Raw genomic sequence first — 72,089 nt, forward strand, 5'->3', positions numbered from 1 at the left:
CGATGCTTATGAGTGCGACACTCATACAAAATCGAAAGTGGCGAAATTTCTGCGTCTCTATTTCTGCCCTTGCTGCACATGTCTTTATAATTTGGAGAAAATGCAAGAACCCTGCGCTCTTGCTTTGCAAAGCGCTAAAAAAAATGTTAATAATTAATCAAATTCAGCGTCTAGTACCTAACATGTTTAAAATATAAAAATATATTATATATTGAATTGAGTGTACCCTAATTTTTATTTAATAATGAAATAAAACGGAGATTTGAAATACAAATAAAAACTGTAATTTCTTCCTGCTTAACTTTATCTACCACACAGTGCCACAGTTGACGGGTAGTACCTCTATGCTAAAGGTCAAAGTCCGGAATCGACAGCTTGATCTTTCTGTCACAGACTGTAAGCCTGTAACGCCAGCTTCAATTTTTTTTGCAAATAACGTTTATAGGTAAATACAAATAGGTAGTTATCTACATCTTACATCAATACCTCAGAATACAAAAAATCAATACCTACATCAAAAGACTTTCAATCTATTTCAATTCATAAGGAAATAAGTCAGAGATTGTCAACATTTCAACAAGTTTGAATAATATTTTACACAACCGATTCATGCAAAATAATTACCTACCTAACATTGATACTACATTGTAAACTGTTACAAAATAGCATTATTCAAAATACAGGGACTTTTTTTACGTAAACGAAGACCGAAATCTTTTACAATGGAACAATATGAAAATGGGAAAGCTAAATGTATCGAATTCATTGTCCCATGGCAAGGTCTCCAGCTGGAATGTCAATATTAACCTATATTTTACGTTAACCTTTAGGTAAATTTAAAAGTACAAAAAATACTCAGTTTTATAATAAGTAGCAAGCATTATAGAGCCGTGATAGCCCAGTGAATATGACCTCTGACTCCGATTCCGGAGGGTGTGGGTTCGAATCCGGTCCGGGGCATGCACCTCCACCTTTTTCTGCAAACCTGCATAACAGAGAATTTTCTTTATTCTCTGCGTGTGTGAAGTCTGCCAATCCGCATTGGGCCAACGTGGTGGACTATTGGCCTAACTCCTCTCATTCTGAGACGAGACTCTAGCTCAGCTGTGAGCCGAATATGAGTTGATAAATAATTATGAGCAAACAAACACAAAAACGCCTCGTCAGGCTTCCAGGGGGCGATTGGAACTTAGATCCACCTCTAGTAACGTGCACGCCATAGATGCAAACATGCTCTGCCTGCCCTAAGGACTCAATTCAAACCTATGTTGGACCACAGAATATGTAGTTGGACAAGGAAATTTCCCAATTTTTACTTAAAGTGCATACCCTAGTTAAAACCTTATGCATGCTACTGCCTACCATTCTCCTGCAATGCGGGTCTTAACGGGACCGAAAGCATAACGTGTCCTCCAAGGCACGGGTGTAGCACCGTCAACTTCCTACTCTGTAAGTACTTTACTGATAACTTCTAAAAAAGAAAAGAAGGAAAAACTCAGTATTATTTTCATAGCTTGACCCAGGACTCGTACCTAGCACTCCGAGATCCTAAGCCACATAAGTTAACCAATGGACCAACGTATCTACTTTGTATCGTGAATGGAGTACAATATCAGTCTATCTATTTTTAAGCGACTTCAAAAAAAGGAGAAGGTTATACATTCATCGGAATCTTTTTTTTAATACCAACTAATGATAGAGACTAACTTTCCTGAAAAGAAGGAAAACCCAATATCTATTTTCCTATCTTAACTCGGGACTCGAACTAAAGATGTGTGAGGAACACGTTAACAATTTGACCAAAGACGTATGGTTATTGAAGGCCAAAATAATACCCTCATGCCGCGTTGCTTGACTGAGGGCTCCGTACCTAAAAGGGTTCCACAGTCGAACACAATCAGAGCCTGTAACCAAGTGGCACGTCAATTTCTTTTCTACGATCGTAAACGCTTCGAAAATTAATAAATGTATGGGAATGACTTTTGCTGTCGACAGGTCATGTGATGAAGTTATCGATCGGATCTGTCAACCCAATACATTTTTCTAGTTTTCGAAGCGTTAGCGTTTGTAGAAAGAGAATCGACGTGCCACATGGCTACAGGTCCATGCGTACAATAATCACGTGAGTGTCAGCCGCATTTTATCAGCAATACATAGGTATAAGTGTCTGTTTGTGGTTTCAAACTGTGTTTCCTCACGTGTTTATAGTTATTTACACGATACCAAACCACAAACGAGCGTTTTTTAATTTTTGTCTTTCTGTCTTTCTGTTTGTCCGAAACAGTTGTATCGATTTTAACGGGACCTTTAGTTCACTGGAAGTTAGAGTAGGTTCTAGAGCAACATATAGTCTACTTTTTATCCCGACAAATCAACCGTGTAATACTAAAACTATTTTCATGAAAATGAAATGTGACCAACCTGGAAGTAGATAATTATACCTACTAACTCTTTAGAAACAAAAAAAAATCTCAGAATTGGTTAATAAATGACGAAGTGAGTTGATAAAACATAAAAAAACATACGCGTTGAATTGAGAACCTCCTTCTTTGTTGAAGTCGGTTAATAATAATCAACTTAAAGAGCTGTTGGAACTTTTAAGATGCGTAAAAAGCACGTTTCTATGGAGGAAGCTCACTAATCACCGGTAGCGGCAATTTTAAAGGAAACACTTTCGATTCCTATCTACAGTAAAAATGTCAATACAACCAGTTATTGATTAGGTCTACTTTTTACTTCTAATTTTGTTCTTACATAATGTAATACAGTTACTACTGTTATAGTTTATTATTCGTCTACCTAACACGTGTGCTACTTTTATCTGTGTCTTGAACGAATGTAGTACCTACCTATCTATTTTATCTACCTAATATATAATTATCTATACTAATACGAGTCTAATATAGAGGTAAAGTTTTTGGTATTGTAGGAGGTAATCTCTCTCTCTCTCTACTAAACCGATTTATAAAATTCTTTTACCACTAAAAAGCCACATTATTTATGAGTTTTCGATATATTTTTTTATCGTGTTAGGTATCATGGAAACGGGAACTACGCGGACGAAACCGCGGTGCTAGTAATTACCTACTATACAGACGGAAGGTTACATCCGAGATGATTCACTTTGAGATAAATCACTAAAATTTCCCTACTTGAAAAATAAAAGAATAATATTCCAACCAATTGAGAACCTCTTCAATTTTTTGAAGTCGGTTAATAAATCCAGTATCTTGAAATCAAATCATATAGCCAATATGCTTACTAACTAACAAATTATTTTGTTTAGATTATTTTTTGTTTTTTCTTTGTCATAGTTTATTAAAAGACGATACTTGTATTCCTATACTATCTTGTTTCAATGATGAGCTTGCATTTGACGGCTATCTCTGCTTCTGTGTGTACCTATATGTCATATCGCTCTGATATCTTATTCTATTATCAGAAAGTGGATTCTACGCGGCATCATACTATCGCTTGTCGGGTAAGTTATTGATGGCAAGGTGGTAATTTACCACGGGCAAAACTACTATTAAATAAGATATAACCTAAAATTATCTTTAGCTAAATTAATACATAATTGGACTCATTATAACATAGTTAGTTACTTAGTTGTTAATCATAAGGAAATTTTAAAAGTTAGTTCTATTTAAGTACTTTGTAAATCTTGTAAAATTTTACAAGAAGTTTGTTTGTTATAATTGTAAAAAATCTAGCATTCTTTACTTTAATTTTACCTTTGATTAACAACAAAAATATCAAATTAGTTGCCACAAAGTCAGATCTTTTCATATTACGTAATTATATCAGCCGGTCAAAAGATCGAGGAATTCATTCCAATTATTGCTCTACAAAGACAGTTGTAGTCACAGGCGAGCCAGATTCAGGTTTTCACTCTTAAACATCTAATCAATATTATACAATAGGTACTGTTCCATAATACTAATTGTGTTATAATCGACAAATTAACTTTCAAATTTTTCGCTAACCCTAATTTGTTAGGCGACAAATTGATAAATAAAGCAAAGCTTAAGATACACTTGATTGGCATTGGGCTCAGGTTAAATTTTAATATTTTTTTTCCAAATTGTTCGATCCGCTTGTTATTATTAAATTCGCCATAGAATAATGAACTAAGTAGAAAGGTTTTTGGCTACTATTTTTCTACTATCCTATGAGACTCAGAGCTCGGCTGAAGAGAACCGTTCTGGATGGCCGTTTTGGCCTGAATGGCGAAATGGGAAAAATCCGGACGGCCCCAAAACCGTGAGTTAAAAAAGAGCTTACGTCTGGGTGACGTTAAATATCGGGGACCTCTTCTTCACCATCGAAGACGCACGCGCTGTCTAGCTTGTGTTGTGTTGCCTGGGAAGCGTTGTCGGCCGTTATGTCTTCGTCTGGATTGTAAAGGACGCTTTTCGGGCGGCTACTATTTATATGATGTTGCTGCACCTTGGCCAGTTTACGCGAGAACTATTGCCAGGGTCGTAACCCAACTAAGTATTTTTTCTAATTCTGTTTCATAATTTTGGCATTGACAGCCTAAAGTCGGGAGTCTTGTCTTGAATTTGAATATTTTCTTGAATTCTAATAGTTGATAGATGCACTACCTTGAAAAAGTGGACTGGAATGGAGTAATGGTTTTTTCTTAGCACTAACAAGTTTTTAATGCGCCTTGGTGATTTGTCACTGTTCCACCCAAGAACATTCAATGAAACCTAAACACATCACTGAAAGCCGCATCAAAATCGGATTAGTAGCTTTGGAGGTAAATGGTAACATTAGCTTGCACAAACATCCTCTCATTCCAAACGCACGCAAGATGGAAACGGGCTATCTTGTTAGGAGAACCTAACAAGATAGCCCGCTTCCACCTTCGATTGCATTATCACTTACCATCAGGTGAGATTGTACCTAGTCAACTTGTAAAGAATAAAAAAAAACACATATGCCATGTCCAAGTCATATTCAACACGCCTATACTCTGCAATAAACCAGTAAAGTCTGATGACAATGAAGTCAAGAGGTTGATCTATTTTCAAAATGATCATGGTATTGATTGTTTGTCCTCCCTCTAGTCTTCATTACTCTGCATTGCCAAACGGCTTCAAGCTGCGAAGCATGTCTTCGGCGCTGTTTCGGCCCCCCAGCGGACGAGCACAGCTTAGCTTATAAATAAAAGAGAAAGCAAGCAGCCGCGCAGTCTCTAATCGAACGTCCCGCGTTCCGTTCGGCGGGCTTTTCGAAACCAGTGTTTCTTCAATACTCGGATACTTTTTGTGCATTAAAAAATGAAAATGAGGTAAATATGAGATTATTCTGTTACGGTCGACGTGTTTTATGTCTTCGTACGCAATAACCATGTAATGATTAAAATCAAGTGGCTTAATCTTGTTACGCCTGGCTATCCGATTTTGTAAATCATTATGCCCAGTCTGGTCATAAGATATCTGCAATCTAAAGTACATAATATCACTTAAAATCTGTACTGAACTGTAGTAAGTGTTGCTCTGTTTATAGGCAAAGGTTTCCACTTGATAGCTTGGCCCATATTATTACTACACAAAATATTGAGGATATAATCTCAAATTGAGTTAAAATATTACAATTGCGATGATTGAGGGAATAAAAATATAAGAGTAACTAACTGAATACAATATTTTTCAATTTTTAATTGTTTGTTTACGCTGATCCAAAACTAGTTATGTAACTGATTTTCATGGGATTGAAATTTTCACCAGCATTTCATCAAGTTTTTCCAACTAATTTTTTTCTATAACGACGTTAATTTTAATGTTAATTCGACCATTTAATGCATAAGTTAAAGTAAATAATAATTAATAGGTAGTAAAGTTGATCTAAAATAAATGGTGCAATCTTAAAGAAAGTATTATAACCATTTCAAAATCAAATGTATACTATATAATTTTACAAGTCTTGTCAAAAAACAAAAAATTGGTTTAAAAAGTTGGCAACTTTTACATTAATAGATGTAAATATGTTGATAATGTTATTGTACATTTTACTAGTAAATTTGTACGTATTGCCTGATCTTCCACTACCCGTGTTGGTCTTCCACCGCGACCCCATCGAACTGTAAGAATGAGGTAAAAGAGAGTGCACCTGTGCTTGCGCACACACTTGTGCACTATAATATCTCCTGCATAGTTGTTTAATCTGACGTCTGCCGTCGTGGCCGAAAAAAGAAAAAAAGCAATTTGATCAGGAGCATAATTATATGTTAGCTGTATACAAAAACGGATTTTCATAAAATATATACACGTATTTTTAAATTCTATAATCTGGCAAAGATGGCTTGAGTGTACTTTTTATCGATAGTTGTTCGTCTGTCTGTTTTCACACTAGTCTTTGCAATACTTAACTTAACCTATTTGCAAGTGATTTTTACAGGTAAATTATTTTAGATCACATTATGTAAACTTTGATTCACATTTTTGATTCCATGTAGACGAATAACAGGTTTCGCAAGTCGTTCAAATAATACAACAGTCATGATAATAAAACGTTTATTATAATATGCCACTAGTTAATTCGCAATAAAATGTGAAATCAATCACTTTCTCCAGTCATATTGCATATCGCAGCCTAATGTCGAGAGTTTCTACTAAATTGCAAGTCTAGACACACTCCGCTGTGAATACTTGCACATAATGAAGAAATATCATTATATTGTAGTAAAATTCTACTGATACTCGAATATTGTGCCGTGATTGCTCAGTGGATATGATTGATCTCTTCGATTTGGATATGATGCCTTCGATTTGGATGGCGCAGGTTTGAACCCGGTCCGGGACACGCATTCGAGGCATATCAAACGGTGATGAAAAAACATCATGAGGAAACTTGCATACCTGAGAATTTTCTTAATTAATATCTATGTGTGTATTTTTTACTAGAATCAAATATATAAACTGGACATAATAAAACTAAAATGGACTTTAAATAATTTACTTAAAATAACTAAAACCAACACTTGGTCTTGTTTTTGAGGGCAGAGTACCCAATCATCAACACCCCATATTCGGCTCACTGTTAAGCACGAGTCTCTCAGAAAGAGAGGGGTTAGGTCCACCACGTTGGCCTAATGCGGATTGGCAGACTTCATACATTTAGAGAATTTAGAAAAATATTTTTCTTTCACCGTTTAAGACAATTGATATTTGATATCTTAAAGTGCACATAACTGAAAAGTTGGAGGGGCATGCCCCGGTCCGGATTCGAACCTATGCTCTCTGAATCCAAGGGCTAGGTCATATACACTGGGCTATCACGTCTCAACCCCCGTCTATTACCCCTCTGGACGGCAAGCTTTCTCCTTTAGTATATCTAATTCATTTTATGATACCATTTTCAAACATGTTTAACGATATAATTTATAATATCATTTAAGCAGTGTTATAAATATTCTTGTTCTATAAATTATTGTAATGATAAACATTTACGATGCACATAAATAAACCACTTGAAACGTCTTAAAGCGTATCCCAAATCTCTTTTTCCTTTTTTATTTATTTTCGGACGCTAAATTTATACCTTTGTCCATTGTGGTCGTGTCATTGGAACCGAAGAGCAGGTACAAGGTGTCTAACCCATTGCCCTTGAACTTGACTCAGACAGTCCTTTGAAAAAAATATTATTGCTGTTACTAAACTTACTTCAAATAGTAAAATTCATATTTATCAAGTAAGAAAATTTTGGGTAAAATGTTGAGCTAGGACTTTGTCTGTGATGTAAGAACATTCTATTCTGATACTATTAAATATAACGATAAAAATGGTAAATGTATGAAAATACTTAAGCAGTCAAAGCCGCGAGTCAGCCATATGTAAACAAAAACTATAGGAGCGCGTTGATGTCTATTGTATGACGGCAGAATAAATCTTTCAGAAAACTGTAAATAGCTACCCAAGTCATTGAATTTCTGTGTAAAAGGCTAAATAAACCAATAATATTTCTTTTCTTTTCCCATTGTTTCAACCTTCAACCAACATTAAAAAATATTCACACCATTAACTTTGAACAAAAAAATAATTAATAATCCTTCAATAAATTCTCAAATGATAAATTACTAATTCTACTGTAGAATAATAATAATAATAATAGTTATTATGTACAATTTATTCATATAATTGTAATTTTAAAACCGAAACTTGAATGATTTTCATTGAAGTTCATGGCTAATGATATGCTGAGTGTTATTCAATTTGGCATAATAATTAGTAATAATTTTAATTTTTAATTTGATTTGATCAAATGAACAGTTAGAGTCAGAATAATGACATACTTACAATGGCCTCAGCTTCGTTTTCGCTGGGCAACGAAATTAGGAAAATTATTTAGTTAATTATGATTCTGTTTTCATTTTTAGCGAAATTAACGAATTGAAAATATTTTTACATAATTATAATTATGATAATTAATAGATATATACTTACTATTGAGTAACTATATTTTATAGCAACCCAAAATATATATTTTTATAGATACATAATGTCGATCAAAATCTATTCAATGACCCGGTGAACTTTGTTCCACTTAATATTATTCGACGTATTACCAATTCTAATTAAGACTTAATATAACTATTATTATAAAATTTTATTCGCAGAAATAAATGGAACATGTTTGAGTTGGACCGGCCATCGAGGGTTCCATACGTAGGATCATTATGCAATAGTTCTATGTCAAACTTTTCCCGAAGTTCAACTTCATACCTTCATTCCCAAAATAAAGGGTCTTGACAGACATACAGACAGACAACAAAGTGTTCCTTGTAGAGACTTGTAGAGAATAACAAAAAAAAAATATTTTTTTTTACTTTTGAGGTACAATACAAATAATCCAATAAATCAAACCGCACGTGCCAATTTTAAGCTTCTCTAATACTAATGCGCTTTGGTCCGAGAAGAGCGCACATAAAACTCAGCCAGGTTTCATCTCATATTGTAATCATCATTATCAGTCTAATTTAAATGAGACCTTGGAGCAAAACGTATCATAAAACAAAAATACAAATATAATTTGATTCAATAATTCTTAAAATTCAACCCTTAAAGTGATGGAATCGGGGTTGAAATTTTACATTTATTTCCATGAGGACGAAGTCGCGCGCTTCCGCTAGTATCTAGATAAAGGATTATTTAATAAAAGAGCAAAAGCTATTGACTCTTACAGCATGACCACTAGACACGTTACCGCAAAAGTTGATCACAGGCGTCAGTCACTGTTCACACGGTTCAGTCGCAGGTGGGCATTGCGTAACTTCGTATCGGCTACAACTCGGCTAGGATTGCAAGACTGGGCCCTCGGTCTCACCTACGAATACCATATGCGTTGCTCTACCTTATCTTGTATCCTCAAAGCATACTCGGTGGTTTTCAATGAGGAGCACTATACGAAAAATAAAGATGATGACTGTTTTTTTTAATTGTATTTTTAATAAGCGTATTGCTAATAGTAATTTATTTAAGCTATTTTGTAGAAGTAACAGGCTATCTATGATTATTACTTTCGGAGCTACGTGGGTGTATAGCGGCACATTTGCGGTGTTGCCGCGGGTCGCTCAATATCGCTCCATAATGGCACGAAAGGATGACGTCCCCGATTCGTGAGATTGTTAAATTTGTATGGTCGTTCAAATATCTCTGTTATTTCTGCGGTTACTTCTCAAAATTAAAAATATCATAAGAATGTAAATAAAACATCTATAGTTTTTGATAAAAGATTTTCGATTAATTTTGAAATTTTATAATCTTATTCATTTTACAAACATTCTGACAATCTTTGTTTTTATATAATAATAATAACTTGACCTTATTTTTCCGAATGTCTCATAAAAATCATCATCCCAAATGTACAAAATGAAAAATTAACAGTTGATTTAACTATTGTACACAATACGACATATCAAAACTATAAAAGTTGCATTACACATATACCTATAATTTTAAGTGTTTAACCTTTACTTAATTATTACTCACTCTACTAGTTTATTATTTCTGACATATTTACGATTTCTGCATTTGATTTGGCCTTTAACCTTACGAGCTAATAAATAAACAGCGTCTCCGGTGTATTGGACAGCCTGCTGGCACCTCGATCACTTAGCATTAGAATAAACTTTACTACTAAAGTGGAGTATTTTTTTATTCTTTACAAATACTACTAAACTAACTACTAAAATCTCACTTGATGGTAAGTGATTATGCAATCTATGATGGAAGCGGGCTAACTTGTTAGGAGTAGCATATCCACACCCCTTACACTACACAACATCGTACCGGAACGCTAAATCGCTTGGCAGTATGTTTTTGCCTGTGGGGTGGTAACTAGCCACGGCCGAAGCCTCTCACTAGCCACTATTTAGTATACTGGCTGGTACCTGCCATTTTTCCTAATACTACTACTCGTACTACTACTATTTAGGTTTCTACGATAATAATATAAATACTTCACTCTTATGAAATCGCTGGCGTTCTCTACTTATAAATATAACTGAAGTTGGTCTGTCTGTGATTTCTTAAGTAATTATAGCTAATTACACGATACTAAAACACAATTAAACTTTTTAAATTTTTGTCTAAACTAATGTAATTATATGGCTATTGTAATTAAAACTTCATTTTAAATAAACGATCAGGTCAATTCGTTTGACCAAATCAGAAGACACTTTCACGAATTATCGTTCGATCGGATAGGAAACTATTAGACTCTATCATTAAATGCGTTTCCAAAGCAATTTTCCAATTCAAATTGACGTTGATTCGATTCACTATAAATATACGCACGGGTATTTGGTTCGCGTGAAGGAACCGATTGTAACCGTCGAACGGTATTAATTAAACTATTAATTAAAACAAGCTATTATGACTAGGAACACGTAATATGTGAAGTAATTTTGTTTCAATGAATTATACAACCGTTAATTAGCGGAAAAAGCAAAAATTATAACTGACAATTTTTACACGATTACAATTTAGCGGCCTTTTGTTGTTAGTGATATTTTTACACGTTCCGTTTTTCTTCATGAATAAATTATTTATAGGTATGAATAATTAAAATTTATCTCAATTATTAAGGCAGTTAGATTTGCAGTAAGTTCTACCAAAATTGGAAGGGAGAATAGCACGAGCGGAGAAGGGAAGTGTTATCGGCTTTTAAAGGTTCTTCTTAACCCAACATCTTAACATTAACTACTGTCTGTCAGCTCTGCTCGGAGGGTTTCTCTCTGCCACGCGATGGACCCGGTACCCGCACTGTGAATCCATCATCATCATCATATCAGCCGATGGACGTCCAGGACGTAGGCCTTTTGTAGGGTCTTCCAAACATCACGATACTGAGCCACCTACATCCAGCGAATCCTTGCGACTCACTTGATGTCGTCAGTCAACCTGGTGGGGGGTCGAGCAACACTTCGCTTACTAGTGCGGGGTCGCCATTCCAGCACTTTGGAACCCCAACGTCCATCGACGCTTCGAACTATGGTGAATCCATAGATTGATAGAATATTCGTCTCTTTGTAGGTCCTTGGTACTTGTAAAGAAGGTTAAACCTCTGTCTCACAACCTAATATCTACTTTATTAAATTGAATTTCTAATTCTCCCCAATAGTTATCTATTGTCGTTTGAGTTACTTGAGTCGATCGATATATTCATTTTTTTATTGAAATAATTTAATAAATTTCGAGATCATATCGCGTTGCACCAAACGAAACAGTGGGTAGTAATGTAATCAATCTCTGAAATTTCTGAAGCTTAACAAAAACCGGCTATGTGCGAGTGAGGCTTGTGCATCAAGGGTCCTGTACAAAATATAATAAGTGATAACTTTTAGTTTCGTCTTTTGACTTCTATGAAAGCACCTCGACGCTATTCCTCTAACTTTCATCGTAGTTTGGAAGGAACACAAGCTATAAACAAAATATGATTAACGAGGTAATCATATATTAGAAGACATCTTTAAAACCTTGTAATTTCATGAAAAAGAGATAATTCAAATTTCTGTGTTTAAAGCACCTAAATGATGATAGAGTCGTGATAGCTCAGTGGATATGACTTCTGCCTCCGATTCCGGAGGGTGTGAGTTCAAATCCGGTCCGGGGCATCCACCTCCAACTTTTCAGTTGTGTGCATTTTAAGAAATTAAATATCACGTGTCTCTAACGGTGAAAAAAAACATCGTGAGGAAACCTGCATACCAGAGAATTTTCTTAATTCTCTGCGTGTGTGAAGTCTGCCAATCCGCATTGGGCCAGCGTGGTGGACTATTGGCCTAACCCCTTTCATTCTGACAGGAGACTCGAGCTCAGCAGTGAGCCGAATATGGGTTGATAATGATGATGATGATGAAGAAATGGTAATTAGTTTGAGGAAAAATAAGAATTATTACCAATTAAATCATTTTGGTCTGAAACCCAAAAGTTTTTACGTAATGAGTATGTAATTGACCCGCAAGTGTCACGATGTCGGTAATCAGACTATAGCCGGCCGATATCCGTGAGATCATGCAAAATAAGAAATCGAAGAGCATTCATTAAGTTATTAGTCGGGATATTACTCAACTAATTTCCTCTCACTAACGACTTGTTAATCTGTGAATTTTATTCCAATTATTTTAATGTTCCGCTATTTAAGAACATAAACATAATAATAAGCTATTGGATATTGATAATTTGTTTAGTAGTTAGAGAACAATAAATAATTTCTGTTTCCTTTAAATTATGTCTCTTACAAGATAAATAGTACTATATTTTATAGTGTTAATGATTATATATTGGATGAAACTTTTTGGAAATTATTGCACTCTATAAATAGCTACTTAAATATTGTAAAATGGTGATGAACAAAAAAAAGACCCTTAGACTTAGTTTCTTGTTGGCTCTTCTCGGACCAAGGCGCTTTGGAACCCTCGTAACCTTAATTTTACCTCGTAACCTGACGTTTCAAAAGTAATATATATATATATATAATAATATAGTACGTTTGTAATCTTCGCCTAATTGAAATAAATGAATAAATAATACATGAACCAGCTTACTTACCGAAATGGACGCACTGCAAGCGTATAGATACGCGTTCGGACGAATATAGGATGCAATTACTAAATATGTACTCAGATGCACTTAGTATATTACAGAATGTATTCATCATTATAAACCCATTTTCGGCTCACTGCTGAGCTCGAGTCTCCTCTCAGAATGAGAAGGGTTAGGCCTATAGTCCACCACGCTGGCCCAATGCGGATTGGCAGACTTAACATGCGCAGAGAATTAAGAAAATTCTCAGGTATGCAGGTTTCCTGACGATGTTTTCCTTCACCGTTTGAGACACATGATATTTAATTTCTTAAAATGCACACAACTGAAAAGTTGGAGGTGCATGCCCAATTCGAACCTACACCCTCCGGAATCAGAGGCAGAGGGACGTAGAGGTCATATCCACTGTATAATTTTAGTAGTTTCAATACAATCACTCTTATTTATCGAATCATAGTCATCTAAACCACTGTCAAAGTATTTAGTGAAGCACATTAACATGGAAGTGCGAATCAAATTGACAGTTACCCAATTTTCTACTGAATCTCGAGGGCCGTTACCTAACAACGTTAAGCAACATTTAATCAGTGTCACGGCACTCGTATTCAAGTAATTGTACAAGAGCTATGGGCATTTGATCTTATTAATCTGTTAAAAGTGCTGACCTTCTTGTAACTGACATGTAGAGTAATGTTGTGCGTGATATAGAATAACTAGTTTAAGTTAACAATTGAGCATTTAACTGACTACTATCACGGTGTCAATTGTAACGACTTTTGGTGCGTTGAAGTTTTTGGCATATTAGAATTAAAAAGTTTATATCTTTGTTATTTTATAAATAAAATGCTATTGGAACACCACGGTGCTTTATTGTGAGTTGGTGGGCTAAGAATGATTTATTTAATAATAATGACCGAGTGTAACGGTTTTACGTGCTCTAAGACATGGTGTAACAATACCAACTTGCCAATTCTGGCCTGCAAATATTTACTGAAAAAAATTTAAGAGGAAGAACAGCTCAACTTTGTACAGACCGACCCAAAACTCGAACGCAGGACTTCGTGATCTGATGTCACATAGTCTAACCACTGGACCAATAAGTACACGAGTAAGTCACACCAATACATACTCGTATGTATAGATCGAATTGAAGTTTCTGACTAGGATTTCAAAATAACTAGCTGTTTCAAGTGCATTATAGTTAAACACAATCAAGTATTTTTTAATTTTTGCATGTCTGTCTGTCTGTTTCTATTATGTATACCTCTATTTACAATGTAAATACTCATTACATAGAATGTCGCAATGCAACACACTGACACTTAGATGCGTGACACACGGCGGGACAATAGCTATTAAGCTTTGTACTGAACCAGTTGAACTGGATGCTATCGGTGTCAATGTTTGGCTAATTAATACTCCGCTGGCTTTGTCAATCAAACATACACGACCTTGGCAATATAGAGCTTTCTATCACCTATTGTGATATATGAGAGTTCTCAGAGTCGCACACATTCAAAATCTTATATGAGTATCATCATTAACAACCCATATTCGGCTCACTGTTGAGCACGATTCTCCTCTCAGAATGAGAGGGGTTAGGCTAACAGTCCACCACGCTGGCACGGATTGACAGACTTTCCTAACGATGTTTTTTCTTCACCATTTAAAATACGTGGTATTTAATTTCTTAAAATGCACATAACTGAAAAGTTGCAAGTGCATGTCCGGGACTGGATTCGAACCTACACCATCCAAAACGAATACTGGATTTCTGGATCTACTGAACCGATTTTGAAAGTTCTTTTACTAAAAGAAAGCCACGTTATTTGTGAGTGACCGCGGGTGTGTCAGCTAGTTCTGAAAACATAATCACAACGGGGTTTTGCTCGTCTTTTTAACGCAACTCTGGCGTAGTGTACGCGTAGCTTTACATACAAAATTCCTTAGTTCAGCCCGAATCAATAGTTTTACGGTGACCGGTTTTCATTATATGTGTGTCTTTCAAAAACTGCTTCGGTTTGTAGCCAGTTAAAACATTGATACACCGCGTAAGAATTTTAACAGTAAAAATTCAGGTGTTAGTTTTAAGTTATAAATGGAAATAGAAAAAGTTTTTCTAAGAATAGCAAACAGTGTGTCTGAAATAAATGTAGCCGAGCCAAGGTCTCGCAAAATAATTTTTTACTTTTTGATAGTAGACTGGTAACTTACTTGCAACTAAGAACTGGGTATATTCATATTATAACCATAACATTTATTGGTTGTTTTCCGAAACCAATGAGGCTCTCTTGTTTCTCTTTTCTTTTTCATTTCGTAACGGTTATATAACTTATTTGTAACTGCCAAATTTCTGTCTTTTTATTTTACTTGAGTGAAAATCGAAAACAGAAACTTTTGGTTATAAATCAAAAGCATATGAGAAATTACAGCAATAATTGAAAAATATTTTTTCATTTTTTTATTTTAGACGATAGTTATTCAGTACTAAATTTTTCAAAAGTTCAAATTTAATATTGAACTATGGCAGATAGATACTATTACACAATTTGTATCAAAAGTTAATGGTAAATTAAATTACAATTTGTTTTCGTTTCGTTAAAATTATCTTCAAAAGGTTATCACTGTAAAACACAAAAGTTCATGTTTATTTATTATTTTTCTCAAAGCCGAGATTAACTTTTAAACTTTTCCAGCGTAAGTACTGAGTCAACCTTGACGTGGCTTGTGGCTATCTCAAACATTGCAACTTGTGACTCATTAGTCGGCCGCTCAGATATTGCGTCTCTGACATGTCGTGCGAATGAGACAAAAATATTCAATTAAAATTGCCTCGTTTTTTGTCACTCTGTCTCTCATGTTACATCGCCCACCTGGTAGAAACGCAATTTCTGAGCGGCCGGGCTTTACCTCATACATTGCTACGTCTTGTGACACCTCATACATCGCTACTTATGACTACCTCAAACATCGCTAGTTGTGTCTACTGCATACATCGCTAGTTGTAGCTATTTCAACCATCGCTACTTGTAGCTGCCTCAAACACCGCTATGTATCTACGTAAACATCGCTACTTGCGCCTACCTCAAACATCGCGTGCTGATGAGACATTATCTTGATTTCACTTTCCACGGTTGCGTCATCCAATGTCGTTACGGTTTACCGTACGCGCAGTAGCAGGAAACAAGCTATGACAGGCGGCAAGTCATCTCCTCGAGCCTAATCTACGAATTAATATTGTTAACTGACTTCAAAAAGGAGGAGGTTCTCATGTTGACTGGTATGTTTTTTTATGTATGTACATCGATTACTCGAACACGCCTGAACCGATTTGAAAAGATGGAAACCTGGAGAAATAGAGGCAAACTTATTAAAATTATATGGATAACTAGTGTGTTCGTAAATATTTTAATAGAGTATTTTTAAGCACTACAATTTAATGAAGGTTTGGAATCGATCTGTGAAGCCAGCAGACAAGAAAACTCCTCAACCATTTACAGCAATTACATTGTGTTTGATCTTGATTAATATGTATTGATGTGAACTTTCTATCTAGATAGGTTGTGACTGTCATTAGGGGTCTGATGATAAAGATCAAGGTCAATTAAGGGAACTCCTTAACGGTTTACAGTAGCTACCTTGTGTTTGGGTTTGATTAATATATATTGATGAGAACTTTCCATTTAGATGGGTTGTGATTGTCATTGGGGGTCTGGTGAGGAAGACGAAGGACAGTTAAGGGCTTAAACTCCTCGTCGGCTTAGGAATTTTCGAATTTAAGGGGAGGGGGATTGGTAAGGTGTTTATTATGTGTATGAAAGTATTTTTTTACACGTAATATATGTATACTAAAATGGAAGAATGACTTAACAATATTATGATGTTATTTTTCGCTTTTTGGTTTAGTAGTTTTGTAGTAGTAGGTTTTGAAGTCGGTTGTATTCTTTTTTATTAAAATTTTATTATTTTCTTACCCGATTATTAAAGGTTATGTTTTTTCAACTTAAACTAATATCGTGAGCGTATATGTGTAATATCGTGATTTATTATAAAACTCACGTCGGAGTAAGCCACAAGTTTTGAACCCATAATTATGAGCTGGTTCTTGCAGCCCAGCATAAGCCAAACTCAGGAGCTTTTTGTTTTGTGATCGTTTGTCTTTTTCATAAAGAAGTTAATGTATTAAGAGGTATCATATCAGGGTCCCAAGATGCTTGAGTTGCGACCCCGCACCGGATAGCATAGTGATGGTTGATCCCCACCAGGTGGACCGATGACATCAATCAAGTTAGGGGAGCCGCTAAACGTTGGCGTGTCAAGACCGTAGCTGATAATGATGAGGTATCATTAGATTATATCAGTTGTAGGAGTGACGTAGTAATTTCTCGAATTTTCTATTGCTTACGATGAAGAGTTTTGACTTATTAATAATTACTTTTTAATTTTGTTTACGTCACGTTGCGTTAACAAGTTCATAGTTATTATGAACCCAGAATACTTCACGTTGCGTTAACAAGCTGACAATTATGAATTGGTACGATTTTAGTCGGGCATAATACTAAAAATTCTTTTCTAATTCAACATTAAGAAAAAAATAATAATCAAAAAATATGATGAGATTTTGCTCTAAAGACGACCTTCACACAAACATTTCAAACCCTATGTAATCAATAGCAGTTGCAGTGTATAGGCGGCTTTATCAGTTATATCACCAAGTGGTACTAAGGTCAAGTGTTATACAACTCGGCAAATTACTTAATCTTGGACACCACTGTAATCAGTTACAGTAAAAGTTCAAAACAGCTTTTTTATTAAGTTGTTCTTGTTACCAAGTTGTGTCGCTTTTTAATTTTTTTATATTTTGTGGTTGGTTATGTATAACTTACTGTGATACTAAATTTGTTTAAAATCAACGTATATAAAGGTCATTCGTAATTCCTGCTGACTCATTTTTTCGACCTTTCATTTGTTTTGATTTATTACCTACTTACATAGAATATGAGTATTAATTATCAACCTTATTTTTTTATAGTCCAACTTGACTTGTATTTTTGTACTTCAATAAACATTTTTTATCTTATTTTTATGCTTCCTTATGAGTGGACCAGATGTTGACTCGTCTCATAATATTAACAACTAATATACTATAATTAAATATCACGTGTCTCAAACGGTGAAGGAAAAACATCGTAACAAAACTTGCATACCTGAAAATTTTCGTAATTTTCTATGTGTGTGAAGTCTGCCAATCCGCATTGGGCTAGCGTGGTGAACTATTGGCCTAACCCCTCTCATTCCGATAGGAGACTTGTACTCAGTGAATGAGTTATGATTTCGAGGGTTGCGTATAAGGAAGAAAATATTAAAAAATTGTACTTTGACTAGCAAACTTTGAAACTTGTTATACTCGTACCTCTCAAAGTCACGTTTTATAAAATAAAATGACCTTTGTTTTTATAAAAAGACGTTTGTCAGTTTATAAATTCGCTCACTCTGAATGATAACATTATAAAAAGCTACCGGTAGATCGTCGTCCATCGCATTCATCATTTCTTATGCACAGTATTTCGTGATACTCCATCATTGTCAAATGAAACAACGCGAGGTCAAGTCGTCCATTTAATTAACGTTTGAGCAATCCCCCGAAACTAATTCCGTTTGCTTTTTGTGAAGTGCGACTATTTATAATCGCCTATATTGTTATAATACAAGTTTTTATCCAATCGGTGCGCCCTACAAAGTTATTTTTGTACAACATTTTATTTATACAATAAACTTTGTAAATCATATTTGCATATTGCGATTATTACATAAAAAGTAATAGTGTCGACAAATGAGGTCAAATTGCTAAATCGGTGAACAGAAATATCTAATCTATTCATGAGAAATAAATAGGAAACGCGCAGTAAAAAATGGGTTTGATGTAATAAAATATCCAATAAATAATTTATATCGTGTATTTAAAAAGAGCCTAGCTGTTAGCGTAGTGGAAATTCAAACAACCTTCAGACATAAAATTATCTATTGGTGTTCGAAGCGAAAAATGCCGAATACAGTATTTTTATACTATAAATATAACTACATAATACACAAGAACTTTTATACTTTGTATATATTTTGTTGCGGTTATATACGCAAGTATACCAACAACGACCTGGTTATATAGTCGATGTATACCAAATTTGAGCCAAATAGAACGTCAGAAAGTACGTAGTTATAATGTCATGTAAAGGCAATGTTTAACTTACAAATACTAAACAGAGTTAGTTAAAACGCTTTTAACCACTTGACTCCTAAATGGACGACCGGTCGGATCGTATCCGTTACGTGACATGTAAAAAAAATATAAAGTAAACTAAGGGCAATAGGCGAGCACAGTATCATGCTCCGCGCGATAGAGGAATATATAAAGATTTTTAAGTGGCTCACAACAGTAGATTAAAACTGCATTCCCTGACTGTCGGCTTCTTCAACGCAGACGGGATTTTTGATAAAATACTCGCGGGCAGCGAATGGGTAATAGCGACATTAATGGATGAAATAAACTGCAAGTCAAATTGAAAGTCTAGATAAATATGCTCCGATAAGAGATCCAGGAACTAAATCTTTGAACGCTTGCTCATAGTAAATAAATTGAACTGCATGAGCTTAATCTCACAGAAGTGGTTACTCAACTAAGTAATAGAATGTTATTCAATGCTTCATATTGTTAACACTTGTAGTATGCCAGTAAACATAACCACGCTCCGAGAATGCATAATTGCAAAACGTCTGATTCAGAAATTACCAGAATATCTTCGTGTTATTAATTATATAGGTAAGAGTACGTTACGTTTAAACCCAGCTTTAGCTAGTGACTTGGATTGCTAGACCTAGTATTTCCAGTTCTATCAATTTATGAAAAATCGAAATTACGATCTATTTGTATATAGTTCTAAAATAGCCTTTTCTTTGTGACTTGGTTCAGGTCCCGGTTATTTTTAGAAAGAAATTATCACACTACACACTAATATTATAAAGGCGAAAGTTTGTGTGTAAGTGTGAAAGTGTGTAAGTATGTTTGTTCCTCTTTTACGCTGCGGCTACTGAAGCGATTTGACTGAAATTTGGAATATAAATAGATTTTACTCTGGTTTAACACATAGACAACTTTTCATCCCGGAAAAATCTATGGTTTCTGTGGGATTTGTAAAAAACTGAATTCCACGCGGACGAAGTCGGGGGGGTCCGCTAGTAACAAAATAAATACTATAATTTGCATTAGCTATCTCACGCGGAATTGATTATATCTATGACCGCAAAACTACAAGTCTCTCAAGTTGTTTTATAAAATTATATGGAAACTTAATAGAATTCTTGCATCTCGAAAAATAAGGTTGTATATAATTCCATGCAGTTTTGGAACACTCCATATTTGTAAGAGTTTTAAATGGAAACTTGCTGCCCATATGAGCTATAGGTTTTTGTCTTCATGTGCCAGTAATTTCACCTATAACCCTATAAAGTACCCATAGCTCAACGGTAAAGGGTCCGGTCTCCGGACTCATCACCGAGAAGTGGTAGTTCGATCGCCGCCCCGCTGGACTATTGTCGTACCTACTCACTCCTAACATGGTCTTTCCTTTGGATGGAAACGAGGATATTGGCCACATTTAAAAGATATGGCAAATATCCTTTAAAAAAAATACCCATTAGATACATCGAAACCTATGCCGGAATAGAGCAACGCTTTGCGCCAGTATTAATCATAACAATTTTCTTTGAAGCTTAAGTATAGTTTTTCAATTTCTGTCTTTGCCAACTAATAATAAATTACATCGAGTAGATAGTTAATCATTAGTTATTTTTATAAAAAATCACTTGAAGATATTCTTATAAAAACCGTTTAGGAAATGGCAATTGACTAAATAACCGGCTAAGTGCGAGTCGGATTTGCGCACGAAGGCTTTCGTATACGTATACGTACGGTATTAGTACTATTTTTTTATATTTAGAAGCGGCAATAAAATCACGTTTGTGATCTTGGGGGAGACCCCTTTAATCTTTATTTTATTATGTTTTTTAGTTTGATTAGTTGTTAACGCGGCAGCAAAATTTAATCATCTGTATTTGATAGACAGACGGACGAACAGCGGAGTCTTAGTAATAGAGTCTCGTTTTAGCCTTTGGATACGGAACTCTAAAAAGGAATAAAAAGTTATTAAATTTAGCCAGTGATATTAACTATTAGCAACTTAATGGAGTTTAAATTAACAGTAAGCAATGAGAGGCAATCGCTTCACGGGCAGATAACCTAATTCCTATCTTCGCAACAGCATGGGCCGAGAGCAAGCAACTGGAAGCAATTAGCAGTAAATACGCAAGATTATTTCACGACTCGGTGAATTTAATAGAGAAAGCTATCTTGTCTATGAATAGTACCAGAGATAATACAAACACTTTGGAGCTATTGGTGTTTATTTTTTTATTATCTGTCGTTGTTGAAAGCTGTTACTCAATCCATAACACAATAGCGACTAACAAGTATGAACCTTGAGAAGTAATAAATGTTGTGGTAAATTGTAGTTACATTGTTTCTATGACGAATTCTCTCAAACGAAGGCTTCTGTTATAACAATATCTGTAATACTTTCGATTTGTGCCGCTATTCTAGGCTAGCTATTGTTCAGTCCAATGGGTGGGTGTACTTCTAGGTCTTATATTACTTACGGTAACCGGATATTGACTTAAAAAAGTCACAAATGCGTCAGAATTGATCTCTTTCATTTCTCAAAAACCATCGTATCTACGTTTCTTTAAGTCGAGTTCCAAGGAGGTGTAATTAAGGAGTCGTTATTCTCTTTAGTTAATGCTATAGTTCGTCTAATCCTAAGATTACGGTGATGTTACTGCGATTCTATTAAAGCTGCCCTAAAGATTAAATAGAGCCAAAGTTAATTGAAATCCACACCATCCACATACTTATTAGATTATGTAGGATCTCATAAACAGATCCCATAAATCGATCCCATTCCATAGGGGATTTCTATTACACCAAAGGAATAATATGGATGTGGCCCAAGTTAAAATATACTCGTTTTATAGTACTACGATCAAATACCTAGATAGGCAGCGTAAAATAAATTATTTGTTACTAGGAAACAATTTAAGAGTACTTTAAATGCAAAGTAAGTTCTATTGCATTTGCAAATGAGTCTGTTTTCGACGAAAGCGTCTAATGAAATGAGTAGCGAAACATCGGCACAACAAAATTGGCTAGAATTAGCCTACTGCGTGAGTTGCACACGAGATGTTACGTCATCACAGGCTGTCACCTCTGCACAGCGGCTTGCTTTTGAGACGCGTAAAACAATTTCTAGTAGTCGAAGAGCTATTCACAGTTTTGTAAGGCTGATCAATTAACATTGGTCCCATATAAATTTGGAAGACATAATTCAACCCCAAGAGTAGGAAAACAGGTGATGATTGATTGTTGTTACTGATTGTAATGTAACCACGCATTAACTTTTTACATAGTAGGCCGATTTTGATAATTCTTTTTTTATTGGATACTCTATTTCCATACCTCGGAGTTAGAACTGAGAAAAAAAGGAATAAATCTAAGTAAACATTGAATATTTATTACATGTGAATTTAGCTTCAAAACTTACTCCATAACGCTCGAAGGTACCTAAGTAGTTTTTGTTTGTTCTGGTTAGCATTAGTTATTGGAAAAGAAAATTAATTATCTAGACTACATAAAGTAAAAGAAGTTGGCGTATAGATGTAAGTTAATTAACCCAAGCTAAAAATCTAATTTATAAAGCTATGGTTACTTACACAACTTTTCTTGTGATGTCGTCAGTAATCTTTTGATCTTAGCCCAGTTTTTCGAAACATTTTGAAATTGATAATGTTAATAAATCATGTGTAACAACATTTTAAGGCTTATTGCGTTCTTATCTATTACCACATATCATTAAATTATATTTCACAAGAATTGATAATCGGATGTGGGGGACCAAAACTGTTTGAAGTGCCTACATTAAATTTTGTATGTACTCAATAATTTATCAATATTTATATTTAATAACTGTTACCCACATAAAATGACTGTAAATATGGGTAAAATAGAATATTTTGTAGAAAGTTACATATTATTTAATAATAACCAAATTAATTAACAGTAAACCAAAATTTTCTTAATTAAAATGAGAACGTCATAATAGTATCAAAAATATAAGGAATAATTAATATTGTCAATTTTTTTTTTATTTATGGATACTTTTTCGAGTAGTTTTCAAGTAGGTACACTTAAAAATACACTCGATAAAAATCATTCACCAGCTCTTGGCCTACAACATTCCGTTTACAACTTCCAGAGTTACATAATATTAATATTATCGTAAATAAAAACAAGTCCCCATACAACTCTGCCGGCGGCTGAATTGCATTCAATTTTGAAATGTCATGTAACACTTACAGCTTTCTTCAAACCTAATTACGAAGTAAGTAGGTAAATACCATACGACCGCACCCTTGTTATACCAGTTTCTTGTCTCGCACTACCGCTTTTTACCCACGTGTCGTTTAGGGTAACCTACATTGACCAGGGTCTGTCAGAGTACCTTTTACCAAATGTAGGACTGTCGGACTTTTGATCTACGATCTACGCATGGAATGCTGGGTAACTGGTTAGTTGTAGGAGTATTGATGAATAATAAGGGTTTATATATTTCTAGGGTTACAATAATTTTATGCATACCATCGTAGTTACTTTAAACATTGATTTAAGTTTCTAATGCCTATAGTTTTACACTTATGTGCTAAACCTAAAGTTTTGAATGTATTGAACACTCAGTTCATAGACATTCTAAAAATCTAATAATAACTACGCAAAAATAATAAAAACACAAAATCCAGACGATGTTAATCAATTTCCACGCAAATTATTTCGCGCGTGACCGCCGGATAAAATGACATCCTGAGTTCCAAATGACGCGTTCGTTGATGATGATTGATGAGCCTTTGAAACACTATAACTACCTAAAAACTTGTAGGCAATGGGTTTTATATAACGAATATAAAACAGCTTGACAAACCGATATACGAATATATAGCCCAAACGTTTCCGCTCTTAAATTCGTTTTGAACATTGTATAATACTAATGTTTATATACGTCCTGAATATTTGGTGTCTATTTGTATTTTTTTATTTCTATTTATATTATATTTTTATATGCCATAAATCCCAATAGACTCATAAGTCTTACCGAAACGACCCAATGTATTAACTTTTATTCTCCTAGTAAAAGACATCAACGCACGCAGAATCTCTATTTTACAATAATATACTCGTAATAATAATCATCAGATTGCTGCTTTTATAAGCTACAAATTATTATGATAATATTTAGGGAAATCGTACAATTTTATGGAATTGCACCTCGTACTTTACCTCGACCTTCAACATGTAGGTTTTCATTACTTAGTCATCATTGTGCCTAGGAATCGTAGAAATCTTTGTATCTGTTGACTCCTACTCACGGGATTGGGATTCCTTTGGTTATATTTTCAAATAATTATTTTAATTTTATATGTACACCAAAATGAAAATACAAATAAAACAAACGTATGACAGAAGTAGGTCATAAAAGGCGACCTCACCGCTAGTAGCGAGTAGTGTATACCCATTGGATTGTTGTACCATTTCATAACCTTAAAATTATCTTGTCAATGTTGTTGTCATAATCTTGTCAATTGTTGCAGGTGGAGCATTTTCATAGCGCTGCTGCTGCTGGGGGTTGCGGTCGCCAACGAGGAGGAAGATGATGTACCTGACGTGGGCGTGGAGGAGGAAGATGATGATGGTGATGAACTGGCGTTGGATAGAGAGGTATGTGCCTGTCATCATCATGTCAGCTGATGAACATTCACTGTTGGTTTGACTTGCTAAATAAATAAGTATATAAATACTTAAACAATACACATATATTTCTATCTAGCCCCAAAGTGTAACTTTAGCTTGTGCTATGGGTACTAAGATATCTGATTTTACCGTATTGTACATTTAGAAACACACCCACAATGGAAAATTCTCATCAACATTCATCACACAAATATTTTCCAGTTGTGGGATTAGAACCCACGTCTGTAAATGCACGCAGAAAATTTTCGGCCGTCATGTCAAGTAATCGATCAAAAGGGTATTAAAGAATCCGTTTACTACGACTTAAGTGAAATAAATTCAATACTTTCCACGTAAACTTTAGACAACTTTCAAAGTACAATGACTGCGATTTAAATGGAGCTTCACACATTGAGTGTACAAGTGCTCAAGCTCTGCCAGTTTAGAAGCCTTTGGGACTTCTGTACTCGCTCAAACCTCTCGGTAAGGTCGCTGCATCACCATTCCCTTCACCATCTAGTTCGTCCATTCTACCACAGAACAGACGTCGCGAACGGTGGCATTCATATCGTATATATAAATTCTATAAATAAACTATTTGCATCCACATTTCTAATTCGTACAACAATAATTTGGAATGCTCTTCCGGCGTTTGTGTTTCCTGACACTTATAATTTGAACACCTTCAAAGCAAGAGTGAATAGGCATCTTCTAGGTAAGCGCACACCAACTTAGACCGCATTAATGCTTACCATCACGCTAAATTGTAGTCAAGCGCTAGCCTAAATTTTATAAAAAAATCCCTCTATTAAAAAGCTACAGCAAGTTATGATGTAGATTAATCTAAGGTTTTAAATAATTAGCTCCGACATTAAAAATTTAATGCTTACGTAGGTACGTATTATGCTCAAAATTATGCCTATATAACACAGTTTACGTATAATTATCGCCATTCACTGCATGAATTCACTGTATTATGTAGCTATACATGCGTATTATTATAGGTTACACTGTTGATAGTGCATTGAACTCTCTCGCGGTATGTTATCTCATAATGCGTTTACTTTTATTTTCTTTGTTAGCTGATTGTTTAGATATTTGCTGTTAAATCTACTGAAGTTTGATTTGATGAATGATAACTAAGTCAGTCAATCACTTCTTTGAATAGTAAAGAATGAATGACATGTACAATAGGAATACTAAAATAAATAAATAACAACAATCAGTCAAACTCGGAAAAAATTGTACATTTTATAATTTAGGAGACATTTGTTATAATTAAATTATATTTACTAATTGTTTTTGTTAATAATTGTTAAAAAAAAATCTGATAATATTGTCAATTGCTTAAATATACTAATTCATGCCTAAGGATTTTAATATTTCCTTTTATAGTAAGGTAGTTAAATTGATTTTTTTTCCTAAATCACTTACATAAAATATCTGTAATGTACGTATTAAAGTTGTTTTGTTTTACTTTCGCTTTCAAAACTCCAAAGTTTTTGACTTATAAATACACCAACCGCCTGAAAAGTTTTTAATTTTAACTAAAAAGTCCCCACAGTGTAGAAAAATTATGACTCAAATTATGCGGACGAAGTCGCTGGCTATTTATATACCAAAATCTGTTGTACGGCAAATTCACTTTCAGTTTCAATTAAAATGGATGGTGCGCTTGCGCCGGACCACTTTTACTTTCGTTTAATATTTATGAATGACTTTACCATAAATAGATTTCAAGTATTCTTGTTAAAGTATTAATTAAATTATTACATAATAATAAGTAGTGCATTGAATGAAAAGCAATAATACAAAAATACAGTATTCATTAAGTTTGCAAGTTCGTGCTGTAGTAAAAAGTATGTATTTCTTGATTACACAATAAACTATTGAAAAACCAAAATTACTAGTAGGTGTAATTTTTTACACGTCTACTCTTGACAATATAATCAGAAATATCGCAAAATGTTTGTTTTCACTTTTTTAACTGCCTACTAGTAAGAAATGCACCCCATGCGAAGAATCGTTGTCGAATATCGAATTACCATAAAACTATACCTACTAATTAAATTCTTTAAATAGATAATATTTTATTTTCCTATAGAACATATTTTCCTTTTAGAATATTTTGAAAAAAAAACCGCTACTTTTATCAGCATTTTTTTGTTGCACTCACTCCTTTTCACAGGCTTTTCGCTTAGTTGTTAGCAAATTTTCTGTTTTTAAGTGTAGAGCTGATATTAAACAATTAACTTTAACGTGCTTTTAGTGACTAAAAAATTATGCTACTTGAAATAAACCAAGAAACTCTGCCTAAGAATCCGTACTCTTTAAACGATAATAAAATCACTTAATAATACAAATTGCTTTAATTTTCTTCATAAATTAACTTACTTACTTTAACTTTAAGTTACTTTAACTTTAGTTTACGTAATTTCGGTAGGTAACAATTAACAAAGTATTTTATTTGTATCAATTATTTCTTGTTGTTAATTTGAATCTGATCGATAACGTTTCGATTGTTCGACTGTCACTTGTGCGATCTCGTACTAGGTCGCCTTGTGTTATATGATTACAAATATCGCGCAAAAACATCAGAGAGCAACAATTCAATAACCAAGACCGTTTTTGCGACGCCATTTTGCAACACGGTGAAAGTCGAAAGCAACGCGTTAGTTAGTTTTATTTCTTTCGACAATTTACGAACTCAGATTGAAAGTTTGATTGTTTAACATTGCAACAGTTACGAAATCAATTTTATATTATCACTAGCAGACGCCACGCGGTTTCACCGGTGTAGTACATGGTCCCGAAATAATGGGAATAAAATATAGCCTATAACACTTAGGGATAGGATAGTAAATTTAGTATTAAATGCACAAACAATCAAATCTTGCCTCTATTTAATAATTTTATTTTATTGAATGACAAGTAAGCCTTTGAGCACACCTGATGTTAACTGACGATGCAGTCTAAGATGATAGCGGGTCTAACATGGAAGAGGTACAATTCTATCTGTATCTCTGACGGTCTATAACTACGCTGTATCAACCGGAACGTTAAATCGATTGACCGAATGTCGTTTCTGGTAGATAGCTGAACATCTGAAGACTGACATTAGTCCTAATCTGAGCCGATTTAGAAAACTTAAACACCCGAGCTGGGAATCAAACCCAGGAACTCTATGAACACTAAGGCTTTATCAACTGAACCCAAGTGGAGATCGAAGAATAGCAATAATAATATAGCGTGTATGTTATGAAAATAAACTAGCATATGATTTGTCGCGTCGCATGGTTCTTTCGGTTCAATTCAGCAGGTAAAAGGGCTGTAGAAACAGAAATAAAATCTCAACATCTAAGCATTACTAAAGTAGATACAATTTACATTTTCCCACGCGGAGAGCGGCCGATGTTTCCATATTAGGTAGTTCTATCTGTTGCTGGTTGTTCGAGCTGTATGCTATATTACTCGTACTAGGGGATTATGTAATTCTCTTTTTTATCTTTAACTTATGAGCCCGGTTCTTGGAACGTACAATATTTTGCTGAACTACAAGAGTTCCTTAGATGTGAAAGCAAAAATTTGCATTTAATCCACAATTTCAGTTAATCTGGTGCTTTCTAGAGAAAAAAACATAAAAAAGATGCTAAATAAAAAAGATATTTTCGGGATTCGCCGCTGGTCTACTGGACCCCCAACAAATTTTAATCCAATGCAAGCCACACCACTGCTGTAAGAGTCGCTTACAGTCGTGGGAATATATATGTTACTGTAAAAGCCTGAATTACTGTATATGCTAAGATTTTCCAGTAAAACTAAGATATACTGACTTTTGTTGGTAAAATGCATTTCAAACAAAATGCGAAACTTTTTATTTTCGCCCCATTTGAAAATATCCTTCACAAGCTGACGCCGCGCGGTTTCACCCGCATGGTTCCTGTTCCCGTAAGAATACGGGGACAATATATAGCTTATAGCCTTCCTCGATAAATGGGCTGTCTAACACTAAAAGAATTTTTCAAATCGGACCAGTAGTTCCTGAGATTAGCGCGTTTAATCAAACAAACAAACAAACAAACTTTTCAGCTTTATAATATTAGTATAGATTTTGAAAATGATTGGCAATTACGTAACCAAGGAATTGAAAACTTAAGCTCTAAAGCCAATTGTCGTTCAACGAGAGGTTTTTTCTTAACTTAAGGTAGACAGCTACCTAATTGAAACAATTAATCAATCATCCAGATTGTCTAACAAATAAAGAGAATGCGCCACCGCACGGCACGTGATATGATATAATTTCTCCGTCAAAGACTGTCGCCACGCACGAGCGCGCGGCGCGGGGAATGTCCGACTGCCCATTTATATTATTTTCCGCCAATGTGCACTCGGTGACGTTAAGGCGGTGACACACCGACCCCTTAGCGGTGGCTACAATTGGCTAATTAGACGCTGTTAAGTATTTTATTATTATTTTTAATTATAGCCTATGTGATATGGCTCAAGAAAACGAGGTCCTGGGTTAGACCCTGGGTCGAATTATGTTGATTTAATTTATTTTAAGTTTATTGCAAAAAAGAAAAACATTGTAGACAAGTATGTGCAAAGGCGGTCTTATTACTTGTTGCAATAAAAACGCCTTAATTGTAATATGTTATATTATTTTTCTTTTTTTCCTAGAAATCCTCATCAAAAACAATAAACTCTCCCATTCATTATTATTATTAACATCTACTCGTAATAGTGATCGCACATAATTAAAAATTTTCACACTAAGCGCGCCAACCATACCTATCTCTGTAGTGAATTCTATTAGTACTAAAAGCAAAGTTTACGTTATGGTGGTGTTGCCATGCCAACCACCACGAATAGCGTTCGGTGTGTTTTGCGCTTTACTTTTGCGTGTTATCCAATAGACAACCAAGAATCCAGTTGACAACAATTTACGTTTACTATTTTATTGACCGCGAAAACTATTTCCTGCTTTGGCGAAAACTTTTCAAACATAAAGAAAAATCTATATTAGTTGTTTTTTTTTTTTTATTTGAGCGTTATTTACTTTTAACAATAAAAAAAAAAGCTTGCGAAGTGTTTTAGACTTATTTTACATTATGATCTCTGTCTTTCTGTCTATGTGGCCTTTATTGTTAGAAATATCCTGTTATATTAAGTACAGTCACAAATGACGCCGTAGGCCTTCCGAAACGGTGGTAGAGTGTTTACAATTCGCGTTACAAATGTGCTTGTAATCTAAGCCTGCTAACGTACTTGAAATGAACGAATTATAATTTTGATGCTATTTTAGGAAAAGCTTCTTATCACCGTATTAACGGAGATAAGAAAAGGAAAAGGACCGAATAGGGACCGCAGTAGGTATACGTAATTATTCTTACCTGCAAAAACATCAAAATAACTCTGAAATCCGAGAGCTACGCTTCGTTGATTAGCCTTGGATTTCATAAAAAATGAAAGGTTCGACAGATATTTCTCATTATGGATCATATTTCAATCTTATATATATAATATCTGACCAAATACGTACGTATACGTATACGAAAATACCTGTAATGTGTTAACCTATACTTTAATAATATAAAGAATTAAATTTTGTGATATTGTAGTTAGTGGATCTACTGAATCAATTTTGAAAATACTTTTACCACTTGAAAGTATACGAGTGTTATAGGTTATAATTATTTTATATATGCGAAAGTTTGCATGTTTTGATGTACGTTGCTACTCGTATGTTATTTAATCACGCAAAAACTACTGGATGGATTTTGATAATATGAATAATACGATGACACAAAGGTTGATTATTTATTATGTAATTTAAATAAATAAAACATGGGCTACAGCCTACAGGATACTATTCTTCTTCTGTTTATCCAGTAAAAAGGTAGGTAGGTATACAAATCCTGACGGTTGAAATGTTTGAAAAACATTCAATTTAACAAGTTAATTAAAAAAAATAATGGAATGGTTGGTCTACCGTTGAACTGGTTGAAAAAAAATCTTTGTAAAGTTAACGATGTCGCACGCAAACACTATGACTTTACGAGTATAATGCTCCAAGGTAATCGTATCGGTAACATAATTAGTATCGAAATATCGTAACGTCACTATAAAATGGAATCAAAATTGACAAGCCAGGCATTAAACCAGGGGATTCCCAATTATATAGGCTTCGCCAAGGATGTTGTTATATAGGTACTCGTATACATTATGAGTTGAAAGCACGTGGGATGTGGGTCTCACAGACAATGCTCGCCCACAGAGTTTTGTAACGCCTTACAAGTTAACAAACCATTCGCAAACAATATGCGCTAGACACTATGATATAGGCGTATACATTACGACTGCCGTTTAAAAATAATCATCATTGATTTAGATTAGGTCACCACGAGTATCTTAAGATAAAGGAATTTAAATACATTACTCGTAAGTGCATCAGAATACATAGCACTGAAAAGACATGAAGTTTAGAATGGCAACGTTACCCTACCGGGTTAGTTGCCAGAGTTGAGAAAGCAAGATGTCATCCTAAGCACTACCCATTAGTAGTAAAGAATGTTTTATTTTTTACAAGTTAGCCCTTGATTACAATCTTAATAACTTGTTAGGAGGTGGATGAAATTCCACATCCCTTTCAGTTTCTAATACACGACATCCTACCGCGAGTTTAGTCATAACTATCCATGTCCGCAGCCTTCCACCAGCCAGACCTGGACCAATTCAGAAAATCTCAATCGGTTCTAATCGGGGATCGAAGGCAGGACCTCTGTCTGGTAAATTAAACTTAAAACTCTCGTCACCGTGGTTGAGTGGTTGGTGGGCGGTACTATCCACGACTCACATCTGATTTACGGGGACCAAACCGATCCCAATGTTCTTAGGTACACACCTATGATGGTATACTTATTATGACAGTAGACCTATTACCTATATACATATTACATAATTTGCTTGTCTTTCCAGGAGTCCCGCAACCTCAGGCCGCGAGCATACAACCAAGGCGCATTCAACACTCTGCCCAGCGGGTTCCGCCCGACGCAGTCGCTGGCCGAGCTGGCCGGCTACCAGCAGCGGCCGCAGCAGGAGCAGCAGGAGTTCCTCATCCCCGCCAGGCCACAGCAGCAGCAGGTCTACATCGAGGAGCAGAGGCCAGCGCCAGCCAGACAAGCGCACAGAAAGGTTTGTAACAACTACATTTAGTTAGTGAGTACCCCTTCCACAGAAACGGTGCTGGTGAATGAATTGGTGGGGCTTATCCCTGCAGCCAAGTTAGTGATCTTTCATTACTCTATTCGAAAAGAAGGTGTGTACACCTCTAGAAGTACGTGAGAACACACTGGCTGAATGGGATAGCAAGCGGACGAGAACAGGAAATAGGGCATGGATACGAAAGCTTATCTCCAACCTGAAACTGAAAAACTTCGAGACATGCGATCTTCGAGTATGCGAGTTGCGCTGAATCTAAAAAAGTAGCCCAGGGGCCAGGATGGGCTAAGTGAAAAAAATAACTTCAAAAATACTGAACCAGCACGTCAGATAAGGATAAGGTAGTTAATAGCTAAAAGCATTTCGAAAATGATTTGATCGTAACGTACGTAATGGCCTAAATTTTGCTTGCTTATATTAAATGCAAAATGACCGCTTATATTTTCTGACGATTTCATTAAAGCCGAAGAAATCATAATTGTCTTTAGTTTTTTCCCCATCATCACCATTATCAACCCATATTCGGCTCACTGCTAAGCTCGAGTCTCCTCTCAGAATAAGAGTGGTTAGGCCAGTAGTCCAGCACACTGGCCCAATACGGATTGGCAGACTTCACACACGCAGAGAATTAGAGAAATTCTCTGGTATGCAGGTTTCTCTGGAAAGGAGTGAGTAACTGTAAATTTAGTATCCCGGGCTACTATAAATAGAAGTTTCTAATATATGCTTTTTATTTGTTTCTACAGCCAGACCAGCGTCCAGCGAAACTCCAGCAGCAACAAGTGTCAGAAGAAGAGTTAGAAGAGAAGGAAGAGCCCGACCGCCTGTCCACTCTGCTGCAGCAGTCCAAGTTCAACTGCGTCAGCAAGAACACTGGGTACTACGCTGATGAGGAGCTCGGCTGCGAAGTGTTCCACTACTGCCAGGACAATGTCAAGCATTCCTGGATCTGTCCCGATGGTTTTACTTTCCACCAGGTACATTGTACAAAATATGTCATCAATTTGGCATCACATCATTAATAGATAGAAATACGTACATGTTTTTTTTTTTTATTTTTATTCTTTACAAGTTAGCCCTTGACTACAATCTCACCTGATGGTAAGTGATGATGCAGTCTAAGATGGAAGCGGGCTAACTTGTTAGGAGGAGGATGAAAATCCACACCCCTTTCGGTTTCTACACGGCATCGTACCGGAACGCTAAATCGCTTGGCGGTACGTCTTTGCCGGTAGGGTGGTAACTAGCCACGGCCGAAGCCTCCCATCAGCCAGACCTGGTATTTTAGTGATACGTACTGATAGTGATTCTTATTTCTGCTAATCATATATCGCTATCGCTATCGCTGTTTTCGATCTGAATGAAATGGTTACCATTGATGAACTTGTTTCTAATAAGCGTAAAAGTTAAACAACTAACAGTAAAAGTTAGTTTCATAGTGCCAAGGTACATTTGTATATCCAACAAAGTTTGAATAATTATGAGTCTATTGAACTAACCGACAACAGATATAGTTTTGTTTATAGCTGGGCAAATTCGTTTGTAAAACTCCCGAAGGTCTGTGGGGGCCGGGAAACGGGTAGCAATGACAGCAAAAAGTTGACCGCTACACATATTACGTTACGAATAAATCTTCAGATATCTCTGAATATCTCATATAACATAAGTTGATGTTATGGTATACACACATGTGTATTATAGATTAACTATTTAATTAAATAAGATATAATAATAATTATTGAAGCCGATTCACACATTTTTTAAGAAGAACACTTTTCTCATTCAGGTCCATCTAATCTGCATGCCACCCACCCACGACAACATATGCCAAAAGTCTTCCAAGTACCACTTCGTCAACGACTACCTCTACAGACCCATCAACGAGGAGGAGGTGCAACGGAAACCGAACGTCTCGCTCAAGTACTCCGACAGATTCTACCCCGCTGAAGTGTACAGGGATGACCGTTATGAGCAAGAAGAGGAAGAAGAAGAAGTAAGTTCTATTACAAATACCAGGCAGGGCGAAACCATACAAACGGCCCTTTCGGACTTGTAACCGTTAGGAGTAGGTTTAAAGGTACATGATGCCAAAATTTTTTTACTGATCACTGATAAAATCAACTGTTGTACTGAATAACAACCTATTCATGACTGTTAACTCTTCTTTTAACACGCTTTTATTAGCTTCACTTGCAACTAACTATGTATTTAAGAAAATCTTGGAATCTTAATTTAAACCCACTTCCCAGTCTTCGATTAGAATGAAATTTTGCACACGCTCTGAGTTCTGATTACAATACATGACTAGCTAAGGAACGTCATTACAAATCCAATATGACGGACTCCCCAAAATGGCGGACTGGCTGTTTGAAATCCACCCCCATTAAATGAAAGGATTGCTATCAGAAATCCAAAAAAAATAGTCACGTGACTTAAATCCAATATGTCGTCCAAGATGGCAGACAGGCTAATTAAAATGGATTTAATTAAGATATGGGTATCAAATGAAAGGGTTTGAGCGTGTTTTTTTAAACTATTATATTATTCTTAAACCAAATAGATTTGATGGTTTAAGTTTTTTTTTTTATTGTTTACAAGCTAGCCCTTGACTACAATATCACCTGATGGTAAGTGATGATGTAGTCTTAGATGGAAGCGGGCTAACTTGTAAGGAGGAGGATGAAATCCACACCTCTTTCTGTTTCTACACGACATCGTACCGGAACGCTAAATCGCTTGGCGGCACGTCTTTACCGGTAGGGTGGCAACTAGCCACGGCCGTAGCCTCCCACCAGCCAGACCTGGACCAATTAAGAAAATCTCAATCTGCCCAGCCGGGGATCGAACCCAGGACCTCCGTTTTGTAAATCCACCGCGCATACCACTGCGCCACGGAGGCCGTCAGTTAAGTAATTCTATTATTCTCTACAAAGAATATTTTCATCATTCTAGGAGGAAGCACCTCGCAGAGCTCCCGCTGCCCAGCAGGCGAGGCCGACAGCCCGGCCCCAGTACCCGGCCCAAGTGTTCCGATCTGCCGAAGAGGTCAACATACCGCTAGTGCAGAGACGCCCACAACGCCCTTTTGACTTCGAGATCTAAGTTATTCTTAGGATTCAACTAAGTCTATAAGCCTATCTTTGTAATTTGCAAGATCTCCTTTACATGCTGGTGCGTGCACATTGCCGCATGCACAAGAGAAAATGATCAAAATCAAAAATTAATTCATTTCAAGTATGCTTTAGAAACACAAGCACTTTAGAAACGTTTCAAATTTAATTATTTGTAAAGACTACCGTCGGTTTGGAAGGCAGGTTCTGTTGCTCTTTTAAAACACCATCATGCAATATAAATGGAGTTGCAATTAGTTTTCTTGCCTGCTCAAATCAAACACGACAAATCATATTAGTGTTGCCATGAGCAATTTTATTCAAATCAATGAAACTATCAATAGCTATACCTACTTACAAAAATGTCCCCAAAAATTTTGAGAGTTGCTACAATCTTCGCCAATGTGAACTATAAACTTTCACTAATACCCAATTAGTACAAAAAGTTATAATTATAATATTTTGTGTAATAGCTCTTGTACAGTTTGCAGTATCTAAGTGCTATAAGAACTCCTTTTCGTGCCAATTGGGTAGTTATACTTTGATATGTGCTGACCTGAAAACCAAACTCTATCCACAAAGAGTAAAGGGCTAATCGAAAGACACCATTATTTAAGGATAATGTTAATAAATCTATTTATGCTGTACAATAACTGTTGTAAGTTACAAATTAGATGTAAGCTAGTCTTTTTGTTAATAAATTAAAATAAGATACTTAATAAAAATAATAATAAACCAAACATCTTTTATTTGCGGCAACCTAAACCAATAACTTAAACAATAAACGTTATTAGGTATGTTAACACTTGAAAATTTACAAATATAAAATAATTTATTTCTGTTAACAGTGTAAAAAAATACACTGTCAATATCTACATTATGAATGTATCTACCTATTATTTACCTACTCAACTACATAATACATTCATAATACGTTCAAGTACCTAATGCAAGACTAATAGATCGAACACGAGAACTATATAAACGCATAAGGTTTACCCTGTAATGCTTATATAAGTATGTGGTAAATAAATAAATATTTTTTTATTTTGGGTATTGTAGAACATTAGACTAGGGTGACTAGTACAACATTTAGCCCTTGTATTTGTATAACCATGATAAAATTCGCTAATCCCGTTTCCGATTCGTGCAATGTAGGAATTTCAATAACCCATCGGTTAGCTCTGAATTTGCCCCGCACAGACACTGGTAAACATCCAAGTTCATCACACAAATATTTTCCAGACATGGGAATCCGACCCACGCACATACCATAACAAATTCATAATTTTTTCACATAGACAACATTTATATATTTTATACACTGGGCACAAAAATCTTATAAACATTTATATTACATTTTGTTAAACAGCTAATCTAAGCTACTAACAATTTGCTCAAAGTTTTGTCCTCTTCGGAAGTTAAACTTATGATTTACACTACTGATTTATTCTTAATTACTTTACAATAGTTATACATGTTGCAAATAGATGATATTCCCATCAAAATAACGTAAACTAAACTAACAACACATGCACTAAAATAGTACAACAACGTGTCCTCCGGTACTGGTTTTAGCACTAAAACTTTTGCGAACGTGGACAGACTCAAACTTAGATTATATCAATGCAAGAATTTGTTAAAACACATTCATACATTCGATTTAGATGACAATATGTTTACATCTTTACCTGAAATTAAAAATTAATATTTATGTATAGTATTCCGCTCAAAGAAGAAAAATAATTTAAGTAAGTTCTCTAAGTTTCGAATTGTAGCCGGTGTAGCAATCATCTTCTTCGTCACAAACAACCTCTTTGCACAGCATCTGAATGCCTCTGTAAATAAATAACAATTTCAGTTTTGTCAAGTAGAAACAAACAAATACCATCATCATCTTTATCTTATAACGTGAAAAGGCTTCCTATTGTTGGCCTCTTTTAGCTACGGATAGCCTATCCCAGTCCTTATATCGTCCAACCATTGTCGACTTTTACTTCCAGATTAGTTCCATTTAATTTTCATGAAAATCGGTTTAGTAATTTTGTGTTAATATGAACATAACGAAAATGCCCGTACCGTAGTGATGCATTAACTCAAGCCGATTAAATTTTAAAGTGTTAGGATTTCAGACGGTTTTTTCCTGTGGCTCTTTCAGAAACAGCTTTAATTAATACACCTCTGGCTTGGCACCGCTTTCAAAATTGATATTATCTCGTAACATAAACCGATTTTGATGAAACATATCCGAGAGCCATCTCTAGAAAATATGGTTTGATAAAAAAATCTCATCCAATTCGCTTAATTGCTACGGGGGTAGCCGTAGACAGAGATAACGAACGGGCTAACTATAACGCCTAATGTTTTAACCGAAAGGGGGTTTGGATTTTCATCCTCCTCTTAACAAGTTAGCCCGCTTACATCGTAGACTGCATCATCACTTACCATCAGGTAAGATTGTAGTCAAGGGCTAACTTGTAAAGAATGAAAAAATAAAAAAAAATCGAAGGTTAAAAACTGATGCGTATCTATCTCTATCAAATCAACACTGAAAGTAAAAAGACTCTCAAAAGCTTCTTAGTAGAAATATGGATTAAAATCTTACCTGTTTCTAGTAGGCACGCCAGGATCTAAAATAAATAAATAAAAATTAATTATGTTTTAGTAAAAAAAATATTATAATGTAGATAGGTACACTGTTTTTAGATCTTACCTTTGGGATTCAAGATCGAAGATATGAAGTCCGACAAACGATTTTTGAGGCTGTAAAATGAAAAGTTTATACTATAAAAATAGTTTCACTTATGAGTTTAGGTATAATATATCATTACATATGGTACAGTGAAGTTTCACTTAGGTATATAATATAATCTGAAAATTATGCAATAATTTATAACAATGAAAATATTTTTATAATTTAATTAGGGTTTAAATTAAATCAAAAACGAAATACGATAATTACGACTTTCGATAATCAACGTAAGATACGACTGTCTTCGTCTATTGCCTGAGGTCTGAATAAAAAGGTACAGTACGGTACGGTTCGTAATGTCGGTACATCTTGGAACATTATGATAGCGTTGGTATAAATAAACTGATTTATTTGTAGCATTTACCCGCGGCATCACTCGTTTCAAAAGTAAGTTATCTAGCCATCAGGACCTTACTATTTAGGACGTAGATAAAAATATTATGATAATAGCTTGTATAGATAAGGTGTAAACAAAGACATTGTGATCTGCATAACTTAAGAATTTTCTTAATTAAGTTTGCAGATTTTCTTTAATGTGTGAAATCTGCTAATTGGAATTGAGGCAGCTTGATGAACCATTAAAGTCCGGCTCCTCAAAGATTGCTTTTCTGACACCTGTCAATATCAATGTCAATGAGAGAGATAATGTCAATATCAATGTAAATGAGATATTTAAATATTTTTACCTTAATAACGATAAATAACATTAAAAATTTAATAATTTTGCCAACTTACAATAAACGTATTAATTTTGGGATAATTAATTAACTGTTAATTAATTAATTGTTAATAATTAATTAACAAATATAAAAAGGTGACACTGACAGGTGTCCACTCACTAGCGTAGCGTAGCTCCACTCATAGTGAGCCAAGTATAAGTTGTTCATGATGATGATGAGTGAATAACACATACCTTTTGAAACTGTAATCTGAGTCCCCATCACCGGCTTCTTCTGTGCATACTTGGAGTCTCCTCTCAAAGCTGCCTTCTCTGTAGCTCACAGATGCATCTGTCAACGTTCTGGAAAATCGTTGATATGAACGACATAATTCAAACAATGTATTCGAACGGCTACGACACCGCCGTGTTCCGAGCGCTCTATCTGCCTATTATTTTTTAATCTGTGGTTGAAACATAGATTTAATTTTATTATTTATAGGTTGAATATCGATCACTGGGCGACCTATAGTGCCTACTGTCCCAGTAAAAAATACTTAACATTAACAGTATTCGTGGGTCCCCTGGACCCATGTTGAATTTATGAACGCGTGTAAAAGACACGGCGTGTGCCTCAACGCTTCCCGTTCCTAGTTACAGGTAACAGACAAACAGACTGACTTTAGCATTTATAATAATTACTAATATGGAATACTTACACGGACGGTAATACAGGGCTAATCTCCATTTTCGCCTCGCCCTCCGTATTGCGGAAGACAGTGTCTTTTACGGACGGATATATGTAATACTTCATTGCTCCCTTTGTTAATATGAAATTTCCATTCTTATCAATTTTCGCCGTCTGAGTTGACACTACAAACAAACAAAAATTATTATTTTCAGCCTATTTTACAGTGGAATTCATAGACATTGTAGGGGCAAACTCAGGGGATCATTAACCCGCTGAGTGTCAAATTCTCAAACAAATAGAGGTTAAATTCGACGCTCAGCGGCTGAATGATCCTCTGGGGGTGCTCCTACGACGTCTATGAATTCCACCGTTAAAGACACACCATGCTGCACAAGAAATTAAATATAACGTGTCTCATACGGTGAAGGAAAAACATTGTAAAGAAACCTGCATACTAGAGAATTTTCTTAATTCCCTGCGTGGTCTGCCAATCCGCATTGAGCCAGCGTGGTGGACTATTTTCCCTAACCCTTCTCATCCTGAGAGGAGACGCGAGCTCAGCAGTGAGCCGAATTTAATTTAATGGGTTGATAATGATGATTGATGATGATGATGATGATAATGGTGTACTGATTGATGTTTAATGATTCGTAAGTAATCAGCATGAGAATAAGTTCGATTTGATTTATTACCTGAACAAAAGAAGAGGTTACTAATACGATCTTCATCCTCGTCCTCTTCTTTCTCTTCTTCTTCTTCTTCCTCCTCCCCCTCCTCATCCTCTTCTCCTTCTCCCCGTAGTTTGTCTCCGTCTTCTCCTGTTGAAGTATCCTCTTCACTTTTTATTTCAACTACAGACGAATCCGATGATGCGGCTTTCTACACAAGGCATTAGGATTAAAACTAATTATTTAGGTATACAATATTGACGGCCGCGTGGCGCAGTGGGTAGTAAAGAAAGATAATTGGAACGCATGTATTATGTAAAACAGTACCGCTGTGATATCATGTTTTTACAACACGATAGTGTGAGAATAGAACTCGTCTCTATCTCTCACTTTCTAAAACGATACTATAAATATAGAGAGATAGGGATGAAAGAAAAAAAAAAGACATGTCCCAAAATGGACTTTTATTGTTATAATTTATAAGCGGGTTGACGGTATTTTATACGGAAAGAAGACACAAATCGTTGATTAAAAATCAATTTTCAGAATTTTAGGAACCAGCGTTTTAATTTAGTGAAAAAAATTAAATAATGTAAGCAGTTTTTTATATTATGTTTTTTTCCCGGGAAACGCCAGATTGAGTGAGATTGTGAATTACATTTTACTAATTATTTGCTTTCACATATAAGAGGCCCCTGCAGTCCGGGGGCCCATGGCTGAAACGGCGTAGCTACGAACCTGCTCTCACTATCGAGTTGTAAAAACATTATATCACAGCGCTACTGTTGAACCCATAATATACGCGTTCCAATTTTCTTTCTTTGGTCCAACTTACTTTCCCCACTGTTTAATATAGGTAAGTGTGGATGAATTTAACTTTAAATACCTTTTTCTTCTTCTTTACTTTCTGTTCTACTTCTACCTCCACTCGTTCTCCAATTTCTCTTTTTGGTTTAATAAGAGCTGGCAACAATCTGAAACATATTATTATAGAAAATAAACAAGATGCCCCGCGGCTTGCTAACAATATTATAATATTAGCTGACGCCCGTGACATAGTGAAGGTGAAGGACATGAAACGGTTAAGGAAAACATCGTGAGGAAATCTGCATACCTGAGAATTTTCTCAATTCTCTACGTGTGTGAAGTCTGCCAACCCGCATATGGCCAGCGTGGTGGACAAGGCCGAACCACTCTTATTCTGAGAGACTTCGTGCTGAACAATGAGCCGAATATGGGTTGTTAATAATGATCTATTTTTGTATACTAACAGTGTATCTTGCAACGCCTTTCGAGCTGACTCGTTCCAATTACGACATTGTTCAAAACAGTAGAGCGGGTACAGGTCTTGCACTGAAACATACAGAATTTGAGAATTCACCAGAATTGGGCATTTGATTAACTTTTGGGTTGGGGTATATAATATATAAATACCGCTCGCGAGATTGTGAACTGTCGATAGATTGATGCGAGTAGAGAACATATATATTTTTATAATAGATACATTATTATGATAGATACATATACATTTTTATGACATTTTCGGAAAAATATGCCGATGACATGACAATGCAAACAACCAATTACTCAAGTTTTTTTATAAAATCTCTCTACGCCAAATAGTTTAATATTTTTTATTTAAAAAAATGCATTTATTCATTGTAATTTCATTCCGTTATATTTAATATGGCAGGTATTTATGATGGCATAAGGCTGTTAATTGAAATATATAAAACATTAAATAGAAGTAGATATAGGTACCTACTTGTAGATACACATACAGAGATTAGTAGATAAAAATACTTTTCCACAAAACACCAATAATGTCCTTTGAACCCAATTTTCGGATACGGCGGCCAATCTTATTACGAAGATATCAAGAGAAATGGACTAACTCAAGCCTTGTCTGTCAACTTCGTTGTAAATATCCACCTCCGCTGCGCACCTGGCCTCCAGTCTTCTGAACAAGTCCATAGCGTTAGACTTGCGCCGGATTTGGGGGTTAAATTTGCACAAAATATCACACACTTTCATGGAGTCTGTGGGAAAAACTACACGTTACTGTATCGTTACTAACAATCATAGTGTTACCGTGAAATGTCTATGACAGAGTTGCTTTAAGTTCCATATGTTATCCTGCCTGAGCAGTCTCCGAGCGGAATACGTAAACGCATTTCCCAGCGACAAAAAAAAATAGAAAAAGCATTTCACAGGCCGGCACAGATCTCGAACCAATGAGCTCGAACTCGAGCTCGTGATTTTGTTGAGCCTAATATATTATTCGTACACGTATTTAAGTACCTGATACCCTTATCCTTTCGTTTGAGCGATAAAGCTTTTGATAGAGCTAGTTCACGTCAAAAATATACTTACTTGACTTTCGTTCACAGGTAATTAATTCAATATCATCATCATATCAGCCTATGGGCGTACACTGCAGAACATAAGCCTTTTGTACGAACTTCCAAACATCACGATCTTGAACCGCCTGCATCCAGCGAATCCCTGTGACTCGCTTGATGTCAGCAAATCCACCTGGTGGTGGGTGGATCAACACTGCATATAACGTGCGGGGTCGCCATTCCAGCACAATGTGACCCCAAGGTCCAAGGGTCTTCGAACTATGTGTGTAACCCTGCCCATTGCCATTTCACCTTCGCCACTAATTGAGCTATGTCGGTGACTTAACCAAAGTCACGTGAGTAAGAAATGAACGACGACGACGTTTTGACCATTTTCTTTTGCATTGGCGAGCATAAGGTTTTTGACGGCCTCCGTGGCGCAGTGGTATGCGCGGTGGATTTACAAACCGGAGGTCCTGGGTTCGATCCCCGGCTGGGCAGATTGAGATTTTCTTAATCGGTCCAGGTCTGGCTGGTGGGAGGCTACCGGCAAAGACGACCGCCAAGCGATTTAGCGTTCCGGTACGATGCCGTGTAGAAACCGAAATGGGTGTGGATTTTCATCCTCCTCCTAACAAGTTAGCCCGCTTCCATCTTAGACTGCATCATCACTTACCATCAGGTGAGATTGTAGTCAAGGGCTAACTTGTAAAGGATAAAAAAAAAAAGGTTTTTAACTAGTTACAATAAACTTGTAACCCTTCCAAGTAAGCTCGCTTTCATCTGAGACTGCGTGATCTCTTAACACCAGGTGAGAGCAGTCAAGGACTAACTTATAATTGAAAAAAAAAATAAAAAGAAAAGAAACATCGAAAGATTACATTTCAACATGCGTGGAATACTGTTTGGTCTCATATTCACATCGTCAGCTGCGCAGAAGCATTCTCTGAGGGTGCACGCGCACTTCGGCACCGGCGGCCCGTACCATGATAAGAATAATGATTCCTTGAGTTTTTCCTGCAAAAACAAAACCAAAATGTGTACTTTTATAACGTATATATTCCAAATTGCTACGAATAACGCCCGAAATTAATAATATATCTCCAATCTAAGATTAAAATAAATCTTAGATTGTTGCCAATCGCCCGATTGATCTCTAATCTTCGTGCCAATATTAAAACTCTGCAATCTAAATATGTTTTTCTGACGGATCGCAAGCGACCTTTTCACTCCTTGTCGTTCCGTTCTTAGCACAGTGCTTAATTCAATAATACTTTTTATTCAACGTTTTATAAATGTAACAAATCTTTAAATTAAAAACGGAATACCTACTTGAAATATTTTTTAAGCTAAATATGACTTTACATTTCAAAACACGTAAAAAATTCATTTTATTATCAAATACACACTAGACGAAGAACGCACTGCCCTAAATGGAACGGAAAAATTTTGACAACTTGAACTGACGTTTTTGTAGTTTGAGTACAGAAGTTCGTTTTGTTTACACCGATCTATGGATATGTCAAAATGGTCGGATAGGTTATTGACACGCAAAAATTTACATTTTCATACAGAGGCCATCTCTAATCTGTGATCCGTCCTCCCAATGATAGATTGATTTTTAAGATTGCAAACTCGATTCGAGGATCGCTTATTGGCATGCTTTATATAAGAAATGGATTGAAATATCGATCTTAGACGGGAAAAAACGGATTAGGATTGATTATTAATTTCGGGCGTAAATGGAGTTACTCGAATACTGCCGCAAACTTCTCTGAACCGGTGGCCAAAATACGAAGTAACGTCACGAGGTCGCCATTTTGAAAAATATTATATTGAACTAGCAAAAGCCAGTGACTTCGTTCGCGTGAAACTCGATGTATACTTTCAACCCCTATTTCACATCCCCATTTGCATATATTTTCGCATATTTTAGGTATTATATTTATATTATTACCTTCAAGGGTAGAATTTCGACAAATCTCGAACATAATAAATATAGTTTGAAAATTAATATGATATTTTTTAAACTGTAACTCTAAAAATTAAGGACGAGTACAAAATGCCTTTTCATTGTAAGTTCAGTCAATGCTATGTTTTACCTTAGTACCAGGATGATATAACAACTCATCTGGAGTGAATCGGGTCACTGCTCTTATTTTTGTATCTAAGGTAATAGCTGCTGGGTTTAAAGGTTTTTTTCTACGTTTGCCAACAAATTTTTCATACTGCTCAATGAACCATTCATTCTCCTCGTGGCCTGGCTTTATCGGTTTTTCATGAAAAGTTTCTTTTGCTTTATTTTTTTTCTTCTCTTCTTTTTCCCTTTTCTTTTCTTCTTTTCTTTCTTCTTTTTCTCTTTCTTTTTCTTCTTTTCTTTCGCGTTTTGCCTTTTTTTCTTTTTCTTTGTTTTCTATTTTTTCTTTTTCTTCTCTATCTTTATTTTCTTTTTTTTCTCTTTCATTTCTTTCCGTTTTTTCTTTGTTCTCTCTTTCCTTTTTCTTTTTTATCGTTTCTTGTGTTTTGTCTACAATTGTCTCTCCAACCTTTTCAACAATTACTTTGCCTTCTCCCTCATCGTGCAATTTAGCATCCCCTTTACTTTCTTTTATAACTTGTCCTTCACCCTCTCCTTTCCTTTCTTCTATAACTTGTACTTGACCTTCTCCTTTATCTTCTTCTTTTACTTGTCCTTTACCCTCTCCTTTACCTTTTTCTCTTACTTGTCCTTCACCTTCTACTTTACCTTCCTGAGTAACTTGTCCTTCATCCTCTTCTTTACCATCTTCTTTTATTTGTTCTTCAACCTCTTCTTTACCCTTTTCTGTTATTTTTCCTTTAACCTTTTCTTTACGTTCATCCATAACTTGTCCTTCACCCTCGCCTTTACCTTCTTCTCGTAATTGTCCTTCATCCTTTTCTGTGGCTTCTTCTGTTACTTCACTAATGCCACCTTTAACTAAAAGGACTTCTCTTTTAGCTTCCCCAATATTTTCTTTACTTTTATCTAGTTTAAACTTTTCAATTTGTTTTTCTGCTCGTTTAACTTTAGATACTGCCGTTATTTCCTCGCCTACTCCTTCAACTTTTTCGTCCTTTTTTCCTTTTAGGCTCTTTATTTTATCAATAAGTTTTTTGAGACGCTTGGGTCCTTTTTTCTGAATCTTTTTTTTGCCTTTTTCATCAACATTTTCTTTAACTTTTTTCTTTGTTAAACCTTTTTTTTTCTTAATAGTGTCTATTTTTTTCTTTGTATTTTCTAGAGCTTTCTTTGTTGCCGTTTTAAATTTCTCAACATATTTTAAACCTTTTGATTTTAAAATATCTTTTAAACCGTTTTTCTTACCAAGGTCTTGTTTTTCTTGTTTATCTTTTCCTACCTTGATATCAGTGTTGATTTCAGATGTTCTGTTAGCAGCTTCATCAACTCTGCTCTTAAATTTCTTCTTAACGTTTTCGATTTGCTCCTCAACATCTTCGTGAATTTTAACGTCATCAACTAAGCTTCTTCTGTTTGATTTAATTTCTTTAACATTTCCTTGAAGTTCCTCTGCAGTTTGTTGGAGTTTATCACCTTCTTTCTTATCTTCTTCAATAGCTTGTACTTTACCCTCTCCTTTACCTTCTTCTGGTACTTGTCCTTTACCTACTTCATTTTCTTCTTTAACGTCACTTTTAATTAACTCGACACCTCCTTTTACTTCTCCAAAATGTTCCTTACCTTCTTCCTTTCTAAGCTCTTGAATTTGTTTTTCTGCTCCCTGAAGTTCAGCTTCTGTTGTAACTGTATCACTTACTCTTTCAACTTTTTTATCTTTTTCTTTATTTATATCTGCGACTTCTAGATTAATTCCTGTAGGTTTTTTTGTAACTTCGTCAGGTTGTCCTTTAATTTTCACAACGTTTTTTTCAAGTTTGCCTTGGTCTTGAGTTTTATCTTTAACTAGATCTAAGTTTTGTGTTTCGTCTTTGACTGAATATTTTAATTTTTCTTTCTCGTCTTTTTTTCCTCTTAGGCTTCTTATGTTGCCAGCAAGTTTTTTTAAACAATTAGGAGCTTGTCTCTGATTCTTATTTAAGGTATTTTGTTTCTTAAGAGTGTCTATTTTTTTCTGTATATTTTCTACAGCTTTCTTTGTTGACGTCTTAAGGTGTTTAATATATTGTAAACCTTTTGATTTAAAAACATTTTTTATACTGTTTTTTTTACCAAGGCCTTGTTTTTCTTGTTCAAATTTTCCCCCAATGATATCAGTTTTGTTTTCAAACGTTCCGTCAGAAGTTTCATCATCTCCACTCCTGATTTTCCCTTTACCTTTTTCGATTTGTCCCTCAAAGTTTTTGTTGAAGTTAACGTCGTTACCTAAGCTTTTACTATCTTGTTGAATTATTTCAATGTTTCCTTGAAATTCGTCGACAGTTACTTTGACTTTATCTTCTTTATTTATTGAATCTCTTTCATTAAATTTATTTTTATTTTCATCTTCTTCTTTGTGTTTTTCAAAAATTTTTTCGAAATTTCTTTCTTTTTCTTGGACATCTCCTAAATTTGTTTCACCGTTTTTAGCTTTTTCAAGTTTTACAATTGTAAATCCATCTTCTTTCTCATGTTTCTCTTTACTTAATTCCTTAACTTTAAGCGTATCAACTTCTCGTTCATCGTCAACTTTTTTGCTTTCTTCAACCAGTTCTATCATTTTCTTTTCATCCACTTTTACTTCCTTAACCCCTTCTTTAATTATTATTTTATCTAGTTCGACATTTTTCATAACATTTTTGTGTTTATCCTCAACATTTTCCTTAGTCGTTTGTTTTTTGACAATATTTTCTACCATTTCTTTAACTTTTTCTTCGACTTGTACTTTAATTTCAGCTACTTTTCCATTAATCTCTTGTTGTATCTTCTTTTTAACAATTTTTTCTACCATTTTTTTAACTTTTTCATTTTCCAAATCACACGATGACTCAATTTTTAGACCTAATTTTTGGTTATTGTTTTTCATACCACTTTTCATCTTAAATATGTTCTTTACTGATTTTGTTTTTTCTTTAAATCTCAATAGTGACATATATAGTTTATTTTTACATTTAAGACATCTTTGTTTAATTTTATCTTTTAAGGCCTCTTTTTTATCTCTGGTATCTTCCATTATTTTTTTATCTTTTTCTTTTGTCTTATCAACTTCTTCTTTTGCTTCACCGATTTGATCATTTTTAATGTTATCTTTAATTTTATTTTTTTTACCAGCTTCTATCGTAATTATTTCCTTTGCTGCCTTAAATTTATTCTTGAGTGTCAATAATGACAAATGTAGTTTATATTTACATTTCTGATCTTTTTCTTTGCATGTAATTAGTGATGCAAAAAAATTATTCTTACATTTTAAACACTTTAAATTTTTACCATCATTCATGCTTATATTATCATTAGCTTCCATAACATTATCTACACCATCTTCAATTCGTCTTTTTTTAATTTTTTCACTTTCTTCCGGAAGTAGGTTCTTTACTTTAATTTTCTTACCAAATTTTTCATTGAATGCGTCCTTTATTAATTTTGCTTTTTTGCTACATTTCTTAACAGAAGGTAATATTTTTTTAACACAACTTGGTTTTTTTTTATTAAATATTTTTTTTATTAAATCTTTTTTTAGAACTGTTTTATTAACGATTTCTTCAACGATCTCTTTAACCTTTTCTGCACATTCTTGTGCACATTTTTCTTTTTCACCTATTCGTTTTGAAACTAATTCATCAATCATTTCTTCTAGTTTTTTTGGTAGACCGTTCTCAGCTTCTTTGGTATTTATATTTAGTTTGTGAATATATTCTTCCCTTTCCGTTTCCATTCCTTTTTTAAGATCATATATAATTTCATAAACTTCTTTTTCAACTTCTTCTTTAAATTTATACTTTTTTTTGAGGTGTTCTTGTTTTACTACTTCAGTAATTTCGTGATATTTTTCTTTATCTTCCTTTATAATCTTAATTTGTTTATCCACATTTTCATTTACTATGACCTTTTCTTCATTTTCTTTTTGAAACTTATCAAAGTCTTCTTTAACTTGTTTCCATTTTTGACATTTCAAATCCGTTTTTCCTTCTTCAACCACTAAATTTTCTTTTAATTCTTTCTTTTCACTAAAGAGATAAATTTGATGATACTTTTCGACGTCTACTACTATAGGCTCAACTCTTTTAACATTTGACTTATCTCTTACCCCTTCATTTATGATCTGTTTATTTTCTTTTACTTCAATAATATTTCCATTTATTTCTTTATTTTTTGTCATATCTTCAACTCGGTTGTCTTCTTTGTGATTGACTTCTTCCTTAACTATGCGTTGAAATCTCTCGAAATTTTCCGCCAGATTTTGCTTAATTATTTTTTCAACTTTTATTGACCTTTCTTTTAAGTCTGCTTCAATTTCACTAGCTAACTTTATTACTTTTATTTCAGCCTTTTCTTTGCCTTTATTTTTTTGGTTATTTTCATCATTATTTAGACTATCTTTCTTGACTATATTTTGTTTTGATACTGCTATTATTTTCTTATAAGAACGGTTAATCATTTTAGAATCTTTTGAGTCGTTATTTTTTACATAATTTTTTTCCAAAATTTTCTCCGGTTCATTTTGGAGATCCGACGTAGTATGTATTATGTAAGTTTACTTTATTACCCAAAATTTACCTTGTTTTGGGTTCCACCACAAAGAAACACTTCTATTCATATTAATATTTTTAATGTTTCATATTTATTTACTTATTAATTTCATCATAGTGTTATGACATTAAGATGTAGAAATATATTTGTCAATATTGTCAATAATTTAAATATGAATGAAATTGTCACGTAGCTCAATTAAGTCATAACCATAGATGTCTATGACTATGATCATAACCATCATAATAATTTAACTCGTATTTTACCAAAATGACCTTGACGGTACTCTGTACCGACGGTACCTGTACCGACTCGTAAATCTGTGGTACCGACTTATCGACTATGATCGACTCTTAAATCTCTTGTACCGAATCGTAAATCTATGGTTTTACATCAATTGGCACCCTGATTTTTACCCTTTGGTTCCATTCATAGTCCCGTCCAAAGAGTAAATTAATATATAGGGTAGTCCATCTTATCTGTCAGTCTGTCCGTCTGTCCGTCCGTGAGTTAACTGCGCGTGGCCTGACATGCACTTTGTCGGTTTTTTAATGATTTGATGATATATTTAAATTACTAACTCTTCTTAAAGCTTTCTCGTCTTCTGTCTGTCTATCAGTTTCTTTAATTTGATTTAAGATTGTCCTTTCAAAAAGCCCGAAGACTTTACATAATATGACTAGCTGCAGACGACCGCGACTTCGTGCGCGTGACCTCGTGAAACTCGATGTAAACTTTTTAAACCACTTTTTCCACATCCTTCTACCTTCGCTTACCCTACCCCTACGCTTCAAGACAGACCAGTAGTTCCTGAGATTAGCGCGTTCAATCAAACAAACAAACTCTTCAGCTTTATAATTTTAGTATAGATACAGAACTAGTAGCTAATACTAATCGAATGTTGAATTTTTACGTTGCTACAGTTTTGCGATGATATTAATTAATCTTCTGTTGAATTTGACTTTTGACGGTCTCCGTGGCGCAGTGGTATGCGCGGTGGATTTACAAGACGGAGGTCCTGGGTTCGATCCGCAGCTGGGCCATATGAGGTATTCTAAATTGGTCCAGGTCTAGCTGGTGGGACGATTCGGCCGTGGCTATTGACCATCCTACACCGACAAAGACGTACCGCCAAGTGATTTAGCGTTCCGTTCCGTTTCGTGAAAAAACCTAAAGAATCGTGGATTTCATCCTACTCCTAACAAATTCGCCCACTTCCATCTTAGATTGCATCAACAATTACAATCAGGTGAGATTGTAGTCAAGGGCTAACTTGTAGAGAATACTTATAAAAAAAAAATATTCATTTTATTTTTAGATTGTATTTCATTCATACCAGACAGAACTACTAGGCGTTAGTGAATCCTCATTTTTTAAATCAAAACTCCTTTCGAGTTGTCTTTCATTTGATTTTCCTTTTTTTAATTTTATACTAGACAACTTTTTTAAAAGTATACCAGACCTGAACAGACAAAACTTAAAACTTTTCCGAAAGACTGTTTATTATTTAATGAGCCGCTGCTTTGTATTATTTTATCAGAATTAAAGTAATGCAGGTGACGTATGCGTCCTTCAGCAAAATATACAGACGATGTTTGTAAAGAACCATTGTTGTTATTTTCATTAATATCTCTAATACATGACTTTGTGTATGGTTCCATATTTATTGCTCCCATATTACAATCTGGCAAGAATCGACTTCTTTTGTTTCTAATACAAATTCCATATTTGTTCTTCGGTGCTCTCTCAACATCACAATAACAAGTCTTCTTCTTTTTCTTCTTAAGTTTTCGTTGGAGTTGGTTAGCATCGTAATATTTATTGTACATTTCACAACAAATACATGGTCCTCGAAATCGAGATATCGTTTTGTCTACTATGTTCATTGTAGACTCAAAATAACCACCTAGCGGTGGATCCTGCGTGGCTCTAAAAATATTGACATTGTATATTTAAATTATATCTGTATTATACAGGGTGCTGGGGAGTATTTCCCATAAGTTTAAGCTGTTGACGTGTCCACTTAAAGGAGCCGAACTGCATAACTAACATTTTTTTACCTAAAAATTTTTTTTTTTTTATGTTTTAATTACAAAGTAATTCGAATAATTCCGTCTATCCATGTAACACACTCCTTTATCTATCCTTGCATTTTAAAATACGTAAAACTTGACTACATCATAATTATAAGGATGCGTATGAGGGAAACATTTACAAAAGAAATATTTACCCCGAAAATATTAATTTTAGAATATGTGTTACTTGAATATTTTTAATTAATTTTCGGTAAAGAATATAACCCCAGAGTTATGAGAAATCCTCCTGAGCAGCCTGTATATGTATTGACAAAATAAAGTGAGAATGGAGAAACTTTTTGTTTTGACCTTTTATTATTTTTATTGTACACAGTTTGAAAACATGAGCTTTTTTATGTTCATATAACAAGGTCATTAAAATTACGTTAACATAACACAATTTCGTTGGAATTACCTTAGTAGAAGTAAATTTCTTAGTGGTAATTAGTAAAAATACTTACTTATGACTTACAGGAACTCCGTGATCTGTAAGAAGTAACAATACATTATTTTTTTTTTTTTAATCTTGAATTGAATATATAATACAATACATTATTGTCCTGAGTGCTTAGTGAGAGTTTTCATTGTTTTCATACTGTGACGATCGCGTAAAAGTAAACACGAATTTATATAGAGTTAAAACAGTTGTGCAGTAAAGCCACGAGATGGTGCTGTTTCAATTCTTAGAAATTCGCGTTTACGTTTACGCGATCGTCACAGTATCAAACTGCCACTAAGCACATTGATATAGTGCTAGTCGATCGGTTAGTGTGCCGTGCAAATTATCAATATTACTGTCCCACATGGCATGACAAATAAACATTTTATTATTGATACGATGACATGATAATCAATGCAAACAAACAAATAATCAAATATTTCCTATTAATCATTAATAGGAAATATTTGATTGTTTGTTTGTTTGCATTGAATAGCCTCCTAAACTACTAAACCAATTTAATTTCTTTCACTGTTGGGAAACTACACTATCCCCAAGTGTTATTGGCTATATTTTATTCCCGTATTCCTACGAGAACTGGAACTACGTGGGTGAAACCGCGTGGCATCTGCTAGTTATTAATAAAGATATCACTTACATTCGTAAGGACAAGACAGTATTGGCGATAATAATTTCAAAATACTATTTTTGATGCTGAAAATAAAAACATTAAAATAAAATAGTATGACTGAAGATCAATTTAATGAGATAAGGGTATTTGAATTGAAAATTAGGGGTTTTCAAAACCAACCTATTTTTCACGCTTGTTGCAAATGGTACCGGTACTTTTTCCGATGGTGGTGGTGGTGGTGATCTATAAAATAAACAATGCTTTGCAAAATAATACAGCTTTATAGTATAAATTAGTCTTTGAGTTAAACCTCAGATGGACAGACAGACGGTCAAGCTATAAGGGTTCCAGTAGACCGCGGTACTCCAAAAACGGTTTAATCTTTGCAAAAATGATTACGAACTAAGTAACTGATTACCTGTGATCTCCACACTAGGTGTCCTGTAACGTAAAGACCAGGCCAGGGGGCCTATTATGTATCTCGGTGTACCATTCAATGAATGAGTCACTACATAGTTTTTCATCGAATTTTTGTTTTAGTGATCATCTAAAATAGTTATTTCAATGAAATAATCTTGACTGCAACATTTTACATCAAATCGCAATGATTATTACGATTTGATATTAAATGATTTGATTTTTTTTATCTAACATGATTATTTTAACGAAATTACCTTCGTAAATATTAGTTTTTCGTGTAAAAAATACGTTACTATCGGCTTCTACCAAAACTATACTAATTTTACTCTTCATACAATGACGATATTTATGTCATTTCACAACCGATAATATGATGAAAAACGATGTAGTGACTGATTGTTTATAACCATGCAGGTAAGATTTCCATGTGTTTTTCCATTGAACTTGGATTTAGAAACAGAAAAGTATAAAAAACGCATATTTCGACTCTCTCACGGGAACCAAAATCATAGATTTCTTCCCAAGTCCCAATTTTTGGCAAGTAATACTACGTTCAACTACAAAAAAATCTCAAACTGTACATTTGTTATAAGATTTTGGGAAAAAGGGGTCTAAAATTTGGGAAAAGCTCGCTGACTATTTTTACCCGATTACGTCAGAAGGAGGGCTTATATTGAATCAAGTGTCATATTATTTATTGAATTTACTTACTCTTCATATAAGTTAACCAAAAGTTCTTGCCCCTCCAGATGGCACATGTGTGAAAAGAGCAATGTGGCGTATATAACATGCATTATGTCATTATCCTCTAAGATGAATTTACCGTCTGCGCCGATTTCTGCGTACTGCGACGAGTCTGTACATAACAATTTATTTGTATAGTATGATGGACACAGTTGGCTATGTAAATCTATACTAATATTATAAAGCTGAAGAGTTTGTTATATGTATATAGCAGAAGATCAACCATTATTAACTATGATTAATGATAGTTTGGCCAGGAGTTTTTAGGCACCCTAAAAATTTTTCAATGAAATCATCAATCAATGAAATTTCGAAAACCACTTGACGTACAAAAATTTCGGCTGGTGGGAGGCTTCGGCCGTGGCTAGATACCACCCTACCGGCAATGACGTACGATGTCCCGGTACGATGTCATGTAGAAACCGACAGGAGTGTGAATTTTCATCCTCCTTCTAACGAGTTAGCCCGCTTCCATCTTAGACTGCATCATCACTTACCATCAGGTGAGATTGTAGTCAAGGGCTAACTTGTAAATAATAAAAAAAAAGATGAAATTTGGCAGGTTACAGTTAGTAGACGTCCAGTAAGAACGGATTTTGCAAAAGGGTAGATTAAGGGGGTCTAAGGGTGGACGAAGTCGCGGGCATCCGCTTGATTGACATCATAATACTTTTTATCCATTAAAGAAATGGGTGAACGAGAACGTCGTTTTTAATTCGGATCTTAGACTATTATTATATTGGAGCCGTGATAGCCCAGTGGATATGACCTCTGCCTCCGATTCCGGAGGGTATGGGTTCGAATATGGTCCGGGGCATGCACCTCCAACTTTTCAGTTGTGTGCATTTTAAGAAATTAAATATCACGTGTCTCAATCGGTGAAGGAAAACATCGTGAGGAAACCTGCATACCAGAGAATTATCTTAATTCTCTGCGTGTGTGAAGTCTGCCAATCCGCATTGGGCCAGCGTGGTGGACTGTTGGCCTAACCCCTCTCATTCTGAGAGGAGACTCGAGCTCAGCAGTGAGCCGAATATGGGTTGATGACGCTTAGACTATTGCAAACGGTTTAACCCTATTGGCAGGAGAGATAGAAGAGTCACTCACTGTCGCGGTAGAACGAGGGCAACAATTGTTCCAACTTTACAACCCAACTTTTTCCTTTGATCGCTATCTCTGGTGGCGGTACCGGAATTATCTATTAAAACAAAAACAAGAATTGAACTGGCGTACATACAAAAGTAACATGTCGCAAATATAGGTATGTAATTTACTAATGTAACGCGAAGGGTAGCTGCGATAGGGATTGTACCATTATTTCGTCTTAATGACTAAGTACATACAAATAGGTATTTTGACGGCCTCCGTGGCGCAGTAGTATGCGCGGTGGATTTACAAAACGGAGGTCCTGGGTTCGATCTCTGGCTGGGTAGATTGAGATTTTCTTAATTTGTCCAGGTCTGGCTGGTGGGAGGCTTCGGCCGTGGCTAGTTACCACCCTACCGGCAAAGACGTACCGCCAAGCGATTTAGCGTTCCGGTACGATGCCGTGTAGAAACCGAAAGGGGTGTGGATTTTCATCCTCCTCCTAACAAGTTAGCCCGCTTCCATCTTAGATTGTATCATCACTAACCACCAGGTGAGATTGTAGACTGTAGTCAAGGGCTAACTTGTAAAGAATAAAAAAAATAAAAAGGTACCTAATTTTTATAATAACTTATAATTTATGAATGTTAACACCACCCCTAACTCGGGGAACTTGTAACAATAAATCTATAGCTACTAATAATATAATAAAGCGTTATAAAACTACAACATTGTATATTTAGTTTAGCAACCTCTACCCTACCCACATTCTACCCTACTCCTGAATTCATTTGTTACTTTCATTTGTTTAAAAAATGAAGAACCACTCGATCAAAATAAAGAATTTTTTTTATGTCTACGTGATTATAGACTTTAATAATAATTATGACAAAAGGCAAACCACTTACAACAGGAACCGGTGGGGGCGGAAGGGGCAGGTCGCTGGCCGGTTCTGGTTCAGGTACACGTTCTGATTCTGGTTCCTCTTCTGGTTCTGGTTCCAGTTTCTGCTGGTATGTTCTTAATATATCCTTTTTCAGTACAAAGAATCTGTATAAACACACATTTCTATACTTATAATAAATCTGTAGAGAGGTCAATTCTGTACATGAAATATATTTCCAAATTAATTATCAGGGGGTGATTAGTGATCGATACTGATGCCAAAAATGCAATCAGTAAAATTTTTGTCTGTCTGTCTGTCTGTCTGTCTGTCTGTCTGTCTGTCTGTCTGTCTGTCTGTCTGTATGTTCTTTATAGAAACAAAAACTACTGGACGGATTTTAACGAAACTTGGTACAATTATTCTACATACTCCTGTGCAGGTTATAGTATACTTTTCATTACGCTACGATCAATAGGAGCAGAGCAGTGAAGAGAAATGTTGAGAAAACGGGAGAAGTTACTCAATTTTTTAAGCTTCCGTCGCGTGTACAGCCTTAATAGTTAAAGTTACATGGAAATCATGTATGACGGAAATGTTCTCTTTAAAATTATCTATAAAAACATAACAGCATATTTATGTCTATCTTTTATTGTTGACTCACAATAACACGTGTAACTCCCAATAGCTTAGCAGTTCGGAGCTTTCTAATTATATTTGTCTACTCTTATGTTTATAACAAAAAGTTAACATTATTACCTATTCAATAAAAAAAGAATCATAAAAATCGGTAAAGAAACACCAAAGTTATACCTACAAGAAATACGCTAAGCCATCGCGCGTGAATACTAATTCATGCTATATGGATTATTTTTGTGTAACGGTTGCCGCGCTCGATGCGACTCGCGCGGGGGGGGAATAAATAAAGAAGTGCAGCCTTAATGAGTAGGGTAGGGGTAGGGTAGGGTAGGGTAGGGTAGGGTAGGAGCAGTGTAGGGTAGGGGTAGGGTAGGGGTAGGGTAGTGGTAGAGTAGGGGTAGGGTTGGGATAGGGTAGGGTAGAGGTAGGGTAGGGTAGGATAGGGGTGGTTGAAAGTTTACAACGACTTTCACGCGGACGAAGTCGCGGGCGTCCGCTAGTTGTAAAATAAAAAAGGTAAATACCCAGTAGTAAGATTTTTTTCTGAAAGGTTATTTATTTAATTTTCCAAAGAAATCAACAAAATAGTATAATTATGTTAAAATTATAGATAAAATCAACAAAAAACAAAGTATGGCATTTTTCCCCAGTCCTCAGCCAAAATATGTAAAAACCAGTAGTCAGCCCCTATGGTTGACCACAAGAGCTACTCGTACATTAAAAATTCGAAACGCAGAAGTCACTTACTTATTAACTTTACAAAAATTACATTACTTACATTTATTAATCTTATTTAACCGAATGTTCCATAAAATTCAATATATTCAAACCTAGACGTCATCTTCATTATGATTATGGTACTAACAAAACTTGATATTTTTATGACTTACGGATCGTTTTCCTTGGCTAAAGGTATGACGTAATGGTAACATCTGTATGGACAAAACTCTGCACCACGCTTTCGCACTGAAAGCGTAATATTAATTAAATTGAAAAAATCTGTGTTATCTCAAGGGCGTATAGTTATTTACACGATACTAAAACACGATCTGACTGTTGGTCTGGACTAATCTTTGAAACGGGTGGATCGATCTTAATGTAACTTTTACTGGAAGCTAGAGGAGGTTATTGAGCAACATATTGCCTACTTCCTATCCCGAAAAAATGCATGGTTCCCGCGGAATTTGATAAAAACTTTTCAACTAAACCCACGTTATTACCGAGTGTCATAGGCTAATATTTTATTCCCGTATTCCAACAGGAACGGGAGTGAATTCGTCTCTTTTTTTCGAGACTCGCCAAAATTGATACAGAAATAGTGCTAATATATATGCTCATTAAAAGCGTTGTACACGGCACTACCCAAGTGTTCTTTAATTTTTCTACGTATCCTAATAGCAATTTGAATTTCAATCCTAAAACATTGACTAACAGATCCCTTTCTCTTCCAAGGTGTTGAAGATATACTCCGCAGCCTTCACTTTGCTATTGAGCCTTTGCGCGAAGTTCGTCTCCGGAGGTTTTCGTTTGAAGAATTTGAACGCCACCAGCAAACGCAGGTACAGGAGAGGGTTCCAAGTGTAGCGCGCGGCTTGAACAATACATTAAGAGAGTGTCATCATCATCATTAGCAACCCATATTCGGCTCACTGTTGAGCACGAGTCTCCTCTCAGAATGGGAGGGATTAGGATAATAGTCCACCAGGTTTGCCCAATTGGCAGATTTGCAAAGTTTGTACAAGAGAGTGTACAGTCATCATTAGCAGACTATTTTAACGGCCTAATACAGGATCAGGCTTCAGGCATCAGGCCAGGTACGTAGGTACCTAATAATTATCTTAATTCTCTACGTGTGTGCAGTCTTTTAATCCCACAGACTGAATATGGTAAACGCTTTAGCAATAGATATAGTAAAAGAGCGGTGCCTGCGTAAGCTCATGTTTGAAGACGTACATTAATGCGTTTGTATTATAAGAAATAGACTTTTCACTACTCTTGCTCAAAAACACTGTCATATTACCACTTCACAGCGGGGCTAAACAAGCATATTAGCCTCTAGGGGCTAAAGTAATTTTGTTTTTTTAATTCTTTCTGTTACGAGTACTAGCCAAGTACTAGCCTACTATAAAACGAAGGAGGTTTTATTCGAAAATAGACTCATTATAGGTAAGGCCCTGATTGTTTTGAAAAATAAATAAAAAACTTTAAATTGGAATGAAATGCAGCGTTCTTGTCTGTGGAATGCGTTTATTTTTTTATTTAATTTTTATTGAGTTGCGAATAGAGCGAGATTTGAAGACATGGGACATCCTTTACGGTGTATACCTTTGCCTTTTTCTCATGTGAAAAAAATAAAATTAAAAAGCGAGAATTTAAAAAACAATTGGCGTAAATAATACACACTTGATTTTTTTCCGAAATTCATTGTAAATTTGTGACCGTAACTTACATATTTTTCAACAATAATTGTTATTGTTGTCTTCGTCTAGTGAGAATGGTGATCCTAATTTGGAGATGGATGAAATTTTCAATCTGTTACCATCAAAGTCGAGACGCATTTACTTAAATACTTAACTACGATACCTGCGAAAAATTTAATAAGTGAAGAAAACAACAACGAATGGATTCACTTACGAAAGGAGTTTTTTAAACTATTATCTTAAACGTTTACCTCATATATTCATTATTCATCTTCAAAGTAGTCGGAAATTATGTTACCGGGTAAAAGCATCTCCCTTAATATCCAAAATTGTAGACTTTGTACATTTAGTTTTCAATTAAAATAAATCATTGAATATTGTACTAAACTATTTTATTTTTTCGCAATCGTAGTGAAAAGCAGAGTGTAACACGTGGGGCTAAACCCATTATAAACTCGGTTTCTATTTAGGCGGCCTAAAATACCTCGTATATAATGGGTCTTTTTAGCCCCTTGTATAACAATCTACTATTAATAACAGTTACATATATAGATATAACTTTATTTAGCACTGTTGCTTTGCATTAGACTAGTCTATCAACTAAACTTTAATCTTATAAGTATTTTCTTTATAAATTCCATTTTCTAGAATAACATAAGATCACCATTGACGAATAGGACTTTTTAGAAAGAATTATGCTTATATCTGTGTCAATAAAAATAATAGATACTTGTAAAGAATAAACAACTTTCAACTCAAAATTGAGGAAATAAAGTTCTTTTTTCAAACACTGAAGAATAAGATATAAGATATAATCTGCATTGGGCCAGCGTGGTGGTATTAGCTTATTTCTTTACTTACTAATTGGTATTAGTTTGGACGGCAATACAAGGTCGCCTTTGCAATAACAGTCCTCGTACATGCACCCGCATCGCTGTATGATCGGCCCACTATAGAACACGTCTGGTATGTTGCGCGGGGGTCGTCTCTAGAAAAGATTTTGTATCATATTTTTTTATTAGTTTGCGATTTTACGACAAGTCAGCGTAACTATTTTAAATCATACTAAATATTTTGTTACAAGGGTACCTACTTAATTTGAATAACAGAGTAACTTATTCCAAAGTAAACGATATGTGATACTTTCCATCTGAATCCTTTACTAGACATACGACCAGCGTTGTGTTAGCATCACGTAACGCTAGCAAATGTCGCTGAAACAATGCAACGCTTGTGCTGTTTCACTAACTGTACATTCTAGATAGAAAGAATACAATGAAGATATTTTTTGCACTCCTCACCTCGCGATAGAATTGAAACAAACAATTTTCAATTTCATGTTTTTTCAACAACGATCTGCATTTAAGGCTCTTGAGAGCACTATTCATTTTTGGGGCTCTTGGTTTTGTAGCGGGGGTGCCGACTTCTCTTTCATATTCCACAGAATACCATTGATATTCAGGCAAAAATCTTTTATGTAATACCCGCATTTTTGGCTTGTCTAATTTAGGTTTGGGATATGGTTTACTGTATTCACTTGGAAATTGTATGCGTTGTATCTTCGGACCAGGCGTTGCATTTTTCTCGTCATCTGTTTTTACTGATTCCCCTTCTGATTCTGTTACTTTTTCGGATTCTAGTTCATCTAATTTGTCGCCTGGCTTAGTTTCTGCAGTTGTGGCTGGCGTAACATTAGGCGAGGCTTCTAGATGAGGTACATACCTAGTGTCTAGATTATTGCCTGATTTGGCGATAAGGTTGGCTTCGCGGTTTGTGTTTGACTCAGAATCAGGCACAGAGTCTGCCTTTGTAGCAGGGTCATCGTTGGCAAAGGCAACTGACTTGCCTTTTGGATCAGTTGTCCTGTTCTTTGAAATTAAAATTAATTTTAGTTAAATTACGAAATAAAGTTAGTTTTTTTACCTATTACGATATTTTCTATATACTTTATTCTCATCATCATCATTATCAGCCGATGGACGTCCACTGCTGGACATAGGCCTTTTGCATGGACTTCCAAACAAAACGGTCTCGAGCCGCCAGCATCCAGCGGCTCCCTGCAACCCGCTTGATGTCTTCGGTCCACCTAGTGGGGGACCAATACTGCGCTTTCAGGTGCGGGGTCGCCATTTCATTATATATACTTGATTTCTCAATATTTTATTAACTTAATGTAAATATTGAATATTTTCTACCTTTTGTATATTAAATAATCGGTCAAAGTGTTCCGTTTTATCTTTTGCAGCTTTCATCAAAGACCTTTTCGTCACAGTATACGACACATTAATCTTATTTCTCATCGTCATCCATTTAGTTTTCAGTGATTGTTGCTTATTATGTAAATACACATCTTCGCTATATCTTAAGCCGTACTTTTCATCGGTAGCCAGTTGCACTTGTGTCTGATATAAGGATTTCATCAACCGTTGAGTAGTCGTGTTCTTGACAATATTGTTTGCATTTTGACGACGGTTTAGATGCGATGAATCCATCTCGGCATTTTTTTTTTAATTTTACATTTTTCTTTACTTTCCGTTTATAGGTAGGTTTTACTATTTTTGTGCTAATCCATTTTTATATTTAATTTGTGCTAATCCAGATTTACGTCGTTTCTGTAAATTAATTTAAACAATATTAGATATTACCTACTTGTATCTAATTATTTACTGTTTAACAGTTCTACTTTAGAATTTCAGTGTGACATCACATAATCCAGTGTGGGTAATGGGTACTATAATACAAAAATATCAAAATATTATGTATCAATGGAAGAACTACATTTTTAGAACTAGAATGTTATCAGTTGTAGGTCTCCTCGCTAAAGACGCTCTAAGCGAATATTCGCACGCACTAGTGCCATTTACATCTAGCGAGCGAGCAATGTATTATCTATGGAGCGAGCATTTATATATTGCTACCGGACGCCCACGACTTCGCCCACGTGAAAATCAATTTTTAACTAATCTTACGGATTTCGTGGATTTTTTTTGGTAAAAAGTAGCCTATACGTTGCTCAATAATCTCCTTTGTCCAGACTCCAGCATTTCCAAATATTAGCCCGGACAAACAGACAGACAAACATTTTTAAAAATATATATCGTGTTTAGTGTCATGTAAATGACTTTAAGCAAATCTTGAAACCACAGACAGACATTTCAATTTTGTTTATATTCTATTGAGTAGGTACCTATTGATTCGATACAACGACATTATTTTGTACCTGTAGGTATATTATACGTCATTGATTCGAAAGAATTTCCCATAAACTTACTAGATATACTAGGATAGTATCATCGCAAACGAAGGCGAAAAACGAGTAGGTAGGTACCTAACTAACTAATAAAGTTTATGGAACGGGGATAGTATGAATATTCCCTCTTTAATGAAATTACGCCTATAAACTGATCTAAAGGTAGCCTTCCGTTCTCGGGGACCGCGACCTGTGACCGCAACCGGGTCGCACGACCGACGAGTGACGAGACAAGTATGAATTTATATGGAGTACTAAATAAAGGCGGTCGCGCAACAGGGGCTCGAGCTTTGTTTAGTGCTCCATATAAAATCATACTAAGCAGTGGGTCGGTCGCAGGTCGCGGTCGCGCGTCGCGGTCGCCAAGAAAGGAAGGCTACGTTTGGCACTGAACTTGAAGCATTTATTACTCGTTGTTGGTTCTCATTCATGCTAGGTCTACATCTTTTTCGTTTTATCTCTGAAATGTTTGGAGAAGGAAGATTTAATATGCTTTTACATAATAGATACCTACGGCTGTTACCTTTTAAAATAGCAAAAGTCGTTGAACTTGAAAAATTACAAAAGCTATACGAAAAAGAACTACGAAATAATGGAAAGAAAATTATACATATCTACCTAAATTTTGTAATGTTTGCATGCTAATTGCATAAAATTTCTAAAATTATGACAACATTTTATCTGTGACGCTAATGCCAGATTAGTGCACAGATTAAAGATACCTATAGGTATAGGTAACCTATAATAAAAAAAAACTCTCTAGATACTCTTAAATCTATGAAGTCAAACGATATTATTTTACTCTCATTTATTTATTTGTCCTTTTTTTTTAATTTTAACAATGTTATTAAAATACAAAACCGTATTAAAAATTTAACATTTAAGTGTTCAAGCAACCGGTGGTCAGAGCTCCAGAGTTAGGAATCTCCTCACAATACGCGCCGTCTCAAGAATAACTGGCTTCTGTATCAAACCCAGTCTCTGATCTAGCAGATAAGCGAAAGTTTCATAAGGTGTTGATCGAAGCTTTTCGCTGTAAGATTTTTTTTCTTAAAAAGGAATATTTGCCACATCTTTCAAATATGACCAATATTCCCAATCCATTCAACTAGTCTGAAAAAACTGCGTTAGGAGTGGATACGCTAATAGAGCAACGGGGCGGGAATCGAACCACCCCTCGGTGATGAGCCCGACCGCTCTTACCGTTGATCTATTGACGCTCTCAAGACGCAGATGATTGATTGAAACGACTGACAAGTTGCAAGTGCTGATCTACGGATGCCAGACTTGGTCACTAACTAGGTGCCAAGTTGTGCTTGGAGTTGCTCTGCGTGACCGAATCAGAAATGAGGAAAAAAAGTGAACGAATCAAAGTCACTGACATAGTTCAGCGAGTCGCGAAGCTGAAGTGGCAATGGGCAGGCACAGGCCACAAAGTTCGTACAGGCGATGGACGTTGGGGTCCCAAGATGCTGGAATGGCGACTCTGCACCGGAAAGCGCAGTGTTGGTACTACCACTACTGAGAACATCAAGCGGGTTGCAGGGAGCCGTTGGATGCTCGCGGCTCGAGTTTATGTTTACACAGTATTAAGGCCATTACTCGACGAGAGTCGAGTAGAGAATTTCTTTTATCGTTCTACATTTAGCGTCAATGGTTTCATGATTCACGTAAAACGTGTAGAGCATATAGTCTCTTTTTTACTCCATCTTTACGGTGTTGAGGTTATGACACTCCACGTTAAAACATGTAGATGATGTCTCTTACTCTCTTACTCACTTCACCTTCATTTATCTTATAAAGGTTATATCTTTTAGCAACTGCTTCTGCTCAAAGAATGCAAACCCTTACCTATACTTAACCAAAAAGTATCGTTACAAATGGATTTGATTTTAATAATTATAATTACCACTCTAGACGCACAAGCCTGGACTTTGCCAACCGCCTACAAGTTTACCTTATATTCGCCGAAAACCAAGTGTTGGCATTGGCCGTTGAAACATACCAAAATATTAAAATAGCGTTGTGATGAAATGTCACCGAAGGACATCTTTTTATCGGAATACGAAACCTCATAAAAACGTTGGGTTTCAGACATTAGGTCAAAAAAAAACCAGTAGCATTGATAAAAAGTGCTTCAGCGCGCATAGCACCCGCGCCCCGTCAACGTGGGCGACGCATCGCGCTGTTGTCATCCTGGAGACAGTTAGCATGGAGTGATTACTCTCATGTAGGTATTTCTAAAGTACTACTGTTGTAGTCGTCGTCATCAACCCATATTCGGCTCACTGCTGAGCTCGAGTCTCCTCTCAGAATGAGAGGGGTTAGGCCAATAGTCCACCACGCTGGCCCAATGCGGATTGGCAGACTTCACACACGCAGAGAATTAAGAAATTCTCTGGTGTGCAGGTTTCCTCACGATGTTTTCCTTCACCGATTGAGACACGTGATATTTAATTTCTTAAAATGCACACAACTGAAAAGTTGGAGGTGCATACCCCGGACTGGATTCGAACCCACACCCTCCGGAATCGGAGGCAGTGGTCATATCCACTGGGCTATCACGGCTCCTACTGTTGTAGAGATATTGCTAAATCAAATAACAATGACATTGTTAATGTATTAACTATAATAAGTAATAACAAATATTTTATTCTCAGTAAATAAAGTTAATTTCATTTATGTTATGATATTGACACAATTTAATATTTAGAGTAATAAAATAAACAAATCTATATCTATTCTGTACTTATCTATACTTATAATATACTTATAATAAAACTAGTCAAATTCTGTACATTAATTCGCAATTTGAGATTTTACTTATATCATTTGTAACACCGAACGTTACCGTGGCATGACGGACTACTAGCGCCATCTAGAACTTATAATAAAACTGTAACAGGTAAAATTATATACATTTTGTACATTGAAGATATTTTAAAAAAATTTGTTTCAGGGCATTATACAATCATTACTGAAGCTAAAAATGTTTTTCTTCGATTTTTTGTCTGTCTGTCCGTGTTTTTTTGTTATTCGGGCATCACGCCGAAACTACTGAATGAATTTAAATAAAACTTTTGCTCAGTTTGCGACCATAATATGGAGGTTAATTTTTATAGGGAAAAAAACCGAAGGGGGTGATATAAGGGTTGAAAATTTGTATGGAATGTCCCCCATTTTTAGAGTAACAAATCTAAAAGATTGTCTATAAAACATAAAAAAATACGAAATTTAATGTGATTCAAGAATTTTTAAAATTCAAACCCTAAAGGGTTGAAAGGAAATAAAATTTGTGAAAAAATAATAATCAGCCATTTTTGATAAATAAAAATCATCCTATGGGGTAAATTTTGGAAGTTAACTAAGGGTTGTTTTTTTTTATGAATGTTCATCATTTCTCAAATTATGTTTAAGGTAGGCACATTCTAACGATAGTCAAAGTATCTACTTTGACTATCGTTAGAATTTGAAAGGGTTGAAAAATGTTAAAATTTGTGTCATTGTTAACCGACTTCAAAAAAGAAGAAGGTTGTTAATTCGTCAGAATCTTTTTTTTTTGTGAATGTTCATCGATTAGTCGAAGATGCCTGAACTGATTTAGATGATTCTTTTGTTTTTATTTCAAGTGGTTCCATAATCATCATGTACAAATCTGATGATAGAATTCTGGAGAATTCGAGCCTCGGGCTGCGTGCTTAATCGTACCCCGGTCGGGGTTTTGTGGTTAGGCCTCTGACCGTGACTTCGATTGGGCATTCTACCCAAGTACATAAAATGCGCGGCCTCTGGCCGCGTGCTTAATTGTACACCGGCCTTCGGCCGAGTGTTTGTGATAGGGCCTTCGACCGTGGCTTTGGCTGGGCACTATACCCAAGCAGATAAAATGCGCAGCCAACGGCCGCGTGCTTAATTGTGCACCAGCCTTCGGCTGGGGGTTTGTGATAGGGCCTCCGACCGTGATTTCGGCTGGGCACGTTACCCAAGCACATAAAACGCGCAAATCCGGCCGCGCACCGAATTGTACACCGGCTTTCGGCCGGAGATTTGTGATAGGGCCTCAAACCGTGTATTCGGCTGGGCATTTTTTCCAAACACATAAAACGCGCGGCCTCCGGCCGTTCATGTTTGGAGTTCTATTTTTCTAAAATGATTAGTGGACTATTTATTTATATAAAACATAAATAACAAAGTGTACATAATATAATAATATTTAAAGTTATTATTATTATAAAGTTTGATCCCAATTATGTGAGTGTTGCAGCCGATGACAATTAAAGCCCCACCATCCTAACCCTAAAATAAAGAAAACAAATGCAATATAAAATATAACACAAAAATTTTAATACAGTAAATATTTGCCCTTCTTTTATTCACGTTTTCACTATTAGCAAATATGTTTACTATGTGTGAATATCAGTCTGATTTAAAGAGAGCCGTCACCCATAAAGATCAAGACCATCTAAAGATTCCTTGGCAAGACTGAACTGGTTTCTTTGCTGACCTAATTTCATGTTAACACAAGGAATATTTGCAGGGTATGAAATATTTATTACATTGGCTTAAACTGTTAATTTGTTGTCAGTTTTTGACAAAAGCTCTAATTTCACTAATGGACTATTTATAATAATATAAATAGCCTCAATAGCTCAAAGGTAAGAACGGTTGGACTCATCACCAAGGGCTGGTGGTCCCAGTCTGTTGGACTATTGTTCTACCCACTAGAACTAGTTGAAAGGAATGAAAATATTGGTCTTATTTAAAAGATACAGCAAAACTTGTCTGTTGTTCTCTCATTTAGGAGTCGTAATGTATCCACAACAGATTTCCTCCATTGATATGTATGTTGACTTGCAGGAGATAAGAGTACACCACACTTTATATCTCTGCTGTTATTTTTACAAGGTTTGAGAATAATTACAGTTGTTTGAAGCAGTACTTTGCTTTTCGAGTTTACTTGGGATGTCATTCCTGCTTTACTCCTTCAGGGGGAAATTTCTTTAGACAGAGCGCCCGATTATGATGACCACTAACTTTACAGTAGGGACAATATCTATTCACTAGGCAATTGCTTTTGTTGTGTCCCTCTGCAAGACATAGGTAACATCTGCCTGATAACATCCTCTTTCTATCCTCTACTGTTCTATAAGTAGAACACTGATCACTAAAATGAGCCTCCTGGCAAAAGACACAAAATCTGCGGCTTTTCTTGTTCTTTCCTTTCCTTTCAGGATAGTCTGGTTTTCTTTTATATCCCATTCTATGATTATTATAATTACTATTCATTTCGTAAAACCTTCTATTACTATTGACCTCCTTGATTTTCCATTTAATCCGGACGTTGAGCTCGCACAGCGCATCTTCAGCTTCTAACTGTACTGTTGAAATTTCTGCTATATCATATGTCGCGGGTTCTGTACTAACTCTGAAGTATTCCATCAACTCTGAACTTAAACTTGCAAGTAAAGTTTGTAATTTTGATGAAATAATCTCTGCCTCTTGAGTTATCGCTGCCAAGGTATTGGGTGTTGTATTATCAAATGTTCGTATCAGAGAGTACGCCTCCCCTACTAGGTTTTGTAATTTTTCCTTTCGTAAGTGCATTATCATTATTCGCCCCTCCATTTTCTAGTTAACTTCTGATATTATGTGTAAATATTCTGTTTAAACAAAATTCCAAGTAACTTGTGATCCTCAGACTTCAGTCTACTTAAGTACTTGTATAATTATAAACAAATAAAGAGAAATATAAAAATTGTTGTTGAATATAATAACTCACACAATCCTCAAATCTTTATGTTTTATTTTATTTAGTAAAGTTGTAAACAGGTTTAGAAATGTCAATTGTCATTGTCAAACTTGAAAATAATGTGACCAGCTCAAAAGTAGTGTTTCGTCACGTTTCGATTACTTTCGATTAAAATTTAAAAAAAAATCATTACAATTAAAATAAATCGCATTAACATATTTTCTAACATTATTTTATATGTTTTACGTTTTAGAACTAATTTTTATGACTTTTGTTTATAATTTTAATCGAAATTAATCGAAACGTGAGGACAACACTACTTTTGTTAAGCTGGTCACATTATTTTTAAGTTTGACATTTACAAATATCATAGTTTGGACTATTAGCATTTTAGTCAAGTAGCACTTATCTCAGATTATTAATAGGCCGTAAGACTAATTTAGTATTTTAGCCGAGTACCTACGAACGATTTTTGGGCGATAAATACAAAAATTGTTCGTACTAAAATAGTCTGTACCACAAACGGCTAAAAAGATAGTCTGTACCGCCTATTACCGCCAAAAACTTTTTTTTTAGTAACAAATAATTTTTATTAATCAAGTAGGTACATAAATAGGCTAAACTTATTATAAAAATAAAATATGAGGAAATATCAATACAACTACAACTACAAAATTAAAATAAATTAAAATTAAAACTAATACCTAAAAATATTTATCAAAATTTGCCGCCCTTGGTAGGGTGCCCATCACGCATTTTTTTAGTATGATTATCACAGACGACAAATTTATTGTCATTGTCATTTTTCAATGTACTTGTCAGTGTCAATTTGTTTTGACTTTTGCTATTTTAAAATATTTACTAACAGCACAGAAAAACATGATTATCTCTCTGTTAGAAAAACCATACATAATTTAATTTAAAATTAGACGTGTAAGTAAGCGAACCTCATGTTTCTGCGGAAAAGGTAATGGTCTTAATATTGTTCTAGTTGGATTTAGTGTTATATAGAGTAGGTACATCAAGCATAATTTTTACTTATAATAACAATACAAAACTTAGTTACTTTTTGCAGTACAACGTTGAAATACCTCATAACTGTGCCACTAGGAGTCATATTTTACTGCGAGTGGTTCGATTACGTTATACAGCCGCTGTTTTGGCCGGACTTTGCCTGTAAGAATGAAGAGTCTTGTACGAAAATACTTTTTATAGCGGATCCTCAAATACAAGGGGACTTGGCCGTCCCACCGCCTTTAGGATCACTTGTTAATTGGGACAGCGACCGGTAAGATTACTTTTATAGTTAACTCACGCAGTAAAGAAAAGAGGTTCTTAAATAGTTGTTTGTTTCCAAAATAATGTTTTTTTTTAATAAATGAATATGAGCTAATATTATTATATATTATTGTCTAATATATTTTTTTTCGCAATATCTTTTCGTCCAAAATTCCTCAGTGCCTGAAGACAAAAGTCTTCAAACATTGTGTTGCCAGACATGTGTTGATGACCTAGGGTTTCAAAACTTGGTTGCTAACTATGGACCTCATAAGAAGGCTCAGAGTCACACAGCGGGTAATAGATCAAGCTATGCTAGGAGTATCTCTGTGTGTTCAAATCAGACATGAGGAGATCCACAGAAGAACTAAAGTCATCGACATAGCTCAATGTGCCATTAGGGTCCCAAGACTCAGTATTGTGATGTTTGGAAGTCCCTACAAAAGGCTTATGTCCTGCAGTGGATGTCCATCGGCTGACATGATGATGATATTTTTTTTTTTGGTTAAGGAGCCTGACTCAACTCAGAGATTTGATCCCCACTTGTCTTGCCCCTTCAATTAGCTGTAAAAACTTATAAGAGTTGGAACAACCACAGTCAGACAAATGAGGATCAAACCTGTGTGTTGAGTATGGCTCCTTTACCTTGGAGCTATAGAGGCTTATGTGCCCTATGAGTGGAAAATGTATTATGAAATCGGGCTTAAGAAATATATTACCCTCATCTGTTACTTATTTGGGATAAGATATATTTGACAGAAAATATTTACATTGACACCTTGAAATTATGTCCTTAGGCCAATATATTAAATGTGGCATGTTTATTATCAACAAACCAATTGAAAATGAAGGTATAAATTAGTATTTTCCACCTAACAATATTTTTAATTAACTTGTTCCTACATTAATGACAATAAATTTGATTAATAAGTTCTATACAATAATTTAGGCAACATAGTTAATATCTTTTGAATAACATTATATTTAATCAATTTTAATTTATATAAATTTTAAATAAATTCTGTATTATATGACATCTATTCCACTTTGAGTTTCACTGTGCCTCCTTTTTTCCAGTTACCTGGCGTCTACATTTTCAGTAGTCCTGAAACACTTCAAGCCCGATGTGCTGGTGTATCTGGGAGACCTGATGGACGAAGGCTCAGTCTCAACCACAGCACAATACCATAGCTATGTTAAGAGGCTCTCTAATATTTTTGATGTCTATTATCCTGTTGTGGTAAGTCATTGTAAAAAAAATATTATATCAATTGGTTATTTTTGATTGGATCTTATTTATCTACTGGTTATTTTAATTAGATAAACAATTTCCTGAAAGACCTGTAACATGATTATATATCAGCAGAATGGTGTTATATTGAAATGCATTTTACATTTTACACTAAAGTCCTTAGTATCCTCGAATATTGCAGCCCGGTATGGTGCCCTACTTACACAGTTCACTGTGACAGATTGGAGCGTGTTCAGAAGCGTTTTATTTACCATCTGGCTTTCAGCGACAACAAATGTCGTGAGTTAAACTCGTATGACTCACGTCTACAATCTTATAAGGTTATGCCATTAAGGAATAGATGCAAAATGCTAGATATGGTTTTCTTTTATAAAATCATTAATGGCTACATGGATTCACCGGATATATTGGAACGTCTAATGTTTTGTGTACCACGTCCAGGAAGCCGTTTACAGAATCGAAAGCCCTTCCATTTACCCTTCTGTCGAACCAGAGCCGGTCAGCATGCGCCTGTTTATCGAATATGTTCACTCTTAAATGCTCACAGTAGTAATGCTGATTTTATTTGTAGTTCTCTGACCTCTTTTAAAAAACTCATCAAGTTTGCTTAGTGATTAAGGATTAACGATTAGTTTAGTGATTTTTGCATTTATATTGTTGTCTCGTGTAGTGTTATCGTTTAAGTGCTGTTCATGATAGTTTATTATAAGAATGCTGTGGTCACACCAAGAAGGTGCAATCGTATTTATTACGTTTTATGTATGTTATTTAATAGTGTAACATGATTGTAACCAGTTTTGTGATCCAAATAAAAAAAAAAAAAAAAAAAAAAGTCGTTTATTCAAATATTACCTGTATAGTTGTAATTCGTAGTTTCTTTATAATTATTACTCAGGTATATTTATATATTTATTTTATTATATATTTATTTATTTATTTTATTATATATTATGTATATTTTATATTTATACATGTATTATATATAAATATACTATTTTTATTATTATATATATATATTTTTTGTTGCACTATCCCGCATTTAATTACATTTAATTCCTTTATCCAAAGGTTGTCTGGTAGATATTGCTATAAGCAATAAGACCGCCTTTGCACATACTTGTTTTCTATGTTTTCCTTTGTTATTGTTTTTGTTTTATTTTGTGCAATAAAGTATAAATAAATAAATAAATAAATAATGTTATGTTATCTTTTAGATTGTTTATAAGTTTATCATCTATATTCTACACTATTATAAGGACAATTTTTTGTTTCTTTGTAGCAAATGGGCTCCAAAACTACTGCACTGACTTAAAAACAACTTTTTACCAATGGAGAAACATTGTCATCAGTACCATAGGCTATATTTTATCCCTGTATTCCCAAAGAACAAGAACTATGTGGGAGTCTGATTGTGTGAATAAAAAGCAATATTATATTATGTTTGTCTCATTTTAAAATAATTAACCAACTCAAAAAAAGGAGGAGCTTCGCAATTCGAAGCATATGCTTTTTTTCATGTATGTTACCTCATAACTTCGTAATTTAATTAATGTTTCTTTAAAAGAGTATATTTCCAGATTGGTCCCATTTTATTTTCATAAAAATCATAGTTATAATTTCGTGTTAAAATCAAAAGAACAGAAATATGTCCTTGAAGTTGGATCTATTTTTATGTTAAAAAGATTATTATTATTATATTTGTTACCATTTCAGCAAGTATGGGTGCCAGGTGACAATGACATTGGTGGTGAAAATGAACCAATCAATCATAACAAGGTAGCAGAGTTCAGTAAGGTGTTTGACCAGCCATCTGTGATTACGTTCAGAAATATCACCTTCTACAAAATCAACTCTATAATGTATAAAGTGCCTCAAGCACCGGACGATGCAGATCTCAATGTTAGAATTGCTGTGGCTCATTACCCTGTCTTATCTAAGGGTGTTTATGGGAAACAGGTACTTTTTATTATCAACAAGCGGACCCGGTCAAGCTTCTCATTGACTTATGTGCACATTTTCCCTATCACTATTCTACCCTACCCCTATCCTACCACTCTTAAACGTTTGTATGGGAAATAGAAAAGGGTTGTTTTTTTGGTTTTCCTGGCAATTATTCAAATTTTTCTCACCTTTTAAACCTTCCCTATACCTTCACGAACATTTCAAGACCAAGAT

The 72,089-nt window shown here is 35.1% G+C and overlaps 4 protein-coding genes across 4 annotated transcripts in view; 3 read left to right on the forward strand and 1 right to left on the reverse strand.

Annotated features, from left to right (window-relative positions):
- Nucleotides 1-267, forward strand: part of LOC128199887 (uncharacterized) — a 958-nt gene extending 691 nt beyond the window's left edge. The window contains exon 1 of the mRNA XM_052891224.1: nucleotides 1-267. This exon is cut by the window's left edge and continues 691 nt beyond it. Within this exon, the coding sequence (XP_052747184.1) occupies nucleotides 1-157 (157 nt within the window). The 3' untranslated portion in view covers nucleotides 158-267.
- A 4,874-nt stretch (nucleotides 268-5,141) lies between these two features.
- LOC112051874 (uncharacterized) lies at nucleotides 5,142-36,013 on the forward strand. The gene is made up of 6 exons (XM_024090691.2): nucleotides 5,142-5,299; nucleotides 24,804-24,930; nucleotides 31,921-32,136; nucleotides 32,910-33,140; nucleotides 33,950-34,156; nucleotides 35,116-36,013. The coding sequence occupies exons 1-6, from the start codon at nucleotides 5,289-5,291 to the stop codon at nucleotides 35,263-35,265; spliced, it is 942 nt and encodes a 313-aa protein (XP_023946459.1). The 5' UTR covers nucleotides 5,142-5,288; the 3' UTR covers nucleotides 35,266-36,013.
- A 132-nt stretch (nucleotides 36,014-36,145) lies between these two features.
- On the reverse strand, nucleotides 36,146-43,710 carry LOC112051877 (uncharacterized). The gene is made up of 10 exons (XM_052891196.1): nucleotides 43,266-43,710; nucleotides 41,938-42,081; nucleotides 41,314-41,395; nucleotides 40,929-41,016; nucleotides 40,067-40,253; nucleotides 39,403-39,556; nucleotides 38,939-39,046; nucleotides 37,987-38,036; nucleotides 37,879-37,903; nucleotides 36,146-37,111 (listed from the first exon to the last, which is right to left on the reverse strand). The coding sequence occupies exons 1-10, from the start codon at nucleotides 43,297-43,299 to the stop codon at nucleotides 37,021-37,023; spliced, it is 963 nt and encodes a 320-aa protein (XP_052747156.1). The 5' UTR covers nucleotides 43,300-43,710; the 3' UTR covers nucleotides 36,146-37,020.
- Nucleotides 43,711-68,191: 24,481 nt separating this feature from the next.
- LOC112051865 (uncharacterized) overlaps nucleotides 68,192-72,089 on the forward strand; it is a 9,054-nt gene continuing 5,156 nt past the window's right edge. The window contains exons 1-4 of the mRNA XM_024090677.2: nucleotides 68,192-68,351; nucleotides 68,460-68,672; nucleotides 69,740-69,902; nucleotides 71,628-71,870. Of these exons, the coding sequence (XP_023946445.1) occupies nucleotides 68,335-68,351; nucleotides 68,460-68,672; nucleotides 69,740-69,902; nucleotides 71,628-71,870 (636 nt within the window). The 5' untranslated portion in view covers nucleotides 68,192-68,334. The remainder of the gene's footprint in view (nucleotides 68,352-68,459; nucleotides 68,673-69,739; nucleotides 69,903-71,627; nucleotides 71,871-72,089) is intronic.

Source organism: Bicyclus anynana, chromosome 3 (genome assembly GCF_947172395.1).
Source record: "Bicyclus anynana chromosome 3, ilBicAnyn1.1, whole genome shotgun sequence".
Taxonomy (NCBI): domain Eukaryota; kingdom Metazoa; phylum Arthropoda; class Insecta; order Lepidoptera; family Nymphalidae; genus Bicyclus; species Bicyclus anynana.

Coding starts and splice junctions, on each gene's coding strand:
- LOC112051877 (XM_052891196.1), bottom strand. CDS start 43,299: ATGAGACCAAACAGTATTCCACGCATGTTGAAAT. Junction 41,396..41,937: donor AGTTGACAGACAAGGCTTGA/GTTAGTCCATTT, acceptor TGTATGTTTCAG/TGCAAGACCTGTACCCGCTC. Junction 39,047..39,402: donor AGCCCTGTATTACCGTCCGT/GTAAGTATTCCA, acceptor ACGATTTTCCAG/AACGTTGACAGATGCATCTG.
- LOC112051874 (XM_024090691.2), top strand. Junction 32,137..32,909: donor CCAGACAAGCGCACAGAAAG/GTTTGTAACAAC, acceptor TTGTTTCTACAG/CCAGACCAGCGTCCAGCGAA. Junction 33,141..33,949: donor ATGGTTTTACTTTCCACCAG/GTACATTGTACA, acceptor TTTCTCATTCAG/GTCCATCTAATCTGCATGCC.